The 70529-nt window shown below is 32.4% G+C and overlaps 2 protein-coding genes across 2 annotated transcripts; both read left to right on the top strand.

Annotated features, from left to right (window-relative positions):
- Positions 1 to 1572: 1572 nt before the first annotated feature.
- On the top strand, positions 1573 to 20011 carry LOC137921942 (forkhead box protein F1-like). The gene is made up of 2 exons (XM_068764747.1): positions 1573 to 2368; positions 19165 to 20011. The coding sequence occupies exons 1-2, from the start codon at positions 1645 to 1647 to the stop codon at positions 19419 to 19421; spliced, it is 981 nt and encodes a 326-aa protein (XP_068620848.1). The 5' UTR covers positions 1573 to 1644; the 3' UTR covers positions 19422 to 20011.
- A 4413-nt stretch (positions 20012 to 24424) lies between these two features.
- LOC137921917 (protein SERAC1) lies at positions 24425 to 26930 on the top strand. The gene has a single exon (XM_068764713.1). It carries the CDS (start codon positions 24444 to 24446, stop codon positions 26688 to 26690), a length of 2247 nt encoding a protein of 748 aa, XP_068620814.1. The 5' UTR covers positions 24425 to 24443; the 3' UTR covers positions 26691 to 26930.
- Positions 26931 to 70529: the final 43599 nt, after the last annotated feature.

Here is a 70529-nt window from a genome sequence, read left to right on the forward strand (position 1 = left end):
AGTCGGCTGAAGATTTAAGAGAACGCGCGAACAAGCCAGATTGTATGCAAACTTTCCCGCCGACTGTCTAAATTAATCGTTAGATAAGCGGAAAAAAAATCAACCGATTATTGTTAGTAGTGGGGTAACCAAAGTTGGTAGCAAGTGGCGTATCATATTTATATTTATGTGAGCCTTTGTTAGTAGCCCCCTAGTCTAAATGTCTATGTATGTATAATTTATTTATATGTGGTGGGTTGCATTATTTTATCTTAATTTACGGTAATGCAAGTGATTTTTGTTTAAATAAATATATCACAGTAAATCTGTTCCTAATTTTAATAATAAGTTAATGCTGCTTTTCTGTCGGATTAATATAAATTTCGTCATAATCTAACAGGCGATTGCCATGTCATTTCACAATTTAGATTTTCTGAAACAATTAGAAGTTATTTATAGAGATATAAGAACGCCTTTTTATTAGTCGAGATATGTTTATGCAAGCAGCAACTTGTTTATCTATATAAGTTGGAACACTTCGCAGATTTAAATAACAATAAAAAAATTACTGCTACGTTGCATTATCGGTATTTCAGTTATTAAATTTTAATAAATGTACAAATTTGTAAAATTATATTTTTGTATAATGACCGTCCCATTGAAGTTGTTCTAAACGTATGAATCACTAATCACTCCTTGAAGAAACAATGAAAATAGACTCTATGTGGGCGTGTTAAGGATAGTTTTTGTATTTCAACGAGAGCTTACGCGAGGTCGAGTAAATAAATCCGGCAAGTTTAATGCAAAACTTTTGGTTTACGCTTTATGGTAAATATTTGGTAAACGTCGTATAACTGTTTTATAGATCTAGTAAAATGTTTGCTTTAATTGTGCTAGGTCAAGAGCGGGCGTTCGACAGGCGTCCTTGCGACGGATAAATATTATTGTCTAAGCGGGTTTTCCGTTCTTTAGTGTTTGTACGGGAATGTGGATGATACGGGGCGCGGGCTGAGGTGCAATGACCGCAGATGTGATGCTGTTACATGTTATATGATAACCAATGTTCAATATCTCCCAACGCAAATCATTTATTTTGACACGTTGTTAATTAGCAATGATTCCCTCATTGAATCACGATGCATTGACTAGTAATTTACTAGGTAGACGTATACAATACATTCTATCAAATATGAGAAGATGATGACTGCAAGAGGACACGCAGATATCGTCTTCGTGCGTCTTTACTTACCATTAAAGCACTACATCAAATAAAAGATTTAAGGGAGTGCTAGAATTTTGATACTGTTATTAAATCAGTTGTCAAGAAAAACCTGTGGGCAGTTTGTTTTATTAATTGTAAACACGAATAATACACGCAATATATATTATATCACGCGAAAAAGATTTGCACTAATCATCGGTTTACCTAAAAGCGAGTACGTGTTAAAAATCATGGGTGCGCCAGGCGTGTGACTTGTAGGGCACACGCGGGTGGGGTGTGGAGAAGGGGAAGGAAGCTGCGAGGCGGCGCGGCTTGGGCGGCGGCGAAAAGCGCGCAGTGGGCGGCCGCAGGCGCACTGCTTCCCGAAACGCGCTTACACGCGCACGCGCACGCGCTCGCGAATACGAACGCGAACACGAACGCGAACGCCAACGACAACTCACATGAAGACCGAAGAACAAAGCACCGAGGAGGCGGCCCGCCGCGCTCCAGCCACGCGGCGACAGGAAAAACCACCCTTCTCCTATATCGCCCTCATCGTCATGGCCATTCGCCATTCCCCGAACAAACGGCTAACTCTCAGCGAAATATACGCCTTTCTCCAACAACAGTTCCCCTTCTTTCGCAGCTCCTATCAAGGTTGGAAAAATTCTGTTCGCCATAATCTTAGTTTAAACGAATGCTTCGTTAAAATTCCTAAAAGTATAGGAAGACCCGGAAAAGGGCATTACTGGACGATAGACCCGTCGACGGAATTCATGTTCGAGGAGGGCTCGTTCAGACGACGGCCACGTGGATTCCGCCGCAAGTGCCAGGCTTTGAAGCCCCAGTTTGGAAGCGGAAGCTATCTCTGCGGTGGCGGAGTGGCTGCTTTGCCGTCAACGCAGCCGGCGGGTTATGAATTAGCAAGTGGAAGCGGATCAAGCGCAGGGGGATCGGCTCCTATAGATTATGGCTCTTGTGCTTATTCTCACTCAAGTTCCAGCGGGCAACAGTTAGCTTATGGCGGAGAATATTGTTCGTATGCAGGAATGGGAGAACGTGAATGGCCACTCGCCTACAGTGCGGTGGAGCCGACTTATCGGCCTCCGCCTCCGTCACCGCCTTCGCGTCACGATCTATCAGATCTTATACCTAATTACCAGTACGCTGTCGCTAATGAACACGGTAAGTCATTAATAATAAGAGTCCGACGTCATTTTTTAACTGAATTTATTTCAAATAAAAAGATATGATTTGTTGCATTGTTTGACATTTTAAATCTTCTTACTTAAAATTATAACCGAATAAAGATAGTATTAAATATCAATAAACAATGTGTAATTATTGGTTAGTGTAGAAGTTTTCTCAGAATTCTAAGTAGATATTTAAGAGTTTCAAATGTTTCCCAAGTTACTAATATTATAAATTATAACATAATTATTATTTTATTTATTATTTTTAAACGGTATATTTTTTAAAGACTTTTTTTTACTCATCATTACCATTACATATCAATAGAATATAAAGTGTGGTATTAATACAAATTGTGAACCGAAATTATTGTTGAATTATATACTACAATTGTTAATGTTTACAAACTCTACAGGAGATTACATTAATATTAATTCTCTATCTATCCGCCTCGGGGCCTCGACAACCTCTATCCCTTACTTTCTAACATTATAATACTAAGAGAGTTAATGTTTAATTTTAAAAATAAAAAAAATCTAAAATATTTTCTAGAAGGGTTCATTTATTCAGTTCGAAGTATTAAATTTAATACTATTTTTTCTTGTTCACTTTAAAGCTTCCTCTGATTTTCATAACAGTGGTACAAAACTAGTGGTCTTTTGAAGAACCATAACAATATAACAACGAAAATATATATATATATATATATATATATATATATATATATATATATATATATATATATATATATATACACATATATATACATATATATATATATAATATTTTCGTTGTTTAAAATTTGGTATAAACGGCAAATAAAATTTTTTTTGTCAATTTTCAATCAGATGGAATTTACTATATTTGATTATGACATACGCACTCTCTGACTACTCTACTTTTTACTTTAATACACTTGTACTTCAGTAAAGAGTAGTTTCATTATAACGAAACACGTTTAGAAATCTTTATTATATAGAATTAGGTATTGTATGTTTTAGAAAAAGTTTGATTTTATGAAACAGACCTGTCATTCTCGTTCACACATATTATTTTATTCAAGAAAACGATTGACAATCGTTTTCTTGTTAGTAAAAATTCTTGAATATTTCAAAGTATGTTTTTATGTATTATCTCGAAAGGAGCGATGACAGCCCCCCGCCGTCAACACAACTATAGAATCTGTTTAACCTCACCAAAAAGTTTTCAAGTGCTTCCAGTAGCTCGAGAGTGTTAATTTATGCCTAAATTATCGATAAAGATAATAAATATTTAAAACCATCACTATATATAAATAAAGGTCTTGTCCCCGGGTTTCGAGCCGGGGAGCCAGCCCCTTGCCACTTTAACTTGTTTAGCCTATCTAGCCTATATAGCCTCTATAGCCTCTATGGATCGTTGATGGACTGCGATCTTGTCAATCAGTTTCGAAGGGAAAACCACGTTTAACTGCCGTTAGTCATCTTCGGGAGCACACATTGCTCGTAAGCCTCCGTCTTTAGGTACTTTGGACTATTGTACGAGAAGATGTATGCAATAGATTAATATAAAATAATCACACGGTATGCTATAACAAATTAACTTCAGCCGAAAGTAAACGATACGTAAATAGATTAAACGTGTTTTATGCTATATTCTACATATACGAATCTCATGGTATGGTTTAATATATGTTATTTTTATATGTATACAACATCATTTCTATTTTTGGTAAGAAAAATCACACACATAACATTTGATTTTGTATTTATTGATGAATTGTTACATTCCGTATATCGTTCAAATTCGGAGACATTAGGTTCTGTTGGCAAATACTGAATTTGTCGCATCTGGAATCCACAAGTTAAAATATGAAGTATTCTAATTTTGTTATCTAGCAATTGTTTGAGGTTAGATTATTTATTAGAAAATTAGTTTATTATCTCCCTAATTAATGATAAATATTAAAAATGATCGTATAATGATTTGCACCGAACATTTATGCTTGGAAATTCGAATTTTATACTTACGAGATACTGTATTTCTACTCTTTAGTATCTACCTAGGCCGCCCATAAGTTCTGTTACAAAGAAAATATCCGATGATTTTTTTAAAAAAAAATATTTTAAAGATTTATGTGTGATTATGTAGAGTGAAAAACCATATGTTAACGTACTAAACTAGTTATTCAAAGTGTCCACCCTGCTGCCTTCAAAGCTTTCTTAAACGACTCAATATTCGAGTGACGCTTAGAGCGTTTATAATCCAAGGGTTTAAATTTGGAATAACCGAGGGCCACCATCATCAACCTTTATGAATTCTGGAACATTTTGCTCAAGTCAATTTTGGGTAGTGCGCGTCTTACTACCCGTGGCTGAATCCTGTTGGAATGTCCAAACTTCGATTTTGAAAAAGGTGAGGTTGAGAGGTTTAACTACCGCTTCTAATACGATATCTTAACACACTTTGGCTAAAGTTTTTCCTCTTTTTTCGCAAAAATGGAGTTTTGTAACCCCTTGGTAGGTCATCCTACCATGAAGTATGTTGGATGATGGCCTTGCTGAACTTTGGCCTCTACCTCGGAAGCTTCTTTAGAACTGTATGCATACTCTCTATCATTTTGTTTTTTTTAGCGCTCCTCGATTGTAAATACTTTTTCATCGGTAAAGAGAATTTTTCTGTTTGTCGTTCGCGTATCTAAGTAACAGCTGTTTTGATCTTTCGACTCTCTTTTGTTTTAGTGCCCGATTTAAGGTATGTCCTGTGTATCTTCGGTAAACGCCTAAACTTAAATCTTGTATAATAATCCGAGAAAGTGTCTTTGGCGGGATTCTCATTTCTCTGGAAAGAATTTTCTGCTTCTTTTTGAGATTTCGACGAATTCTGGCCTTGACTGCAGTAACGGCCTTGTTTGTTCGAATAGACCGCGGCCGGCCGGATCTTTCACCAACATCATCAACAGACATGGTTTCAGTGTAGCTTTGGACGGTACGATACACAAACATTCAACTAGTCCCTAGCTTTTTCAATGTATCAAAAATGTTGGCTGGCTCTTTACCTACTTTGTACAGTGCAATTACTGCAATCCTATTCTCTTTAGTGCCCTACTCCATTTTCAAAACAAATAATTTTTAAAAAAACATACAATAATTGTGGGAAAGAAGTCTATTTTTTATCGTAGAAGCTAATGTTCGAAATAAAAATTAATGTTTTTTTTTATAATGTATGTAAACAGTCAGTAACAGAATTTATGGCTAGACTAAGTACTATAGAGTGAAAATACAATATCGTAAGCATACAGTTCACTAAAATTAAAAGTACACATATTTTTTATTATATTTTTTCAGGGTTGTTATAAAAATCTCTAAAATGGTTTTACGAAACTGATTTTTTTCCATTCCTGGTAAAGACTGCTATGCTATGCTGCTATGCTAGCGATATTTTTTAACAAAATATTTTAATAGATCAAAATATTATAAGATAACCTCAAAATTCAAACATGCACGGGATTTATTTAATTATTCATTTGTTTCAAACCGGTGAGCAAGTATGGCGTATTTATTTTTATGTAATATCATATAACGTTAAGCACCGTTACCTTTGTGTAAAGAAATTAACAATCATAACTATGTATGTCTATAAACGTCGATCAAATTGATTTTTAATTTGGTTTATTTTAATCTTTTTCCCGAAAAAGTTGGAATTAATAAATATAAATTATTTTGTTTTAGGTTAATTTATTGTTTATATCTTTGAATTAATAAATTATTAAGTATTTAAATTTAGCATAGTAAAATTTTTAGTTAATTATTTTTAAAAAAGGTTATAAGAAAGAGTGTATGGAGACAGTTGAAAAAGAAAAGAGCTTTTGATTTCAGTGTGCCAACTGAAAAAAAAGTCCTACTTTTATTTGTTTTATTTTGTTAGCATTCCGATTCAATTTCCGAGAGTAGATCGTAGCTCCGATTGTTGACGGGTAACGTAGTTTTCGAGATGTATGTAGGTAGGTTTATGTAATCTTAGTAATTTATTAAATTCGACATTCGCAAATTTGCCCCGTTTAGATTTTCCGTACTAGGAAATCATAAAGGACAAAGAAGCTGAATAAGTGTCCATAGTCTTCCGTTTTTCCTATTTTTCGTTTGAAAGAAACTTATTTACAAAAGTAAATAAAAAATGCATCTAAGTAAAAAATAATGCTTTCGATACTGATTTTAGAAAACATTTTTTCTCTCTTTTAAAGCTTAAAACACCTTTTCAGAAGATATTTTATGAATTTTTGTTTTTCTATGTTGATAGAAAGACATGTAGTTCACATATCAAAACACAATACTAATAGTATTGAAAGGATGAAATAATGTACACAAAGTGATTGATTTTATATGAAGTAAAATCGTGTCGTTTTAATACAATGGACATAAACATTACACACACATACAAGATTTGTGTGCGCCAATCACTAACCTCCCTTTCGCGTCGATCATCCCTCTCTTTCGCAAATGATACAATTATCTTTAACTATAGGTGGGGTATATTAAGTTAGGTAGAGCTGTGAAAGTCTCACAGCTTTATGCTATCTTAGTAGATAAGTTACTTTTGTCCGAAAATTTGCTTTGTCTGTACTAAAAGATAAAGTGGACAAACAGACACCTTCTTTCTGTCTAGTGTATTGCTAATTCAAAAATGTCTTCCGACATTTTTGAATTCGCAATACATTTTTGAATCATGGTCCTCAAAAAAGGCATTTGTTTTTAGTTACGACCTGTTCATTCGGTCCTAAATCTCTTGCTAAATTTGGAGAATAAGCCAGATAGGGTAGCAGTTCATTCTAGCCTCCTTGAGGTATTCTATGTGAATGACATCGCGTGCATCCCAAACAAGTGGCCATCATTTTTTATGGCCCGTTGTTAGGGCCTCTCATACTCACCCTATCACGAGGGACTATTTTCACAATTTTAATTATTCCACACCATGCTCTATTTGGCTGACCAACCTTAGCCTTCTTTGGTGAATATTTTTCAGAATACGTCCACTGTTTTGACTGTTATTTGAATTGTGAGGTATTTTGTCTACAGTCATAATACTGCATAAAAACTCTAGATTGCGGCTGAACATGGGTAAACACTGTCTGAAGTTGTCACACGGTTGCGTTTAAGGTCGAGTGTTAGAAATGGCATTACCCATATCGCGAATACCCATTTCATGTTCAAATAACCGAGTAAATTTTGATTTACTTAAAAGAAGACTAGACGCATCTCAACTGAACAGTTGAAATGCCTCTAGTCTCAGCCATTTGCAATATTTCATTATACAACTGTCCAAAATTCTTTATTAATAACTTCGTTAATTTTATTGATATTTTCGGGAATGCCAACCTCTTTTGAGAAACCTGAACATAAGATTTTACGTGTGCTGGTACAACCATAACGGAATACGGTAGACCAGACATCTAGACGCAGTGTCTCCACAATATTTATCAAGTCTTTCCTTCATTTAAGTATTCGTTTTTTTACGTAAAAAATAGTGCTTTATCAAGACACATTTCACACATTCAAAATTTGACTGTCAAACACAAACTAAATGGCTAAGCTTGCTAAAAATTTGACAGTAGCCTATCAATGGAAGGCAGTAGCTATTTCTTATTTGTACATAATACATTAGGTTAGGTTAGTTTTGGAACTTTAGTTTTTTATATTAACAATAGTTGCATTAGTGCATACCTACCATCAGTTTAAACTTAATAAAAGTATGTTTTTTAAAACATTCGTACTTCGAATTTCCGTATTACGTGTATTTTATTATTTACTGAATCGATCCGAAGGCTTTCATAGACGACATTTTTAAGTGTTGAGTAGAATTTTTAAATCTTACGAATAAATCATTCAGTCAACTGACATTCCATTTGGTATTAGTGTGTATTCGTTAGTAATTTAATATTTATAATTAATTAGTAGTTACGATTTTATTAACATTTTATCCTTAGCTTAAATTTAGTGTTTTCTATATTTTCATATCATTAGTTCAAAATAATAGTTGTTTGTTTGAAACCATTGTTCATTCAGACGAAATAAAATTTTTGTGTCTTAACATTCTAAATTTTTATTTTATTTATTCTTTCATGTTTGTAAAACTTATTTAAATACGTTATAGTACATGTGTCAAAAATACAACTTTCTCAAAAAAATCAGCTTTTGTTCTAATTTAAATAAAATTCTTACGGTTGTCTAGAAGAAATTACCTTGTGTGACAAGTGTGTGTAGCTTTTCTTGACCGTTGAATATATTTTCTTACGTGTACAGTAAAGAATAATAAATTATATTAAGTTTCGTTATTTGTTGATCTGTGAAAAGGAGACGGTCGTTATTTGCACTAGCGAGATAACTTAAGTACAGTAAAAAGTGGTAGGCCCAAATCATATTCTTGTTTCTGTTTGAAGTCGACGCAGTTATCCTAGCGACGGTGTTACAGCATCGACGACTCGCGGATCAGAGAATGCGTGTTAAGTGCCCAAATAAATAATAGGCCTTTCAGTTTTAAGAAGCGCATCAAATACATCATTCACTATTTCGCGCGGTTAGTTTACATTTTTACGTAGTATGGCTGTAGATATATAAAAACTAATGAAGTTACCTAGGTAAACACGAGTTTATTACGCGCCGGTTTGCAAATTTTTTGTTTCATATTTTACGAATACCTCTAAAGGAAGGAAGAAATAAGTTTAATCAGATCACTTATTTCAAATTTTTAAATTTCACTACTGACAAACAATAACTATTTTGAACTTTAGAAGAAATCTTTTTACAAATAACTCCTAATAGTAAAAAAATACAATGATAGTGTGTATGTAAATCTTATTTTAAAAGCCAGTATTATTATTTATTGGAAAGCGAATCGATGGGAGTAACCTCGATTCGCTTTCCAATATATCTAACGATATACGAATATATAACGATAGCTCTTATGAAACTTACCTGTGTGATAGATTTGTTAAAACCAAATCTTATGTTAGTTATAGCTACTACATTCATATTGTACATAAATGTTTCATGCAACACAAGGATATTGTGTTAAGAACTAAGACTAGTATTTTAATACCAGATAGTTTAACTATAAAGTAAATATGTAAAAAAGTAATATGTCTTTTGGAGCCAGGTCTGGACATGATAGCGGGTGCCTTATTATTTCCCAAATTTATTATTTTCCAAAGTATAGGTTTGTGTGTTGTTCACAATTTTTGTGGCCCGGCGGTCCCCCGGAATAAAACGTTAGTTAATGTTAGTCACTTCGGAGCGCTTACTCGTCGATCGCCTGTTTAATATAGTCTGCTGATACTGTTGAAATTTGTGTTCCGAAATATATAATTATTCAGATGATCGAAGTTTTTATTATCTTTCAATTCGTTTTCACATAAGTTTTCAGATTGGGCCACGATTTTTGCACCATTCATCATTCGTCTTTAAAATATGACTATAGGTTGCAATAAAAACCGGAATCAATTCTCCACAATTCGTTCTTTCGTGTTACTTCGACGCAAATGGTTTAACTTGTTTTTCTAGTTCCTTTGCTGTAGAATAAGTATTTCTATGGCGATCTCACTCGACAATTTACACTATCAACACTTTTGGCAAATCGCGCGCCAGAGCGAGCCTTATCTTTTTTTAATTACCTGTATGGAATCGGTGTGGCCACCATTCTAATGTTAATTCCGATACTGTGTTGTATCTAAAGCACTGTTTTATGGTCGCTTGCTTCTCTATTCTCTTTGGTCGCTGTAGTGGGGAATTTTCGAATTTTATGTTTTTTTTTTAATCTTTTATTTGATACACATATATGGCTTACTAAAACCATCTAAAGGAAAATGTTCAATACTTTTACTTTTTTTTTCCTTTCATATAATTAACTTGTAAAATACGACAAATAGATGAGTACTTTTTTTGTAAAAAAACATGTACGTTCGACAAATTTTCACAGTTTATTTACATTTAGTTAATGTTTATTAAGTTAGATATTGATCATTCTGTTTTATTACTTATTGCAATTATAAACCCAGGGACATTACCCAAGCAATCTTTATTAAGATAATACTTGTTAACTAAATGTTGCTACAGATAGTTTTACTTTAATTAACCCAATATTACCTTAATAATTTAGTAGCACAAAAATAGGTCGGTCCCATGTAAGGGTTATATGCTTTAAGATTTTCTAACGAGGCGCTCATAATACTTGATGTGTTTCTTTGGATAAATTGGTGGCAGTGGGTGGGGTACGTCGTCCGCGCAGACAACTGCCGTTGTGGCTGAAAGGTCTTCGAGTGGCCGAATAAATAAGAATAAATGACAAGAAAAAATTTTTTTGTGTGATAATCTAAATTATCATCGAAATCGATAAGTAATGTCATATTTTATCCCGGTGTAAGTAGTTGTTCTGTACATAACAATGTATGGTACTCGGTAGAAGGGTACGTAACGATTTTTATATATCTCATTTCATTCCTGTGCAGATGATACAGGAGGTGGGTGCAAAACACTGTGCACCATCCATTTACGTGCTCATCTATATCAGTGCAATGCGCGTTAAACTCCTAGCGTTTATGATTTCCTGTGAACGTTGCAACGAAACGTTGCAACTGAATGCCTTCTAATTAAGTCTTGTTAGTTAGTTAGTTTTGTATGTATTTATAAGTTTTTCACGCATGCGATCGATCGGTTAATATTTTAAATGTTTCTTGCTAAAAGTCAACGAATTAATACAAAATTGTTAAGTTTAATTTTCACATGACATAGAAATTATATATTCATCGAATTCCGGAAGCAGAAAATCTGCAAACACAAAAATTATAGAAATACGTCCAAGCGTTGTTGTATCACAAATAGTGTAATTAACATGACTTTATTTTATAAAAAGGTTAAGGTAAGGTTGGTTATTGTATATGTATATTGTATGTGTTTATATTGTAAGGTTGGTTATATGTGTAAAAGCTTTAAAGGTGCAGATATATAGCTCATACGTCAGCGAAAACCTTTGAAGCATCTATTTCCAAAAATCTTGTATATATTATCGCTTTAAAACTCTCTTCGAACGTGATATTCTAATAGTTGCTGGCAGTAGCAAGTCCACAGGGGCAGATAGTAAACAATAATTAATTGAAATGTGTATTATCTGAATTTTGAAAACGCACATCGTATTATATTATCATTAAGTTATTTTAAATAGGTTGTATCATACATTTTATCTACAAATGTGGTATACTTTCCCCTCTTAAAAGCTTTTACATCAATAACCAATCAACCTGTGTATATTGACAATTAGACTAGATAGACTAAACTTTTGACTGATGGTCTTTTAATACTTATTAGTTTAATTGATTAATGCCATATTATAATACTAATTATAATTTCCGTATTATTTATTAACCTGTTGAATTTGTCTTCATCCAGAAGAGGTTTTCACGAAGACAGGTACGAAAACATGAAAATCAGTCAAGCCGTCCTGCAATTATAAAAGGTGTAACTAACATGACTTTGATTTATATACATAAAATTGTTATATATATAGATACACTAACTTAAGATGTAAGCAATAACAAGTCATTAACAAGTGATTATTAGTGGAACTTAAAGTTTTATTCTTCGTCAAAATGTTAACCGATATTAACTAAATACAAGTTTATTTGTCAATATATTAATTAATTTATTTTATTACACAGATAGATTTATTGAAAGTGATCACTTGTGGATGTTATGAGGGGAATTCCAAAAGAGTCCGATTCAATTAAAACTAGAATCAAAGTGAAATACCATGCCTTAGCTTGTATACAAATTATAAGACTACGAAAATGGTTAGGTAACAGCAATTTAACATTTAAACGCACTTTGTAGCCAACTGTCATCATCTACTTTTAATTTTATTTAATTCTAAAAGTTTGTTAGATGGTTAATTGGATAAAATATGGGTAATTGGTAACAATAGTTATTTATGTGTTAAATAATAATTTCAGAATACCTAAAAATATCAGAACATTATTCAACGCATTTTAAAAAAAAACTTACATATGTATGTATAAGTAAATAGTCTTGGACGGGTTAATCGACAATTTATAGCTGTACAAGTGAGTTTTGGGTTGTTTCTTAGAAGCAGCAACACTCCCTTACGACGGTCGTAAAACCTGCGGTAACATGTGCGACGGTAGAGCTTGTAGTGCCTGATGCGTTTTCTTTGTCTATCTATATCTATCTACAGACAAAATTAAATACATGTTTTTATTTAAGTACATGTTTTTTTGTCATTAGTACAATATTTTATAACGCTTTGCAGTCATGGGATAAATAGACTTGGAACGCTTGGAAGCGACTTTCATCCAGGCATCTTCTGACGACTTTAACAAAGTTGTCTGTTTGCTTTTTGGGTGGACGACTTACGCTGCGCTTGCTAGGCATGTTATCCATTCCTGAAACTTGAGGCTCGACGACCATCTATTCTATGCGTCATCTGAAATGCCGACTGGCGCTTCCACTTCCACTCTTCTATCAACTGGGCTATGTCGGTTACTTTCATTCGCCTTCAGATATATTCATTCTTGTTTTGATCTATCTCGTAGAGAAATCCCAAGCTTGCCGACGAAACGAGAGATGTTTTTATGCAGGGGTCCGTTTTAATGTACCGATTTCTAATCAATACACAGTAAGACATTGCTACAGAATATTACCAAAATGAAGTTTAGTGGAAAACGCAAATAAAATAACAGTTGTTTTTATACAACAAATGATAATGAAGTGTAAATGTAAAAGTGTTTGAAGATAATTTTGTGTCTATGTAATAGGTTTCAAGCATATTAAAGTCGTTATAACTAAAGTTTATGTAAGTTGATTTATCCCGTCCGAAGTTCTTGTTTTCAAAGTGTACAGCAATTTTATTATATGTATAAATATAGCCGCCATTTTTAATATAAAACGTGTAGTAAATATTGATAATAATATATATGGCCGGTTCGTCATAATGTTGCTAAAACTATGTATGTTGTCGTACATCCAAGAGGTTAACTGTAATTTCACTCAGATTGAGTCAACACGGTCGCGCGAATTGAACTCAAAAAATTATACGATATATCTATTTAGGCACTACTATGAGTCGAAATTTATAATAATATCCAATTTTTGTACGAGATATTTAAGCCTTAACAGAGAAGAGAAATATTTTCCTTAGTTTTAACACAAAGGTTAGAGGAAATAATTTGGTAAAATTACATGTATCTATATAATCTTATTATTAAAATCCCATAGTGGTTTCGTAATAATAATAAATACCCATCGAGTTTTGAACAAACACACTGATTAACTGGGTAAATTACTACAAACAAAACAAAAGAAAGGACAAAGCCTTTTATGTACAATAGTATAAGCAAATAACTTGGAGAATTCACACAAAACTCACAGCTAAAAGAGTTATACATATTGATTAACATACTTTTCATGCAAATTGTTACCTATTTAATTTTTTATTACCTTTGTTTGCTTCCGCTATAGTAACGTCTGAAAAAGATATCTCCATGAATTGGTTATTAGTCTTTAACTCTTGAAATAACTGGATAACAATGTAAAACACGTCGTCAACTCAAAATATATTTGTGAAAAAGAATTTTATATAGGAATTATGATCAGTTTGATTCAATCAAGTCTTAACGCTCACAGATAACAGCGAACAGTCAAACAGCGGTCAGTTTCCACCTGTCCTATTTTAATAAACCTGTTTTATATATATAATAAATCTGTTTTCATACATGTAGAAGCAGATGTTATTTTTTATTTACTATTACTCGAGTAATAATGATACGACACAAGTTACAAAAAAAAATTGCACATTTGTCTAAAAAATATACAACAGACTATAAATGGTTATCGAAACGGAGACATCCGATCATATGACGCGCAAACTCATAAAAAGTACATACGAGTCGAATTGATAGCCTCCGCTTTTTTTGAAGTTGATTGAATATAAAACTAAGCCTAGACGATAGCGGGGTGATGTGTTTCGGTTTACGCAGAGATAATGGCGTGTTACTTTCCGTACGCGCCTCGATGACTGCGCCTGCGCCGCCTGTAGGCACGTATGATCTGTTTACACATACGCCCGTTTGTTCGAGCCGTTTGATCTTTATAAATGCAATAGGTATTTCAAGAATACCACGGAGGAACTCAGACGAGAGCTTGCTTTAATGAACAAAAATACGAGAATGATTTTTAAGAACGACAACCTTGGTACGCTGTTTATTCTCGGCTATAGGTGCTCCGTTTATGAGCATTTTTTTTTATTTAGCGTAACTGACGTTTGTTTGAAAGTTTTAATTCAGTCCTGAATGTTCAGTCCAATACTTTTAGCTTCACCGTTTTCAACCAGACTGGAGAAGACTGAAGTCTTCGTATAACCCACTCAATTATGTTCAGCATGTTTCATATTAAAATGAGGTGCGTATATTTAAAAAGTATTAGAGAAACAACTAACAAGATAACTTTTTAACAGTTCCGTAATTTTTTAACGAATCTTATTTTATTTGTAGAAGAAGAGACAAATTATTTTACAATTTTAAACAATTTTTTACTAGTTTACGCCAAAATAATCATCTTAAATCTTAAATTAAAACTACCTTACTTAATAATTTAAAACTAATAATTTACTACGAAAGTTAGGGGGCTTAAAATAAAATAGTTAATTTAGTTTCCTTTTAATAAAGTTTGGAATTCCTTCATCTTGATCATTGAGATTAGATTTTTTGTTTTTTATGCCTGTTACCTAAATACACTTTTTTTGTTATAAATTTAATTCGGTAACAATCCTAGTAAATTTAAAATAGTTTTGCTGCAATATCATCGTATCGGCATCTAAAGAGACGACACAATGTATGTACCGTCCGTTTATACCTTTGCACGTTTAAAAATCCCTGGCTTGATCAAAGGTTGCAAATTAAAGTGCTATTAATGCTATTGCCTCTTAGGTGAAACGAAGCATCGTTGCTCGTGCTACAGTGTCGCTCTGCGAGTTATAATAGTTTCAAATACAATTATCGATTGAACATTATTTTAAAATTATTATTGGTGAATTATTATATTTCAACCAACAAATGTGCTTACCAAATCTATTAGACGGTAGGCAATGACAAATTATATTCTACTCTAACACACAGCGCATTGTTTCTATAGAGCGAATGTTATGATGTTATTGTTTATTTACGATGTGCATATTGGTAATATGAAATAATTGTTATTTTCAATCGCTACGTTTACATGTAAGTTTCATAATTTGATAGCGATATGCTCCACAATTTTACCATAACAAATTTATTAATAATTTTTTGTATAGATTTATTTGATCGTTAAATCCAAAATTTAACATTTATTTTATTTTGTAAATCAATTATAAAAAATATTCAATTTCAGGCTATTGCACAATTATTGCATGTTATGCATGCGCTTGGTTAGTGCAGTTAGAGTAGTACACACTCGCCTAATTAAGTACGCTTCCGTAACAATTGATCAACAAGAGTTTCGCCGAACACGAAGACTAAACAATGTAAATGTATTTCTTGCGCCGCGGTATTGGCTCCGATTTAGAAACTGTTCTAAACAAGTTAAAAATAGTCAGTGTAATTGACACTGAGATCGATGCATTTCACAGTTTTAACGCGATGTGTGCGGTCCGATGTCTTGAGCGTAGTTATCTGTATAAGGTTTCTTGCACGACAACCCAAAAAGCCGCACTCGACTACTGTAAATATATAAAAAATTACTAATCATCTGTACCGCAGCAACATATGATCGCAGTTCACCCTTTTACCCGACATCCTCGGTTTCTATTTATCTTGCAGTTTTTATTGCCCTAATTTAAAATAATACGACCCTAATGCTACACAGAAAATACGTCTTCATCCTTGTTTTATGCGATTTTATGGTAACCAATGTAAAATGATTTACCCTTGTGTAGAAATTCCTGTACATGAAATTCAGTGTAGTAAAGAGGAACTTCTTCTTTGTTATAACATTAATTTTAAAATAATGAGAGATGCAATTGTTTTGCTTCATCTAGGGTGGATCGAAGGCGCAATACCACATTATGCACGAAATTTTACATCCTTCGTGACCTGAAAATATTTGTCTCATCAAGATCTTGTTACAACAGGTACCACTATTTATATATCTGATAAAGTCAAGGCGAATTGAAACTGAAATTATATGAGTAGTTAAATATTTCAGATTTCGTTTCAATATACAAAGGAAGTAATTTTGTCTATTGCAAAAATAGTGTTGGCAGCACTTTTACAACCTTTATATATTTCACACGAATATTAAAATTCTTTTTGTCATATTGCGTCCTCGTGAATCCTTAATGTCTAAGTAACCGAATAAACCTATCGCTTTCTTACATTACAGTGTTTAGAAAAATAATTTCTGAAATAAAAACTTTCATTCGTCCCGCCTTGAAATCGTAAAACAATTTATTAGGTGAACATAACATCAATATAAAATGAATAATTTACTTTTTATTGCTGCAGTGACATAAAATATTTTGGTTGCCACGTATACCGCAAATATCCGGCATTAAGGATTCATATAACTCGCTAGCGATAATTCTGCAGTGTAATGACATTTATATATTTGCTGCGCGATTTATGCGAATTCCTTACACATGTTTCTTTTTTACTGTATCTTGAAATGCTTTGTTGGTTTATTCTCAAGTATTCCACATTCCGCCTGAACGGTCCACTTAAAAAACTATAAATCTATAGTTAAACATTGAAAGTACGGCAGTCAGGTTTGGGCAACCCCGGCGCGTGTCACTCGCCGCCTACCAACTTGAGAGCAATTTATCCCATCGCCGAAGCCCTCGACTTGATACGATGTGAAAAGTGATGACATGTACCAGCGAGCCGGCGGACTCACTGAGTGCACACTTAAATTTTCGATCACCAAATTGTAAGTCATCTATCGATAAAAAGTTCACCTTCACCGCTTTTAAATCTTCTATAGAATCGATCAGTCACCTAATTTGTTACGTATCAAACACTACTTTTAAATATATCCAGGCGTCGACACTTCTGAAATTATTATTTTTCGATCGGAGTGTTCTATAATAACACATGTTAAGATTCCGAGAAGGAGAAGCGCCCAATAGGATTTTATTCCTAAAATCGTCCAATTGGGAGGTTTGTTTAAATTACGGCTATTAGGTATTAGGAGTGTTCCACGTGGCCGACAACGGATGAGCAACAGGCGAGCCGCAGTCGATGGGAACGCACAAGGCGTGCAATTATAGCTAGCAGCTACAGATTTAATGTGAAATATGCTGCTGTATAATTTTATGCGGGCGTTACATGAATCAACGCACGCTGTCAGTCAAGCGCCTTACACGAGCGACTTCATTTTAGCAAATCCTTCGATTTCGAGGAAAATCATTTAATCAAACATCGGTAAATAGAGCTAATTTTAATTTTATTTTGAAATAATTACTAATATTTCAAGTAAAGTCATAGTAGGAAGAAAATATTTCGTTTTATAAAATATTTTAGTAAAAATTGAATGTAAGCCTGAAAAGTAATCATTAGGAGATAATTTCTTTTCATAAATAGTATCTTCTATCTCTAGTGCAATGACAGTTAAAAGTACGGTGCCTTAACGACAATATTAATATGATTAATAGATATTCATATAAAATTTTAAAACATCCCGCCTACTTTAAGCTCCTAATAAATTAAATCCTAGGACATACAGGGTTGTAAAATTATTTCTGAACGTTGCGTTATGTAGTTTTCACTATCGGCCTTCAAAATTTACACATGAGCAACATTTTGTGTACTATTTTATAAGCGTAATATAACGTATATGAATAACACTATTTTAAATAAAAACAATGTAATATACACATTATATGGCATCGAATGTCAAACATATGTATGTATACTTCCTATAGTTATTCTATTTATAAATAGGCTATTGTTTTATTTAATAATAAACACAAAATAATATTTTGTATTTAAGTTAAAACATAACATAGAAATAATAAGTAATTGTATTATATAACTCATGTTCCTGTCAAACATTAGCACGAACTTTTAATAGATTTTTTACTAACGAATTATTATTTCAATTCTTCAATTCTATTGCATAATATTTTTGTGTAGGCATAATGTAAATTTTACCTTTTGAGGTTATATAAATAAAATAGATATAATTTACCACAATTTTTTTTATAAAATTTTACACATCATTTATACTACAAAACCTCAGAAAAAGGCAGGGTTTTGTCAATAATTATATCATCGGCTGTTATCGTACGAAAGGCATTAGACTACCAGATGAATTAGTTTTTTTTTTTTTTTTATAAAAGAAAACTAGTTATTTTCAACATTACATTTGGTACTGCAGGATGTATCGCTAAAAGAACAACGTAAACACTGTTTTAGTTAAAGAACTCTTAGGTAAAATAAATTTCTTATTAACAATAACTTACAAACTATATTTCGTATAAAATTATGTAAAGGTTAAAATATTTTTTATAATACCTTCTTTATATTCTTACCTAACAATTCAAGACTTCTTTTCGATTTTTTTTTCTGCATTTTGTTTATGAAACAATCTGGACATTTATTAATGACGGAAATGTGTAGTAATCGTTATAAAACAAAAATTTCTTTCAAACGATAAATTTAAAGTTAAAAAAAACATTAATTATTCAGCGAGTTTCCTATTCTCTTTCATACTAGCGGTGCGCAAATAAATTTTAATAAATGGTGTTGTTTTTGAAATTCATTTTTTTTTCTTTAGGTGCGGCGCCGATGTTTGCAGGAATGCGGGGTGTACATCAACAAATGCTATCTGGGGGATCGCTTGCAAGTTCTCCAATCGCAAGCCTGGGCGGCTTCGGGCACCATTTATCTTCATCGTTGCCAACTTTGCCACCGGACCGTAAATCCACGACTCCATTGTCGGGTCTGGGTCCACCACCATCGTTAACGCCAACGCCAGCGCCTCCTCCGACGACTGCAACTAATGTACACTCTTATTACGACCATATGATATGATTTAATGGTTTAAAATGGAATATATAAAACATATGTAATGATTTAGTTAAAATTGTTAAATGTACTGATGGGATAGTTCTTTTGCTAATTACGAAAAAAAGGATATATCCATATCGGCCGTTTCAAGAAGCGTTGTCACTTCTAGCATTACACGATGCGGATGACGGAGTCATGAAAAGTGGTAGTAACTTCATACTTCAGCTTAATTAAAATTTATTTTACAGTACACGATAAAAGTTTAAGTACTGATGCAAATTTATATGTATCAGCCTGAGATATTTTTAAAAAATCGCTTTAGATCAAAAAAGTGAGAATATATTACATATAATGAATATATAATATAGATATATTTAGGTCTCGCGGCCTAAATTGATAAAATGTTACATAACTAAAATATAATCATAGTTAAGAGTAATTCAATAGAATTCGCAGGCTACTAAGAAGCCGGGAATTTTACGACATTATTAAAATTTAATAAAGCAAAAGCAAGAAATCCCACTACGTGAGTTTTACTCGTATCGATAGGGGTATAACTTTCTGAATTGTTTAAAATATTCATAAAATATTACTTTAATATGTAATCTAAAGGACGTAGCATTTAGCATTATGCCTGTTGTATTTAAATAATTAGTGATTTGCTAGGTTATTTCCAATCTTATAATGTCAACAATAATGTTAAAATATTTATATTTTTGTTAATACATTATTTTCTTTGACTTAAGACCGTAAACATATCTATTATAAGAAATTATTACGTCATAGTTAGAGATAAAATATATTTGTAAGATTACTGTTTTTTTAATAAATTATCTTTATTTAACACCGTTTTTTTCTTGTAGCTGATGAAATATAATGGCATCTGTATATTATTGTAATCTTATTATCAGTTTTCTCTATTTTCCAGGACACTTAATTTGTCAGAGAATTTTTTACGGAAATTTTCAGCTCCTGCCCGACCAGTTTCGAAAAATATTTTACAATGAAATCTTATTATCCTTGTTAATATATTTTTAAAGTTACCTAATAGTATCTTAACACATTGATTCTCTCTGTCTATATAGAGAATGATAATCTTTGGTTTACATAGAGAAAACATATTTTCAAGGTTTACATACCGTCGAGTTTACACGTTATGGTAAAAATTATTAATTCTCTGCGTAAAAACATAAAAAAGAAATTTAAAGAACCAAAAAATTATGCTTGAAGGTGCTCTTTAAATAAGTACAAGCATTGTAATACACCGCTAATCATATACATTTAATGATTTTTGTTTGAGGACAATTTATTCTCTAGGGTATATTTTACAAAAATAGCAATATATATAAAACCAAATTAATGGAAACCTTGTTTGTCCAAAATCATAAGCTTTAGAAGATAATTTAGTGATTTAGTAAACCAAAAACGAATATGGTAAAGGAGAAAACGAAAATAAACAAGAATAGCACATATTTACATCTTAAAATTACAAATTAACAAATCCTGTGACTCTAAATTGGTATTAATTTAACGAGTGAAAACGAATCTGATACATTTATGAACGACAAGAAAATAATAATTAAACTCAAGAGCTAAATGTTAGTTAAAGGGTTAAATTATGTACAGAAACCGAAAATGCTGGTAAATCTGTTATTTAAAAAACTTTATTCGCTCTATAGATACGAAATCAGCCGTTTTCATCAAATTTTTAAAGAGAATTCTTCCCATACACAAAAATAAATAGGTTTTCTTGGCTTCGCACTAGTTTTATGCGTTAAAGTATACATTATCCGAGGGTCGAGGGTTAATTTGTCTTGCTTATGCAACATTTCATGTTTTGCTCAACAGACATATGACAGACATATATTTCACAACGTATGTGGAATATCTTCAAACAAATTGTGTTAAATGATGTGGTTTTAAATACTCACATATAGAACTGTCAACAATATTTAAGAAGCTTTATTGTTCGCCGTATTTGCTCAAAAAGGCATTAGAAAGTCGGGCTTAAACTAATGATATATTTATTGCTTGTAGAGTAAAAATGCACTTATTTATATAATATAAGTTTATTAGTACAATATGAGCTTTTTAACTTGTACAGTATCAGTAATGAAGTAATATTTATTCATATAAAAATATTCTTTACATAAAAATATTAGAGGCAGTATAAAATATAATATACATATTTGTGCAATTCGCCACACCATCTACATAATAAAACTCATATATTTTTTTTAAAATAAAGCTAATAGGAGTAAAAAAATTCCGTAATTTTTTTTACATATGAGCATTTTGACATTTACCCAATAATTGCGTTCCTAAGATTGTAAAATATCCATACGATCAAGCACAATAAAAAAAGTTTGTTTATAATAATTGTGAAAACTGTCGATAGATGTCGTTAATACATTTCATTAAGAAAAATTGATTTTCTATATTACTATTTAAAAAACAAATCAGATATGTTTTGGAAGAGGAAAGTATACATATTTTTAAATTGCTTTTGTACTATCGTATTAAATTATAAGCAAAGTATCATTAATATATGTATTTCTATGTGAAACGTTTAGTGTATAGTTGGCATGTAAACATGGCGGAAAGTGGTAATTTGAAATGTTGCTCGTTGTATAGTCGTGTCGATGTCAATATTTAACTTTGAAATATGTTGGAGATTATTATAATACGTACAATTAATAAAAAAGCCATCCATGTTTGAAAATTATATATATTTATAGGAATATATAAGATATATTTTTTCTACGAACTACCCAAAACCTACAGCACTACGTAGAACTTATTGAACTTAGAAAATATTTCATATATCATATAAATGTCAATTTAATTAATTAATAAAAGTTAAAGCCAAAATTAAGGGACGTAAAAGTGAGTATACAGCAATACTTTTTTCTAGTTTTTTACTATAACCAGCATAAACATGCGCAGACTTATCGCTTATACGGCCAATTAACATGGTTGTCCAAAGGCGCGTCAGACCCCGCCCTCTTTCGCGGGTGCATTCCAACCGAGGAGACCTATAGTCCCGGCACCCCCTTAGCCCATCGTAGCAAAGACCAGCCGCACCGGCAGCTGCGCCATCAACAGTCAAGCCTGTAGTATCCAATGTCACTCCAAAAGTCGCACCGCCCAGAGAACCCTCGGCTCTGGCCGCGACATACTACTATTTTAGGGAATTTGAAAAGATGAATTGGAAGGCCGCTGAGCTCTTAGGTCGCTTTGGTGAAGGCTTCATGGAGTGACTAAACTCAAGCAGACCTCGACCTAGGCTGACACTTGTCGATAATACTGTGTGTCTGTGAACGACGCGCGGATTAGCATGCGCAAAGCATGAGCTTGCTTATGTGAAGACGTGTCTGATTACAACGTTATGCACAATTTTCTCTCAATTACATTTTGCCTGCCATGTTTATTTTGATGATCTTCAAATTCTCAAGCACCACTGCATAAGATGGTGGAGGCTATAACTGGCATAAAATGTGATGTGGATAGCATTAGCGATTGGAGAAAGATCTATGGATTAACCGACAATCCATCTAAAACCCAGACCATTGTAATCGGCAGCAGTAGGAGCGGCTATAAAACAATTTGTTATTATAGTACAGTTAAACGTATTTGTTTTAATTCGAATTTCACCTGAAGCTCAATTCAAATTCATACAGCTTCGCCAGAATGACTCACATTCTTCATCTACTCTATAATGTTCTTTCAAATCAGCTCACTCTCTCTAATCTCAAATCAAAATCTTAATTTCTTCACGATAAATATAAGAAATCTTTGAGATCAGCAGAGGATCTGAAATTAAAATGCCGGCACAATTTTCTTCGTTTATGGCCCAATGTTTTACCACACAGTTCATTGGTGGAATTAGTTACTGCTGAGCATAAGACGTGCTAAATCACTGTCTATTTTTAAGAAAATGCTTAAGAAATATTTGCTAGACCAATAATTTGTGCTTTAATTCTAGTTTTTCTTTCTCTATTTATTCTTTCTGAGACAAGTGTGATCTAAGCCTGTTAGATGTTTTTATTTATTTTTATATTTTTAATTATGTATTATATCATATTTATTACAAGTATATAAGCTATATGTGTCTATATGAATGTATGATTCTTTGTTTATATGTATGTTTGATTTATATGTACGCGCTATTTATCCCTTTACTATTTTTATACTATGGTTTTCTGCCCATTGTACTTTTTTCTTTATTATAATAGTAAAGCACTTATATAGCTACGTGCGTGTATAGCATGTAGAATAAAGAATATTATCTAACGAACTCCTTACACTCGTCAAATAATGGCAACAGCGCCAATAAGCCACTTGTTATCACTGTACCTAATAAGACAACTTTATCATACAATAATTTCACCCCTACTTATGTTTTCGGCTGTAGTGATTGTGATGTATGAAATGTGAAAAGTCGAAAAATTCTTGCGCGCGGTGTTGCCAGAGTTATTGACGACGAACATAGTCAAATGCAATCTTGTACAAAGCAACTCTCTCCGACAGTATCCAGTTTTTACTCAAAAGCTGTGTATTAGGAGATCGCACGTTTTTGCTACTATAAAACAGGGATAATACTGTATTTAGAGCATCAGCTTTTTTATTCATGCTTCTGAAAGCAATGATGTGTATTTGACTTATTATCAATATTTTAATTCCTTTGAGTAAATAACTGGAATATTCTGAAGCATTAACAATTTCAATATTTTTTTTTGAAAATTTCTTGTTTCATATTTATATTTCTATATAATTAGTAAAAAAAATACGTAAAAAGGGTTTCTAATTCAATACAATCCAAAGTCATGTTTTAAAGATTAATGGAAATAGGCTGAGAACTTTCAAACAAAAAGTATAACGAATAATGGCGTATGTTCATAAGAGGATACATACTTCTGTTTCATTTAAATAAAGACATTAAGGCTGTATGATTATATCAGTGATGATTTCTATAGCTAAAAAAGGGACTGTCAACTGTCATTGCTTTTAATAATAAAATAATATGAACTCTTTGTTTGTAATAATATGAATGATAGAATTAAAGCTGTAATTAAGGTTTTAAAATTTACTTCATTTTGGGGAGGCGGTACTTTGCTTATAGCTTACCATATCAGACAGACATGTCGGCGTTTAGAAAAAATTATAGACCCCAGTGTACTTGACGCAGAAAAAAAATGTACACCGGAATATATTTACATTGATGATCCCCAATTTGCATTAAACATGGAACAGGCTAAAGAGACAGAACAGTCTGTAGGATTAGCGCGCATATGGAAAAGTTTAAGACACTCTTTAGCATGTAGACTTCTTTGGTTATGTCGTCATGGTAATCAAGAGCAACGAAATTTAGCACTGGACCATCTCGCTTCGTTCAAGAACAATAAAAAATGGGACTGTCTGAAGTTGGCCCAAGCTCTTGATATGAATACAGCAGTGTTACTTGCTCGAACTTATGGGTCTGATTTGCGATATTTTTTGCCACCACCAATCCATGTACGAAGAGCAGCCTTGACTTCAGAGCTTATGTCATTTAAATTTCGTGACATGATTTTTGCAGTTCAAAAAATCTGCCCTCATAGCTGTATTCAGTACTTTTTGTCCAAATATTTTGCTAATTTACAAGAACAGGCTATGGAATCTGACAATATACCTGCTAAGCCAGATAGTATTAGTGAAAGAGATTTGTGTATGATGTGTCTTGATGCATTATATCATCATGTAATTCTATTTCACTCTAATAACTATGATGAAGATAAATCATCTTCCACCCTAATCAACATGGGCCTTTTGCCACGCTTGGCTGAATTGTTATTAAGGTACAGAAATGATACAGATTTAGATCTATCCGTTTTAAAGATACTCACAGTGCTAAGCATACATACTTGTTTATTGAAAGATTTTTTCCAGAATGGTCTAATTGGAGAATTATGTAGATTAATAAAGTCTGAAGATGTTCGCTTAGCTAGTTCTGCTGCTGTGTGCCTTGCGAATCTTTCTGGAGAGAATTGTTTCAGGCCAGGTTTATATCTTCTTCATCCTTTGTACAGAACCAGAACAAAACTATCATGTGACACACTTTTAATACATGGATTAAGAGGTGGAGTCTTTGTTACTTGGAGACAAAGAGATCCTAAATTTGGTGAGCCCTTAGTGATTACAGATGTTGGAATATCAAATGTAAAAGGTCCCAATATTTGCATTGAAGACACTGTTGAAAATAATTACTTAGATATAGAACTGAAAGAAGTTTTGGAAGATTTGACTGAGTTAGATGAAGAATCTCTATTATCAAATGTTGAAGTTGTCTTACAAGACATACCAATTGATGCTAAGAGGGACCCTTCTGATGTAAATAAATTTATAGCAATGAGAAAAAGGACTGCTTTAATTGAGGAAAATGAAGACAATTGTACCTATACCCACTGCTGGCCAAAAGATTGGTTGCCAAAAGATTGTAATAATTTAAGAATACTGGGTGTTAATTACTGGAGTTCATTGTCTGAATGGTTAGAAGGATGTCCTTTACAGAGTGCAGATATTGCAACCAGAGCGACTGAATTAGCACCAGCTCTTATTGATGCTAAAGTAGGACAGAAAAACATTCCTATTATTTGGCTAGCTCATTCTATGGGGGGTCTCATAGTTAAACAACTTCTAATTGATGCTGCTGAAAGGCAAGATAATTTTAAAAACCTTTGTGAACAAACAAGAGCTGTTTTGTTTTACAGTACGCCACATCGGGGTAGTGCATTGGCTAACATGCCTCGGGCAGCTGCTGCCGTTCTGTGGCCATCCCATGATGTAAAACAACTTCAAGAAAACTCACCAATTCTATTGAAAATACAAAATGAATTTTTAAAAGTCGCAGATGTGTATGGATTTGAAACTATCAGCTTTGCTGAAACATTACCTACACTTGTGACCTCTTTTAAAGTACCTATGCACTTTGTTCAATCCCAGTCCGCTGACTTAGGAAGAGGTGTGTTTTATCAGCTGCCGCTGGATCATTTAACCATATGCAAGCCTGCAACTAGACAGTCCATTCTATACACGACAGTTCTTGATATAATTCAAAAAAACACAAATGCACAATGTGATCTAGCATATTCTAATGTGCTGGTGGACAAATTGCTTAATTTGTTTTGGTGGACTATGAGAAATAAAGCTAAGGAAGTTATTGATACTATAGATGAAAAACATAATAGCCACAACAAGTACAGATGGTTTGAGAAAATTTTGCTTGAAACTTTTATAGGCAGTTTTTCAGATTAATTCCAGGACAGGTAGTGACAATCAGTATTTATTTCTGAACTTGATGTGTTTGAAGTTGTTTGTAATATTTTTATTAGTTGGTGAATTTACAGAGAATTTTCATGTATTCCCATAATCAATCCTAGACAATAAATGATAAATGTATGTTAAATAACTTTCTGTTGGAAAAGTGTTGTGTGTGTATTCTTAATTCTTTAGAAAGTTATTTTTGTGTGACCTAGGACTTTGGAAGTAGTTTTTATGGATGTGATAAATTATTAACACCAAAAGACAAAGAGACCATTCTCACTTATTTAGATTTATTTATTTTTTGTGAATTTTCATTTAATGGTAAAGTTGTCTGAAACATGTATTATACATAACAAATCACTGTGTTGTTTGTGTTTTGCTGTTAATGTATTATTTTTATCTTACTCCAATTATATTTGAAGTAAATGCAGTTTTTTTTATTATTCCTGAAATAATTTTACGTGCAAAAGAATGTTGCAGGTACAAACTAATTCAGAAAATATTAAAAATTTTAATACTGGAAGATTAATAATAGCAAAGAGAAACTATATTAGCGTAATAGCTGTAATTGTTTCGAAAATACAATTCTCTAGTGTTGACATCTGTTATTTCCTTATATTAATTAAAATTTATCTTTCATCTTTAACATGTCTGTTTCCGCGAGATGGCGCTGTTGCAAATTATGGTAGCTAGTTAAATAAAAACTATCTAGATGGCTTATTCTGTTATTTTGTGTATTGAACATAGTAAATAATGTCGTTACTATAATATATTTTCAAAATTGACTATTAAAACATCTTTATAAAATAATCTGTTTTTATTCCTAAATGCAGAAAAAAAACTGTTTTAAGTATTTATTATATTGCTTTAAAAATTCATTTTTATTTTATTTAGCGCGCGCCTGCTCAACATAAAAGTCTAAAATAGTTTATGGTATGTTGTGCTTAAGTGCTTCAATATTGATCCAATAACTTTAATAATTCTGGGGACTATCAAAACCAGAAAGAAAATATCGAATAACAGGATAAATAAAATAAAAATCTGTGGCGAAGCGTCGTTTAAATTTTATTTAGTTTAATTTAGTTGTCATTTTAAACAATGCTAGCCACTATATTTGATGGGCTTCACGTTACATAGTATCAAAGAAATTAATAAACTGCGATGCACTTTAACAGAATAATTTACCTAAAATGATACGTGTTATTTCATATCTTTAAATCTATTATTGAAGCATTTATTAGGAAGATATTTCATATGGTCAATGAATTATTAAGATTGAGATAAAAAAAAAAAAAAAAAAAACGAGCTGACGATATTTACGTGATTTTAGATGTGCAAAGTACATTTACTTGCATGGATAACATGAGAAGAATTAACGTTTGCAAGTTTTTTTTTTTACAAAGTGGGAATAATAAAAATACCGTAGTCGTTTGCAATAATTTGATTTGCGCATGAAACGGTCGCTTGATGAACATTGAACGGAAAACTTTAAACCGCCTCCCACAAAGTGAATTATTTATTTAACATACTCCCAAGCTTACCTTTATTCAATTGAATCAATTAATAATTACTTGGAAACTTTGTAAAGCACTTGTTTGTCTAGTCATTCATACCACGATGTTTATCTCTACCATGTTCTCGCAACCATTATACAATTCTCCGGAATAGATATTTGTAATCAGATGAATGCTCAGCGTTTATTCCGTATCCGGTCTGTTTGTCATTTATGCAATAGACCGTTCGCGCAGCGATATCAACAAGAACTAAAAAAACCTGTCGGAATAAAATAAAAAGAAACTATTACTTGAGGTATTGTTTCCAATTATTACACTAGCATTCTACGATCGTCATAATAAAGAACATTATTACAGTTCTTTAAAAAGCGCAGACAAACGAAATTTTCCTAACGCGGGTAAATTAATTATATTAATGAATATTAAAAGAAATAGAAGTGAACTGAAAGCGTAATTCGAAATATGTATAATATCTACGTTGTGACCTTGGCTCATGAGTAGAGTTGGCTATTACAAGTTATTTAAACGCATCGTAGTTTGTAAAACCACTGTTTACTTTTTGTTAATATTTAATATTATTAAGCCTTTGTCCGCAACATTCTGGAAAAAATCATCATGTAGTTATGGACATGGTGTATATAACTTACCTTTGAGTACTGGGCCTTTTCTTGTATATAAAAATAAAAATACTTAACAGCATATCTAGAGCAATATACGAATATAAATCATTTACTAAACGACTCGCACGTATATTATGGCTTCTTATGTCTTGCGGCACTCATATTCCATAAAGAAATCACCTTCATATTACATGTGTCTTTACATTATGCACTGTGTAGGTATAAACGGATTAAGCAGTTTGCGAGGCGCGCCTTCCGGCGCCGTCCTTGGATTTAATAGTGTAGTAGTAATAAGATCAGAGATATCAATGTAATTTTTAATTTGATTTTTTTTTTACAAAAATCAACTCCTACATATACACATGCACATATTTTTGTGGTATGTACGTATAATTTAATATGAATAACGTATATTATAACTTTTAAGAAGATATATGCAAAGCTAATTTATCTTATGTTAAAGAAATAATAGAGGCTGAATGTTTGCAACAACAAAAAAAACAATCGTTCCAGTTCACCTCGATTCGGTTTTTTTTAGAATAACTTGCAGTAGCGGGAAAAAAATATCAATTATTTATCTAAATTCAGTTCTAATTAATCTTATTTTTCTGTGTTATTTTTAACGACTTGTCCAAAGCCGTTCTGTTGTGAATTTACTACAATTACCAGTCAATTTATGCTGAATGCATATTTTTGTAGAAAACAAAGGGCAATGGAGTTGGCTTTGCGTTGAAGACAGCTGGTAGATCAATACCGGGCTTTGCGGAATTGTTACCATGGTGATCACGTCTTTGTGGCCGTCTTTCAAGGAATTACTTAAGTTTAATCCAAATGAATCTTTAGCTTTTGATGTGTTATGATTTTTATTACAGATATTTGAATGTTTTTACCATTGTTTTGTTATATTAACTATTATTGTATTTTAATAATTCATAAAATTTTATTTCAAATTTGAGGTTATATGTAATTAATATAAATTGGTTATATTCTTTTCCTAATAACATATTTTAAATTACAGGTACTATAAATAGCTCAGTAGCCCAATTAATTAAACTTAAGATTATTTAACTTTATTTTCCCCTTGTCTTAAAGCATAGAGTCATATGTCATATATATATTGGCGTATTATTTCATTAAGTAATGAAGATAATATATAAATACTAGCTTAATATTGTAATGTTCGGAGGCTTACTTTTTTTTTATAGAAAACTTATCAGGTACATCATGAATTGTATGATTAAGTTTTTAACTCCTATCATGAATGTTTAATGGACACAACCAATTGTTCCAGTTGGGCTTACGTTTTCGTCTATTCCCTAGAGTTTAATCTTAATCTTTTCATCTATAGGGGTAGTCTTTTAAACATAAAACCTACTAATGTTATTTGGGCCCCGGTGTCAAGAAATAATTGATATTTATTTTCTATTACTTTCAGTGATTTTAATCCTATAAATAAAGATATTCGTGTATCAATTTATCTTAATTGGTCTGACGCTAACTTTAAATCCTCGGGTCGTTGGAGTTTTAAGAATTGTTATTCGTCGAATGTTCATTTTTATTGTTCCAATACATTGTATTATTTGTTCTAATAAATTGATTGCTTCGATTGGGTTTCGTATTTGTACTAGCAATTCGTTTGCTCTAGCAATCGCTAGCAAGTTATTACATGTTAGTACTTTTTGAATTTCTATGTACATGTTTAATTGTGGGTTAGTTTCTACACTGGAAAGCTAAATGACTAAATTTATTACAATTTAAGCATTTTTAATAGATGGGCTATAATTATGTTTCGAGTGCGATCTCAAGACGAGATTTAATTTCTTGTTCTTTAGAAATTGCGATTAAACTACGTCTTCGAATGTTGAAGGTTTTTGTGTATTTAATATTATATGTAATTGCGGCTGAAGACCACCTTTTAAAATATTTAAAGCTTGTTTTTCTTTAATAAATCCACATTTGCTTCAGAAGGTTCTTTAGTTAACTTTGGTTCTAATCATTTTATTAATTTTGACCGATGATCAAACTTTTGTCAGGAGACAAGAATTATAATATTTCAACAGCTCTTTGTCATCCTACTTCTGATACCAATTTACATAATTGATGTTCAGAGATCCGAAAGGGTTCTTGAAAATAATAACCGCACAGCGTCAATATTTATTACAAAGAAAGAACACTAAAGCGTAAAAGGTTAAACTACGACTAATTAGAGACTGGACTATTACTTATCTATAATGCTATCACGAACGGATTGCCTTTATTGAAGGATGCACAATTATTAATAGTTGCTTAAGTTAAACAACCCATTGGACTTTATTCTGGCAAACGATCATTTTTAACATGGATAACAGTGAGTACTTATGTCAATTCAACAGTATACAGACATAGTTTAGGTACAAAAATATTAGAAAATTACAATCTTATTAGACATATTAAAAAGCAAAGAGAAATAGGCAATTTCGTTGCCACGCGCCATCTAATAGATTATCAACGGCATATCCGCGCAAATACCCGCATGACCTTGAATCGAACACCGCCTTCAGTTGAGCACATAAATGCCCAGTAGCTCGCCTACGTTCATTGTACGAAACCAATAGTAATGAATATTAAATATTTCACTCTAATGCCATGCCATTAAGTCTCTATTTAACTAGCAAAAAAATTAATATGATATGATTAACAGATAAAACAGGAAGTTTAAATTCCTCCATACAAAGACCTCCGCTGAGCATGGTCGCCATAGTAAGTGCCCCATAACCCTGTGTTTAATTATGTGTTATAGAGGTGCATAAGCGCTTGGTACTTGAGCGGGTGACGTAATCTAATGATGTCAGAAGGCCGAGCCCGCTACTCCGCGCACTCTACCTACACCATATCGACCGCGTCGGTTAAAATTGTAAGCCTACACGGCTCTAACTTTAGGTCGGTGTGAATAACTTCCTTAACTTAATTACTTTCCATTCTAATGGCTGGTTCCTTAAGGTAATCTTTATGTAAAGGAGATTTCCACTAATGAACATCAACATTATATTTCTGGAACAATAAGACTTAAACACATAAAATTTGTAAGGGATATTCTTTTCGCCGAGTAAAATGTCAGCTAAGAACTGAGTTTATTTGCAAAAATGCTTATTTTCAAACTAAAACTCGTGTAGGTCTAAAACTTGACCAAAATGTGTTTTTGGGCATGCTAAAAATTATCAAGATTGTATTTTATGACAAAAACTTACAAAGGGCAGTGCGGGCCCCGCGAAGCGGGAAAGGGACGGCTAGTACTACATACAAGAGTCACAGTTCTGAAATGAACGTTATTTTTATTTTCTTTGTTGTTCACGCCAGGATATATTTAAATAATTTTATAAAATGAACAAGAAAGTATACTTAAAGAATTATTCTTAAACATAATATATGTTTAAGAATAATTCTTAAAAATACCGATACGGTTTAATGCGCTAGGATATGTTTTAAGTTATAAGATTACGAGAAGTTTAACAATATTATCCTGTAATAAAGTTGATTTATTAATTAAATTTGACATAAAAAATATATATTTGTTTTTATAACGTTCTGGGAATGACGTTCGATAGATTAAACGTATATTTGTAATTTTACATAATTAAATATAGTAGTAAAAATGATAATTTATATATTACATAGCCTATTTGTTTATTTATTACTGGTTATTATACAATTTTGACAAAGTATTAATTGATTTTGACATTGCACAATATACCTAGGTTTTTGCCATGTTTACAACGTTAAAATTTGAATGTCACTCAGAATTACCTCAAACAAACACCAATCGTTTTACCGTATTGAAGCTAATGAAATAAACTTCTTATTAGATTACAAAATTTAAGAATTGTGTGTGATTAAGCGATCTAGTAATAATTTTATATATCGATGGCTACCTAGGATAAGACCGCAAAAGCCATAGTGAACATTTTCCCCCCATATCTACGGACCCGAATAGTCGTAGTGCAATTCTTTCATAAATTTAACATGAAAACTCATCGCCATGAAATGTTAGTACTTGTAGAATTATCAAAACGTTTTATTACTAATGGTAATCATGATTTTGTTCCCCAATAAACAGTGTGGTACATGTATTTTAGCGCATTAACGAGTACATTTTTCAAGAAGATTTATTAATTCACGCAATATCAATTCAATGTTGTTACTATATTCACCGTACATCAATTAGTCCAAAGTGCGAGGGATTTCATACTCTTTATCTGAATAAAACATGAATGGACGGCGACAATATTCTCTATTTACCTTTTCAAAGTATTTCTTCTCTTTGGCCGTTTATATTCATTGCGGAAGGTTGCGCCTTTCCTGGAAAGCCTTGTTTGAGGATTCCACGTATTGCGTAGTATCTCTATGGGCTGCTTTTCGGAGTGCATTCGTTATCGTTACGCCCGTCACCATCCGTACCACCATCCATAGGGTTGATGATCACCCTCTTGGTGCGTTCCTTCTAAGGTATTTTATGAATATTAGAATGCTTGTCACCATTTAGGTCATTCCGGAAAAAAATACACATAGTTTGATATACTAGCATATTTTGTACTCTCTGTATTTTAGAAACTGATTCAAGGATTTCACTAAATCTGTTTTTGTTAAGTTGTATTTTCACTATTACGGTTTTGTTCCATTAACTCATTTAAATGGTTTAAATCGGGAAATAGATTAGACTTTTCGATCATAACGAGGTTAACAGCTGGACATAGACCTTCACATAGATTTAAGATAAGACCAATTGGAAGCGGCATGCATTCATTGTGTGTTGTTGTGGGATCTGCGGTCAATAGCTATTTTAGCGACCGAACGATGGTACGCGGGAGCAGTGTGTGCCAGAGAGACCACCAAGGGCTGTGTACAGGGTACCGTCGGCGGCCCAACGTTCTGGACCCTGCTTATCAACACCTTTCTTGGAGGAGGAGGTAAAGATCGGGACCCACTGCCAGGGGTTCGCAGATGACGTTGTATTGGTCTTCTCGGGGCAGAAGGCTAATAATAGGCCAAGTAAGGCCAACGAGGTTCGATAGAAACAAAAGTAAGGACTAAAACAAAGAGTCGGGTCAACTATATTTATTTAATAAATAAATAAAAAGTAAAATTGCAATTAAAATTTGTTAATTAAAAATTGTTTCATTGTCTTGCAAAATAAAAAAAGAATGTAGAAGAGGGAAATAAGGTGATTAGCGAAAGAAGATCAAAATGCGATGAATAAAAGAAATTGAGTTATAAAGAAAATGAAAAAGAAATTGTGAAGAATGAAGGGAGAAAGATAAAACAAAAATATAAATACTTAAAAATTATTTAGTCTCATGCCTCACACAAAGCAAGCGGAACGGGAGGCCCCCACAAACGGTGTCGTTAAAAAAACACCTTGCGGGAAATTAAGGTCGGGTAAAGAAATAGGCTAATATAACTTATATAGAAAGAAGACCTATTCAGATTTTAATAATTTCAATAAATTCTTTTAAAGAAAATTCTAATGAAAATTGTAAAAGAAAATGTAACCGAGGATATAAAATAAAATGTATAAAAAAAATAATGTTGTAATGATATGTATATAAAAGCAATAATGATATGAAAGAATATGTGAAGGAAGGAAGTAGATAGAATGCCAGACATAGTGACGATCGAAAGAAGAAAAATAAATCAGACTATATGTCTGGTACATAAGTCCAAAAAAATGACAGAGAACGAGAGGTCCCCAAAAACGAGTGCCATTAAAAAAAATGATAATTTGCGGGTCAATGCTTGCTGCTCCGTGGTCTCCACTCTAGAACCTTGAGGCTTCAATAAATATCTGTTAATCGATAAGAAATAATCATTTGGATTCACTTTTATAGCATTATCCCAAACGATAATTGGTCGCTTATAGGAAGTCAATCGCCTTTTATATTTGGATTTTAGAAAGCGTAACATTAGAATTAGGTTACCGCTGTTACAAACAGAATTAAGATTGACCAAAGTTTTAAAGTCGTCTACGCTGTCGCTTTATCGTTAATTAAAGAAATTGGAGACTTATCTACCAGTAACAAGGAAATCCCTCTTAACCTCTAACGGAGACACGAGTCTTTTATCGTATCAGGACACGACTGGTCTAAGTTTGCATGTAGTTGGCATCCAGGTAAACATTTCTTGCTTGTATATTATGTAATAATATCAGTATGCTAAATACCTTCTGTGTCTTCTTCTGTTTGTTAAAGTACAGAAGGCGCGCATAACCAAATGTAACAAGGAGGTGAAAGAAGATTTTTTTTTGTGTATCAACACATAATCGAATATATGTAAAGAAGGACGCTCTTTTACCTGTTATGTTATCCCGTTTTTGTTATTTCTTCTGTTAAGATATGTATTAGACAACTTTCTGTAAGAATTTTTTCTAGACAAATTTATTTGATACAGTTACATTTTCCTCGTCGCTTTGTTTTTTAGACATATATTCTGATATTTATGTCGTCTGAACTATTAAAATGTCTATATATAATTATATGACGGCGTAACAGCTTTGTAAAATCGCTCGTTTGTTTTAAAAATATTGTTGGAAATGCACATATCGGGTATATAATAAACGGCCAAAATGTTTGGACCTCTCAAGACATTGTTTTACTGAAAGCCAAATATAAATTTATTTATCGAAGCTGTGATACACAGGAAGCTTGCTGTAATTCCCAAAATGTTGTTACTATTGTTAGCGCAGAATAGGATGTCCAACCAACGTAAGAATCTGGATGTACGCCGCTTCAAACCTATCATTAGAAATCTGTGGGGGAGCTCTATGTCCACCCATGGATATACTACGGGTGAAATGACGACGATGATGTTTCCTGGGGAAAGGTTATATTTTCCACGTAATCAAATCTTTTATAACGTTTTCTGTGTCTCAAAAATAAGAAAAAAGAAATTGTTCGAAACGGGAAGCCGTTCTTGAGTTTCGCGCTTAGCAAAACATTTGCCGGTTCATTTTTATAGATATAGATAAAAACGTCACAACGACGAAAGGTTAATGACATCTAATAAAAGCAAGGTTTTCAAATGTTTACCGTTATCCTCATCATCTTTAAAACATGATAATATCGCAAACTGGTTACATAAAAGATTACGCAAATTATATAGATGCAAAAACATGGAATTACAATGAGGCAGGTTTGAAACCATGATAATTTTTATGTCACTGCTTAATAGCTGTTAGCTATTATATTCTGGACGTAGAGCGCTGCCAATTGGAAATCAGTGGAGTATATCATGTTTGTATGAATAAAATTTGGAGAGAGGATTCTTTTTATACAGATAATAAATACTGCTTCGGGCCTGTTATCGATTGTGCTCGCTCCGAGTATTGATTTTAAATTCTCCTGGCCTACTTTTTGCTTTGCAACTGGGTACGGCTTGTGATATCAATTACCACTCGTATATTGGGATTTCGTTTCACAGGTTTTATGACATTCATTTTTGTTGTGAATTTCATATATTTTATGTCTAGAACAAAACAAATTTAGTGGGATACATTATAGCTTATATTTATGTATGTGTTGTATTAATCTGAAAAAGAAATATGTTCAAAGAAACTAAAATTATTTCCAAAATTAATAATATCTGTTATTATATTGCTACATATATTGTTCACAAATTTGCTCTTACAAAAATATGAGCAATAAAGATGCATACAAATGCTTCAATTTATTAGTGTTTTGAACTCTAATTTCACTAATAATTTTTAACGTTTGTATATAATATTGCTAACCTATTATAAGAAAGCTTAAATAATAAATAAGTTTCAATAAATAACTCGTAAATAATAATTCTGAAAACTAAAGAGTCGTATTTTTGATAGTATTAAGTTAAAAAATTACATTTACAAAACTCTTATTAAATTTAATAGTCAATTTGCTCTGTATAAAATTCCTCATAGATTTCCGGGACGGGTCTGATGATGCCCTGGGTGCACACGAAATTGTCTCTTTTGTAATGCAAAGAAAGCGAATTATACAAAAATACTATGCGCTCCTTTATTAAGAGCAATAAAAGAATGTATACTATAATTATTAGTAAGCAACTGCTTCTTGGTTACGATTATGATAATGCTATCTTTTTAGGATTTCAGTTCAGCAAAATCTTCTATTATGTCGTCATAGTCAACTTTATCATTTTCTACGCACATATGAGATAAATTATTTAGAAATGATTTTCAAGTATGATTTTTTTTTTTTGGAAAAAAAAAGTGTAACGTACCCTATACAAAATTTTTTCGAATAAATGTGGGACAAATTGTCAGTCCTTCGAGGCTCTCTGAGAGTGGGGGTTCTGGGCTAAGGCCCCGTGTGCACTTATGGAAAAGACGGCACTGGTTGGAAGCAGCTTGCATCGAGCGTCTACCGACGACTTTGAAAAGGTCTTCTTTTAGTAATCTTAAAAATGTTTTTACTTAAAAACCTTGTAATTAATTTAAGTCTCTTTGTTATTTAATGCGCGCGTCGAAATATTAATTACAAATCTCATTAAGAACAAGGATATTACGTGTGAAGACGCAAAGCATCTGCGCAATAGGGATCATACATACCGTGAAATTGATAAACGTGGCTGATTGCCTAAGTGACTGGCAGACGTGCACTGATGTACACGATGAAATCTAGAGCATTTCAATCAGGCCCCATTTATTGTTCAACAGTCAACTCGATAGAGCAACACAAATTCTACGTTGAATCTTATTACACGGCAATAAAACACAAATTTGTTGGCTTATCATCTATGTCCTGAATAAAGTATGATCAGAAACGAAGTGGACGGTGGTATCTACTAACCCACTTGTCGGATATTGCAAAAGTTACTTACAGAGAAATACTGCAACGGAGAGTTGCGATGGAGAAATTTTAAATCAAAATACGATATTAGCATACATATTTTTCGATATAACCGAATTTAAATTCTCTAATTTAACTTTTCTAATTTATCAATATTTTAAGAAATAATTAAAAAAAACTCTATCATGTAATTAGAAAAGTAAAACCTTTTTTTTATTAATTGCGTAGTATAGGAAGTACTACTTGTCTTTCTGTGTTAATTTTTTACATCGTTTGAAAAAAATGTAATAAATATACAAAGTACATGATGCAAATATTTTTCCACTATTACAACTTTTTATAGAGCTTAAGCAACTTTAATCTGTGGTAAGCAAGTTTCAAATGATTTGGGCGTCCATTAATAATATATCATTCGCCACATTAGGATAAAAAGTTTCATATATATTATATATGTTTTACGAGAATGTACGGCATGTTACACGTTAACTAATGTTTGTTATTTGTAGAAAACAGTAGTTAATTTTTATATAAGGTTGTCTCGTAAGTTACTTCTCTTTTTTGATGCAAAATACACGATATTATTGGTTCAAGATAGATTTATTATGTTGTACACGAACCGTTCTGTTCTATGACCTTCCATCTCTCTCTAAGCCTCATTATGCCCTCTTTCCAAAACAGTTGAAGCTTAAATGTAAAATACAAGTCTATGTGCATTTTTATTTCGCTTATGAATTTGAAAGTTTTACCACGTAGCGACCACGATTTTTAAAAGAAAAGGAATAAGGAGTAATCGGATGAAGTAAGGTTTAGGGGTTATGGAGGATGAGGTAGTATGTCCCAATCAAACGGCAAACGCAACATGCGGTCTTGCGTTGTCGTGATGGAAAACGGCCGTTTTTCTGCTATGGAAGCTTTCAGATGATCCAGTTGATTGCATTATTTGTCAGGATTGAACGTGTTACCTTGAAGAAGGACCTCATAGTATGCTACACCTTTCCAGTCAGATGACTCGCTTCGGATGACGGATTAACGGCAGTTGAAAATTATTTTTACTATTTTTCTTGGACCAAGTGCGATTTCGATGCACATATGTTTATAAAATCCAAGTCTCGTCTTCAGTGACAAGCCTTTTTAAGATAGGATCTCGTCCATGTTGCTGGAAAAACAAATCGCACGTGCCGACGCAGTTCATAAGGCCGGTCTCCGTCAATGGGTGTCGAACCAAAACTTCATATCGATTCCCATATCCTATCTTGATTTAATGCTTATATACTGTTTTCTTGAGAATATTAGTTGAATCCACTTCTTCACGCACACTATATCGTGGATCTTCAGTGAGCATAGTCTTGATAACGTCCGTATCTGTCGTTGCTGGGCGGCCGCTTTGGTCTTCATCTTTCAACTCGAAATTGCCAGCTCTATAGATACAATAGCGGAAGATTGTGGTTGTACCATTCCCGTAAGCGGTGAAAATCACATTTACAGTATCCTTTGCACTACTGCCTTTTTAAAGCAATGAACCATAACATACTGAAAATGCATCTTTTAGTTCTCCATATTGAACGGTGCAGAACATATTTTAAAAGAGATTTGTTACCAACGAAACGTACTTCCGGAGAGCTCTAGAATGACTGAAAATAATGCCATGGAAGGCTAAGATAGAACCCTGGACGTTTATATAAACACAGCCTCACAGATAGTCACTCATAACGTGGCGCGGAAGAAACTCATGGGACAATCTATGTAGTTACAAAAACTCCGGTATTTAGTTTTTAATTGAAATTGTAATAATTAAGTACTTGTGTTAGTTCGTGAAAACGAATAAAATGAATACTGTTGCCACGGCTCTGAGTATATTTAATTTTATATTCCGCGCTATGTCTAAATGAACTTTTTTCATTACCGTCAAAAAGACAAGTTGCATTATTAAAAATAAAGTCACAAAATGAATTTATCAGATTGATGTAGAAGTAGATGTTTTTTTATTATTACAGTTATACTACTGAATATCCAAAACAAGCTTTCTACCATCTGCCTGCAACGAGTAATTTTTCGACTACAAATCCTCGAAAAAATTATGGTGGCTGAGAAACTTGATGGTACAAGTCAAACAGGTCATATACTCAATGGTAGGTCGGATCTAATCCGTTCTACTCATGACATCCATCTTCAAAGACCAAGTTTACTCAGTGTTCAGAGGAGCACGATCTTCAGCAAAGTTGACAGCGATGCGGAAAGGAGGATACCACTTTTCAAGTTGAAATTTTGAAAGCCAATTATTCTGAACATTATATCTCGAACTACTTTATAATATATTTTTAAATTTTAATTTAAAAAAAACTGCGGTATGACACAATCAGTGGAACTTTATTGTAATGTTAATATTAACCATATAAGTATTTGAAAGGAAATTTCAATATGGATTAGATCTTTCCTAGAATTAAATGGTCCTTAACGTTATGGACTGTATTCGGGTTGACTTCTTAATTGTCCGTCTGTGTCTGGCAAAAACATAACAATTTAAATTTTCTAAAACCTTACTTTTTTCTATGATAGATGATTTTAGTAAATTTTACTACCTACATTATTTAGCATCAGCACCAGTTTATACTGCACTTTACATAAATTTAAAGTGCAATCTTATAAAGCCTACCCTAAGATTGTAGCTGATTTAGTATTGCATAATTTAATATTTTTTTTTTAATAATGGGGAAACTCTATGAAGTTCATACACTGCAATTGAAATAAAGTTTACACAAAGAACTTGGCCAGTTTCTATATGGTACAGTGCCAAGTTTAACAAACCTCATGTATGACCTGAAACCTCATGATTTTTGTGTTCTACGAATTTAGTTTGCTCCAAGATTATTACAGAAAAATTGCAAACCTCAATCATTCAATGTAACCTAAAATATTTTTAGATCATATTGAAATCCTAGGTTTGATTAGACAATTGAAAATATTGGAATAAATCTCAAGTATATTGTAAACTATAATATTTTTATCTATGTACAGAATGCATCAAAGACCACCGATTTTTTTTCTAGGGTTGACGTGTTTTATTCAATGGAACGAATAAAATATCGTCCACACATTTGATACACCATCTAGTTTAGTTGTTACGAAGAAAACATTGAAAGATTAGTATGATATATTAAGTAAATATTAAAATTCTTTTAGTGTTGATGGTCAACATGACTAGAAGCATCATCACATCAAATATTTAAAAAGCATTGTACGGAAAGTACGTTTAATAAAGTTTAGTAAAATGCGTTTGGTCGAATATGTTATAGATATTAATAAAATAAAATAAAAATAAAATTAATAAAAAGACAGTGTTCTCCATTAAATAGTCGTATTTTTTTTATTCTCTAAATTATGTAGCCTATGTCATCATGTCATTTGACTACCGTTTGTTTTTTTAATGCTCTATAAGACATTCATTCGAAATTTAATTTATTAATGAATTGTAAAATATGTACAGAAATCATATCATACATTACGATTTACTATATAATCTTGGTGTTGAGTTTTTTTTTTAATTTTTATGTCATTGGTTTTATACAATAGATTTAAATAATGACTTACAAAAACGAACAAAAAAGATCTTTTATTTATTTTACGTATTACGCTGTAAAAAGTATATATTTTAAGTAATATTTTTAAACTTTTTCAATTTCGTTGTACTGTTTGTATCTGGCTGTTTCATGACATTAAAAAGGTTACATTAAAAAAAAAGTAAGTCGTAGTAAATTTAATAACGAACTAGTTTGCAATTGTTTTTCTGTATGTCGTAATTAGTGAATCATAAAAACAACTTCCAAAGATTTATTTTTAATATTTTCTAGTGATTAAAATTTTGTTGAATAAAATGCAACGCGCGCTGCGATTAAATTTTGTGATATTTGTGGACCCAGTGCAATGTCGTAGTAGTACAAAGTTGGTTAGCCAAAACTAATTGTCGTGGTTTATTTTTATAAAAAGTTCCAAAATAGTTACAGCAACGGCATCGGAGTCACTACTTGCTACAATACGTTTATAAGTCATCGAACGATATGGCACCTATAATTAAAGGTAGGTGAACATAAGGTAACTAAAATATGTTTCGAATAAACTTTTTCCCAACCAATGGCGTACAGCTCAACTAATATGGAAAATATCACAAAGAAATATTGCGCACTAACACCTAAGATATTTTCCTAGTTATTATTGTTAACAAGCATTGGCTATTTTGTTGAACAACTTTCCGCAAACCACCATATACACAACTTCCTCAAATATCGTATATTAATAAGACGTAATGTTTATTATACAATGTTTAAATTTAGAATTGACAATGATTGTTTTTACTTGATTCAATGGCAGCTTAATCTAATTACAATCATGCACTATAAACATAGGAATATAGAAGTTGTTCTTAAAACAGAATCATTATTTAACGGTTCGTATAATCTTGTACATAATTAATATACATGCAACGGAGAATAAAGTGGCACAAATGCGAATCGAGACTCGGGTCTTGACAGCATTTAACATGGCCGCCGCTGCGTATACAAGGCCAGTGCGTAGTAAGTACTGCACGGAGCGTCTGTTGTGAATTGCGACTTGTGAATTCAGAAGTATTAGAATGTAATGGTGGCCCTTCCTAAGAAGTGCTTAGTTACTTCCAGGTGCATAGGCACTCAAAATATGGTATATAAGTTGTATGTCCATAATCTTTTGTATTCTCTCTCGACCCCTTGTTGATTTTATTTTTAATTATTTTGAAATAATTTAAAAATATGATATCTTAGGAAGTAAAAAGTGAATTTCTATTTAGGTGAGTGGTATTATAAAAAAAGTAACATTTGTTGTCAATACACTAAGCGTTAGGAAGGTACGCAAGTTTTAAAGAGGTCAATAAATTTTATTCAAACATTCATCAGCAATCTTAAGGTTCGTGGCACAGTAATAATTTTTAATATACTTTATCTGTAAACGCAATTTTCCGATACTTTTGAAATTTCTTTCAAGCTACTTACGTGCCCACACAAAAAAGCGCAGCGCATTATGTATATCTAAATGTATGTGGCGGGTTGTGTGATAATTTTACCTTTGCTGTCTTTTTGTCTCCCTAGGGGGCATGTCAGAATAGAAAAAAGATGAAGACACATTTTGTCGGTAATAAAGTTTTTAAAATGTAATACACTAGTAATTAGTTGTCAATAGTATCAACCTCGCTTTTCCACAGATCTTATATTCAGTATTACTACATTATATTCCACATTATATTTTAAATTATATTCGCCGGACAAATTACATGACGCTAATGCATTTTCTTTTCAAAAATTGTGTATGAACCAATTTTAACACGTAGGAGCATAACACAAAACATAAAGGGGCTAATGTAGGATATTCAATAAAATCTTTTATGAATTTATAATTAAATTATCTTATAATAAAAATATAGAGCACATAAAATTATGCTACTACAAATACATCAGAAGTTCGCATTTTAGTGGCGACACTAGAAGTACGTAACCGTTCAACATACGTGCTCTAGTACGGCGTCGTTATTTAATGGCCGTGTTATCTATTTAAAGATTTAGCAAATACTGTATCACATACGGGAATCGTTTGGCATAGCCGCTTAATAATTTTGGTGGCAATTGAAAACCCTTATAGTGGATAAATTTACACGTCTAGTATAGTATAGCCCATTTACATTTATTGTACAGAATAATATTTTATATTCTCTATATATAGTCTCTCCGAAATGAAGTTTTAGTATTGCTTTAGTTTAAGTTTGTGCTTTACTTCTGAATAAAACAGAAAAAACTTAAGGGCCTACGATAGAGATAACGTGCATATGAATAGGCAAGTAAATGATAAAAATGCAGCTGATACGTGATGATCTAGGTATGGATGATTACTTACAGAGAAAAACATCTATTACGAATATATATTCCGTTCGAACGTAGCAGTACAGGAAGGTCAAATATGTACCTACGTAATGAAATGCGTGGCAAAAAGTGTTTAGGAAGGAAATTGAACCCTATTCCGCTGTAACAAAGGCAACAACTGCAACTTAAATAACTATTAGCTCAGATAAGCAGTTAGAATTTTCTCAAGGCTAGTTAACTTGTAGAGGAGTAAAAACATGTTTAGGATATTTGTGCACCGAAGTTGTTAAAAAGTACGATTCTTTTATATTTCTATTGGGATTTTTACGTATTAATTGTAATAAGAAAGTCATAAAAGTATAAAATCGCACAAAAATAGTTTTGTAAAATACAAAAATCCTTATAACGTACAACAAGCAAGTTAAAAAACAGTAGGGCATTAATTAAAAAAGGATTTGCTTCCAAAAAATATTGATTTGATTCTTGATAAATAATGGTATGTGTTAGGCTCATAACAGGGTGAGACTCTTTGTAAAATATCTTCAGAGCATCTTCACGTCTGCACCACATGGAACACTTAGGCGACTGATGTATACCGCGGCGATGCTTAGACGGCCATTAGCAACAAACATGTTCAAGTAAAAGTATTCTCCTCTATTGTTTAATTACTTAAACTTGGCTGATTACTCATACTTCTTTATACACTTTGTAAACATTGACACGGAGTGTTCTAGTAACATTTTCGCCTTTCAAGTTTCTGATATTTTAAAATTATAATAATGAATTAACACAAAAATGAAAATAATTTCCAATTAATATCTGTTAATTGGATTTTAATAAACCTTTTTATTATTTCGCTTGAAGTTTATTTGAAGCTTGCACCGCTTATTATATTTTCGATATCAATATGCACCTGAAATGTAGTTTAATAGCAACTTTATAATCACATTTTTATAGTGTGATACCAAAAGAATTTTTCTTCGATTTAATATTCATTTTTCATCGAGCAGTTTTTATTTTTCAATTTAATGTATTCAATGTCGTTTATAATTATAAGTTTCCCGCAGTGAAAAATCTAAATGTAGTATCTTTATTATAGGCTTCACTACAAAGAAACGTGGAAATCATACGAAAAAGTAAAACTCAATTATTTTTTTGATATTTACGTACAGAATTTTTCAACAAACACTGATTGAAACTTTTTGAAACCATTATGGTTTGAAGTTTTACAATGGTCTTGGTTTTTAATTCGATTCGTTTGCTTTCGTTCTTTTTGATGCCGCTGATTCTTTTAATTTTGGAAGAAATGTATATATTTCTATAACTTCATTCAAAATATGGTGAAGACAATTTTTGGTAATTACATAGTAGTTTTTGTGTAGACTTACTCGACGCTTCATGAGATATGGCACGGTCGGTTGGTCAAACGTGGCCCAGATGCGGGCGAGTTCAATAAGTATAATAATAATAATGGAATTTGCAAATTCTGCGGTTTCAAGGCGATAGGATGCAGAAAGTGCCTAGACTGAGACCTAAGGCAGCGAAACTAGAGGATTCCCTGAGGAGCAACCGCTAGCACCGCTACGTACCACTATGTTACCGGATTGCAAAGCCACCGAGCTCGTAGATTGCTTCGATTGACGCTCCTTGAAATGGCTCGGTTCTCAGGATTTCACGAGAGGCCTTGGCTAAGAGCTATTTACTTGTTAATAACACCCGCTAAGCATTCCGACACAAAGGCGCTCGAAAGGACTGAGCCTCGATTTAGTCGGTTGTATTACCTGGTTAATACCACTACCGCCACTTCGGGAAGCGCTAGCGAAGGGAGAAGAAGTAACGGAAGAAACTCCAGCAACGCTTTAATCTAGTATGTTCGGGGGTCGGCTTCCCCTGTAGAGAAACTAAAGAAACGCTTCAAACGCCATCCATTATGACCGGAGATTAACGTTCTTTGTGATATACGATACGGCTTCGTTTCCGACGATACTGGTTGTTTGTGACGGCGATGACGATGTGCAGTATACACTGCATGACATATTTTATTGTGGTCGTCTCTTCTGGAAACTCGAGTACGTGTCACGGTCTCAGGACGGTGCGCCGTTTGAATGTATCGGGTGTGGTTATATCGTAAGTGGTGGTTATATTCTGGCTGCCGCTCAGCACCTTACGTTCAACACAATTCACTGCTCGTGAATTGGTGTGTTGAGCGGCAGAGTAATGTATATTAACAGTTACATTGAATCATAAGGTTTTGTTAAGAAATCGAATGTTTTTTTTTTTTAATTACAATATCTCCAATATCTGCTGAACCATTGAAATTGTTGAACATATTGGTAGTGAAACGGATAGTTGTTGAGGTCCGCCAACCCGGGTGATCGCTTCGTATAATGTACCGTCGATCGTACACGCGTAGCAAATCATAACAAAGCCCTCTTTAATTAGCCATACAACTTTTCTAATTAGGTTATTCTTATAATATGGCTTTATGCTCAAAGTTAAATTTGTGACAATTAAATAAGATTTTTTATATTTATGTGAATTCATTATTAATTCGTGTGCATAATAAAATGTAATGCCCATTGGTCAGCTGTCTTTATGTAAATTGATAATACGTAGGAAGATTATCAAAGAAGAGAAAAAAAATCGTAAAAGTCTATACAGTATTAAAAAAAAACTTATAAGAACACTTTGGAAATTCAAAATAAACAATGTATTTGTTATATTCAACTAACGTTTTATTAATAATTTTATTATCTATACAGCTTACTTCTTATTAAAATATATAACTCATTGTGCGATCGGTTCTATAATTAAACATTCTTGTAATTCGCTGTAGCTTGGAATGTACAGTATAAGCCAGGGCAGTGTGTGTATTTTCGTTGAATTTAAACCCTTACCCATAAATAGTCTACATGAAAATTAACTTTACCAAGGTATAGCGAACTTTGGGTCAAAGTTACATTTGAAGCAAGCCGTAGACAAAATAGTGTAGTCTTTAAATACCATTTGACAAAAGCTTTGGGAACCGGGCAGTATCATAGTAAGAGTCGTCCCTTATCAGTATCTGGTATTATTTCAGGGGAAACTAACAAACGTCAAAGTTAAAAGATTGTTAATATGAGATCAATTTGTATTTTTCAAATAAAACATCTATTCGGAGGCTCCATGTTTTATGCTTGATTTAATATTTTAATGGTATAGTTAAATTTCAGTTTCATAATAATATACGCTGTGAGATCTGCGGCAAAGGGATAGAGGTTCACCTTAGAATTACAAATTAATTTAAAAATTAAAAATCGTCTTTTATTAAAAGTTTTCGGTCATTATCACGCTTAATTTATCTTATTAATATTCATTAAATTAAAAAAATCATTATCTTAAGCTTTTTTGTACAAAACATCAAATTGTATTATGTAGTAGCCGTACGACGTAACCCAATAAGAGTGTCTGAGAGGTCAATTTCAAATTTTAAGACTCTGTTGTCACAATGTTATTTAGCAGAGTTTCTTATGAAATTGCTTCAGCCTATATGCCACACAATTTGCTTTGTATGTTCATAATTACTTACCCAAAAAGCAAATAAATAAAAAAAAAATATTGGTTTAAATTAAATACATTGTAAATGAATCAATTAAAAAAATATTAATACGGGCAGATGTTTATCGTTTTAGTGTTACTTTAATATACTTTTCTTAGTCACAATTTTTGTGGCACACATTTCAAAGTGCATGACAATTGAGTATTATACTATTCTTCATAATAAATACTGAGGATGTAGTTTTTGGCTTAATTCTTAGTGTCATTATATGCTTCAGGTGTATTATATAAATGTTCGGTTATAAATATATATATATATATATATATATATATATATATTTATATATATATGTATATAAGTATTTCATATTAGTGCATAAATTGAGCCTAGAAATGATCAAAAGTTCGTACATAAAATGTCAGTTGGCGTCGGTATGTTTAAATATAAAATTGGAAAAAAGCCAACATGGCGGGCGCGACAAACGCGTCGTGCTGTGTGCGCAAAATAATAATTAGGCAATGTATATATAAAACTTACTAAACTGTTTTGTAACTAGTAAAAGCAATCTGGTGTGACATACAGGATTCAAAAGATGTTATTAAAAAGGAGACTCTTATACATCAGAAGTAAATGTAGTAGATCATTAAAATAAAATAAAACATGTGGCCAAAAGCAAGACTCTTTTCTTTTTTATATAAAATTCTTATTAAAATGTAGCACAAATAATGTTGCAATTACCTAATGCAAATAAATATCAGCTTTTACCAAACTCAGCTCAAAATCGAATAAATTAAATTCTAAAAGAACTCAGTGTACAATTATATGACATTAATACAATTTGATTTTTTTTCTATGTCTGGTTCTCTTATTTCAGTTAAAAAAGCACAAAATCGATCGTTACGATCTTGGTTTTGAATATCCAAAACAATGTTTAGTTGATAAATATTTTTAGTGACTATACATGGCCTCACATAGTTTGTATGTACTCATACAAAGGTACTTACAAATTATGTGGGACTATTATATATACTGTATAGAATACATAGCTTGCAAGTACTAATTTAAGCATGGCGGATTACAAAGGGTGACATGAGGAGGCCAAGCGGAACTATATCGTTGGCGTACTGTCCGTCAGAACAAATGTCATTCATGCTGTGTGGAGCACATTGAGCCGTCAGTCGGCGAATAAAAATATTAAAAGATTGTCAGTTGCAGCTTTATGCAATTATTGACTAAAAAAATAATATAAATTTTCTTTTACAATCGTCAAACAAAAAGTTATTGTTCAAAATTAAAATGTAATTTGAATTAAAATATATAAGGCGTGGTGAGAAATAAATTATTTCATAATCGGTTAAAAATCTATTAATAGTAGCTTATTTAATATTTTTTTCGCCACTTAGTGACGCCATCGTTTTTATAATTAAAATCATCGTCGACATTTTTCACACCAGTGTTAATAAATGAAATATTTCCAACAACGTAATTAAGTTCTTACTAGCACAGCACAGCGCTCTCGGGCGTCGAGCTCTGCGAAGAGGAGCTAATTAGTAAAGGCACATCTCTTCAGAACTTCAAAACTTGCAATTAAAGGCTTCCTAAATAAACCCGTTAAAAACTGGGTCACCACTACAACCTGATGTAGTTGCAAATTGGAATTCCACTGCGAGCATCAAAATGGATAATAATAAAAATATAAAAGATTCAATTACATACTCACGTTTGTTGAGTAACGAAAGCATTTGAATATGAGATAACTGCGTAGTTAGCGATATCATTTGTAGCAACAAGGGCGGCATTACTAACAATATCACTCTTTTTATTTTTATCGAATAGACATTATTGTAATATGTTTTTAATAATGTATATTCCACTGTTTGAATTTAGCCACTCAAACAAATCGTTACTCGTTATTGCTAATAAAAACATGAAAACGATTTTTGAGAGGTTTATATGACCAAAGGGTTTAAAGTTAATGATGGATTTTTATCTATTTGCTATTAGTTGTATTGTATTTAATTTTATTATAATATTTTAGTATTGAATTTTATAAGGTTTCATGTTAGATTGAATTAATTATCCATAAAAATGGATTGTCTCATTATGGATCAGTTTATTGTCTCCCGATATTATTTAACTTAACTATTGTAAATAATAATCGTCGAGTACCATCTATGTCATTGTATGCGATGTCTATTATCTAGTCTCCATCACGCTGCACAAAAGATAATTTACTCTTTATGGGATTTAAATTCTGTTATACGATGTTCCGTCTTTCTAAGTTATTCTATTCGATGTTTTTGCGATATCAGATTTATTTGGATGGAAAATAGAAATTCATGAAATAATCTTAATAATGTCTAGTTATCTTCACAAAGTGTTTATTTAAAATAACAAGTCTCTGGAGCCCCGCCATTAATGAGTATATTTAAAAAAATATAAAGGTTAACTGAGTATTAAAAAATGGATATCGTTAAGGTTAAGTCTGAAATTTCTTAAAGGTTGTAATTTTGTTATCTTGATACAATTCTTGCAGTTATGTAACAGAGTTTTTTGATTCTAAGTATTGCATCATATGACCATTCGATTAGAAAACTAGCCATAATAATCGAAGTTTCATATATTAGTTTGTCAGCAGTTTGGCGATGAAAGGTTTTCATGTCAGTATCAAATAAAAATGTTGTTGCTATTGTTACTATTCTGACTAATATGTATAGATGACGAAAAGATTAGGTGAAAAATTGTTAAGTCGGTGTCGCAGGAAATACTTCGCGACTACTATAGAAATATCGTCGGAACTAGGCTATTCAAGTGCGATGACACCGGCAAATTTCGGCGCGGGCGCCTCCCCTACTTCCCCGTGTAACGTTATAACCGATTCAAAATATAGAATTTAAATATATACATATTGCTTTTCGTATGTTTACGATTTTTATACTTTTTTTATTAGTTAATCTGTTTTAAAAACGCAAACACGGCGAATTTCGCTGTTTATTAATTTGATTCTTTTGAAACGCGATAAAACGTGTAGACAGCACTTTTACTCTAACCAAGACACAAAATAATTAACATCGGAACACAAAAAATAAATAAATCTTCATTTGTATGGAAAATTGACGTAGTCAACGTTGAATTTAGAAATTTTTGTTTTATATTAACTAAAAACCAACACATACGAGGGTGGTATAACATGACCATCACAATTGTTATTATAAACACGAGCACCTTATTCGTCTCGCTCGTATAGTATTTTTTAAAGTTAAGCATGACATAAAATTATGATTTTTATGATTGAATAAAACAACAGTTATTTAGCTAATATGTTAATTTAAACGAGATTTAAAGAATATTGTAAATTCGCAAACTAGCCATCTAAATATCTACTATATGTATATACACTGTAATATATCTATTATACGTGACTCATCAATGAAATATTATACTTTACTTTACCTAGTTATTTATTTAAATTCATTCACTTATAATCAAAAAGTTGCTTAGGCTGCTCACTAGTTTTTTGTAACGTATTACTTTATTTATGTTTTACGAAATGTATTACATTTACAATAAATACAACTGAATATCTGGGTTTAAGTAACTTTCACTGTGAATAAGTCAATTAGTGAAACTATATGGATATTTTAGTCCGTAATCATTTAAAAATCCGTAAATATAACAAAAAGAATATAAATATTGTAAAGTTATTTAGCAAAAAACCTCTAATTTTAAATAATACAAGTTGTTTTAAAATACACGTAAATAATTTAAGGTAATTATAATTTCAAATAGTACATGTCAAATAATGCGTTGTAATTTTCCTTGTCGGTTCCATTAAATAAGTAAAACATTCGTGTACTACAAACACAAACTCGTTGCCCCTTTCTGTGTCATGATATTAAAAAGTTGATAAATTGTGAATTAACAATCTTCTTTAAAAATATAATATTACTTTTATATAATGAAAGCGATAACTGAAATGAAACATTAAATTTAACATAACTAATAAATATTAAGCGAAATTAATAAAATTATCTTTCAATCCTAGATCCGTATGAAATCACTGACAGCGCACGTTTTGTGTATTCAAATGACAGTGTTCAAATCAACTGAGCAGAATCTTCTAAGCTTTTAAACCTACTTAGTGGATTGTATCAGCAGTAGAAAAAATATATTAAAAAAAATAAACGACGAAAAATATGCCGCTGTATACACCGTTTTGGACTACAAGAAGTCTTCATATAACGAACGTAACACGGTTAAGTTAATAATAGATAACAATTATTTAAAGTATTTAATAGTGTTGTTTAATAATTAAATAACTTAATCATGAAAGATTATTACTAATTTTATATGAATCAATGCATTTTTGGAAAAATATCTTTAACTAAGCTTCTCCGAAGTAATACCTCAAGAAGTAATATTAAACATTTATTCCACGAAAGGGAAAAAAATTCCAACTTTATATTGTAATGAAATTTGTTATGTGGAATGGCCGCACTCTAATGATAACAAATATTTTCTTCTTTTAAACCCGATACCTTACATGTGCAACAATCTGATGCGGGAGAGATTACGGAGTTACAATGAAAATCGTGCACGCAGAAAATAAACGGAAGAAACTGAATATTTTCTATAATACAATATTAAGTGAAAATGGCACACTGTACAGATAATTTGTTTTTTACATAGTCCATCATTATTTTTTACTTAAAATCAGCATAAAAACGTTTGATTAAATGTACAAAACATCAAAAATATATTGTCTTGATATCTTACATAAGAGGATAAATAAAAAGCGTATGTATTAGATGGGGAATTAAATTTTCATTGTTTTTCGTAAAATAACATTAACGGTATGTGTTAGATTTTGACATATCCAAACCGTCATACTTCAAGCTTAGACGTGTGGTAAATAATCAGCTCGAACAGGTTAATGATTTTATCGTGGCGTCATATACTTTTAGTTGTACGCTTCGCTTGCCGGTTTGTGGTTTCCGCTCCAGAACCTTAAAGCTCCAGCGGCCATCTGCTCTGCTTGTGTAGCCTGCCATCTGCCACTTCAACTTACCAACACCCTGGCTAATGTCGGTTATTTTCGTTTGCCTACGGATGCCGTCCGTTACCAACAAATTCTATTGGAATTCCTGGGGAAAGACAGTGCAATTGTCCAGCAGCGAACGTCTTATTGCTGAAATTATAATGATCACGTTGAAACTTTTAGTTGTACAAAAGTCACAATGAAAAATAATAAGAATGTAAAATATGTATTTATGAACGTTACGTAACCATTGCGCGTGTTTACTGTAAGTCGTACTTTATTAGAAATTGTCATTCGGCCGATGTACAATGTCTAGCGATTAATCTGGTGGAGAGGTGAGCACGTTTTTTCACAAGCTACTGTGCAGAGAAAGTCGGCTTTAGCCGGCGGTGAACGGCTATTTTTTGGCACTGCCAAATAACGTTGCTTGGAAACGCATGGCCTCGGCCTGTGTTCGCCTAGCAACCGTCGTCCGTTACTTTTTACGTCGTTTTTTACTTCAAGTTTGTTAGATCACGACTGACTAACAACTAACAAGGATTTTATACTGTTCTTTTTGGCACGTTCTTTTCGAAAGTAACGTTTCATTCATAAACATACATTCTTCTTTACATCATAATTATATTAGCAAGTAACTCTATACTGATGCCCTTTAGACTTTGATGGTCTTTACAAATATTATGGTTACTTTCCGGTGAAAAACGAAATGGGAAAAAAATGCCTCCAAGAACGCAACTAAACTTGATAAAAACACAATTTTGACGTTTTGTTTGTAATTACTGTTGGAAAAGTATTAAAATTGAAATTTATTTTTGATGCTTTTTATTTGGAAACTGAAAAAAAATAAAAATTTTAGAAACACTGAATCATCCATCTTCACTTTCAAATTGTCTTTAAAGGGTAAATTACAAAGCAAAATGTTCCATAGATATCAAAGCCGTACTAGCTTTAAATGTTATATTGTAAAAGAGAGTATGGCCTCAAAACATAAATATATTTTAAGGAAAACTGATTATTGCTGCACAATTGCAGCTTCCTGCAATTGCAGTTTTCCTTAGTCTCAGCTGACAATAAAGCGGTGAGTATGAAATTATTATTTTTTTCTCCAAATAATATCGATCCCTCCTGCTGTTTAAAATCATTACTACTTAGTATCAGGTAATTAATGATCCAGCAAAATTTAATGACTTCTTAAGCCTTGGGCACCATATTAAAGTCAGCAAAGCTTTATAGTTTATATCACGTCCTTTCAAATAATTGAAAAAAGTCCACTGCAATGCGAAGCCTCTTCCTAAGATCGCCTCAAGATGACATGTCCCGCACTGCCATAACTCAGCTACTTTCCGCGACTTTAACTGTGTCTTCGGATCCACCTATTGGGGGTCCACCCACGCCACGCCAACCGGCTCGTCGCCATTTAAAAACCTTTCGACCCTAACGGCCATTGGTTGCACGAGCGTTGCGCCTCGCTTCCACCTCAGATGTGCAATTCTTTGAGCTGCGTCGGTCATCTTGGTGCTTCTGCGGATCTCCTTATTTTTGATTCGTTCTGGCAGTGAAATTCCGATATCCCTCTTCATTGCTCTCTGGGTATGTTCAGTATCAATAAAATAGGCTTACTAAAATAAACATAATTTTTTTTATTACTTAGGGCATAAAATATTTTAACAAAACACCGTTAAGTTCTGGTAGGAAAAATGTATAACATTTTAAAGATACGACTAACTATTACTGAACAGTGGCACTCACATGAGGTTACTTAGTATGTCCTAGTCGACGACAGGTTGCTTATTGCGGCTAAAGAAGATTGATCGACACATTGTAATTGATAGCGCGCACATTGCATGTAATGTATGAGAACAATTGCAGCAATCTATGCGCCACTTTTCGATTAGTTGACGACTATAACAATGATTTATCGATATATTATAATTGAATAAAGATAAAATACGGAAATTTTAAAGATAACATTATAAAACAACTATTATTTTTAAAGCCTCATTGACTCCTATTAACAAAATTTCAAAATACACAAAAAAGAACATAACGTCATACGTGCTCTTTTATTAACAGATATGCAAGTATTATTTCTGTATTAAATTGTCGATTTAAATTAAACAGTTACACAATACAATCCTAATATAAATGTACGCTTTCGCGCTCAGAGCACATGTGTATACCGCGCTCGAGTAAGCAGTACATGACAACGTATTTATTCATATATTCAATGTAATCTTATCTGTTAGAATTTTAAGCTGGTAATTAATAATAGTAATCGAAAGATTACTCAAAGTGTTTTTGATTTCAACTATTATAGTTATTTTGTGTGAGGTAAATACTGACGCCGTGCTTACTATGTCTTTTATACTAGTTCGGCAGTGTAGCAAGGCTACACTGCCGAACTAGTATATACATGTATTTTAAAGTGACAATGATATACTTTGTTTCACCATCATCATTGATAGGTCTTCACAAAAGGTTCCAACTTCATCCGACGCCCACAACAAAGTTGTCTGTCCATTTTGTGGGTTGACGTCCTTCACCATTGTTGCCGGTCCTCGGTCTCTACTCCAGAACCCTAAGACTCCAGCGACGATCTGTACTTATCGCGCTGTGTGGCTTACTGACTACCATTTCAACTTTTAATCCGTTGGGATATGTCGGTTACTTCCATTCGTCTACGGACCTCCTGATTCGATTTCGTAGAGAAATCCCGAACATAGCCTTCTTTATGGCCTATTGAGTCATTGTGACCTTGCCAAAGAGACTCTTAGTGAGAAATTATGTTTCAGTGCCATAAGTCGTCTCTGGTAATATAATAAATAATATAATATAATATTCATTTTGATTGGGTTGTCAAAATTGTAATAAAAAAAATTGTATTTTTTATAATTGCATCTTTGTCATACTCGTAGTATCTAAGGTATCGAAAATGTAATAAGCAATTTACAATACTAGAATGTACAAATCGCTCGTAACCTGTACCAAAAAATCGTTAATTGTTGATAGAAACATACGTACTATATTGTCGAGTAATAATCCAACACTTACACTTACAACACTTACCATTTTTCGTATGCTATTTAAAATTATTTATGTTGTGCACTAGTAATTGTAAATTAGACAGAAGTACTTTCTCCATTACACTAGATGAGACACTTTATTTTCATTAAATAGAATACCGAATATGACTAGTACGCAAAGGACTGAAAGATAGGTTCACTATGCGATGCGTTTGTACAGAAATGTATCTACTAGTCATAGCTTAATTTTGTTAAATGGCAGAATATACTATAGATAGGGATACGAATGTGAAAATGGACCAACCTGGAAAGGTATTTTAAATGAAATCAGCCGTTCCGTTCCTTCAGCGTTCGACACTTCTAAAAGTTGAAATTGCGTGCAATAATTATATATACATATAATATATTTCGTAAAGGATATTTTGAAATAATGTCCTTTCGTAATAGAATAAAAATAATTCATTATTGATCTAATTTTAAATAAAAAAGCCGATTACATTTTCGAAATTACAATACATTACATAATATTTTTTATTTTGGTTTTTTAAACTGAACAAAGACATACTTATTATATGCTGAAAGCCTACCAATCGTGAAGAAACATTCAATAAACTTAAAACATTCAACATTTAGAAAGTGGAATTAATATATTAATACTAAAATCATAGTAAATACAAAAATAATTATTAAAAAAAAATAATGCAACTTTGAAAATAATAAAACGAAGAAAACGTAAGATCTAAAACTCGGAGTAATGAGTTATTTGTTGACAATGAATACATAAAATCAGATTGTGTTCAAGTTGCAACCATGTTTAATGCAGTTTCACTTGATATTCCAATTTTAACTACCAAACCTTCAAATTTTCCATCGGCCGCTTTCACATTATTATGACAAAATGTCTATGCATATTTTAACAATTCCAGTTATAACGTTTTTATTTATTTAATGCTGAAAACACCAACGATCTGTGGAGCATTCCTATTCACATTCTCGTGTCAATCTTTGAATAATGTCCTTGCCTGATTTATCTACGATATTTAATAGCTGTCTAAATATAAGAGCATTTCTTAATTTAATGAGATATCGATAAATAATTAGTTAAACAATTCCGATCCATCTAACTTTAGATTGATCTCTATACAAATTTTATTATATGTTATAACATACAATAACATTTAAAAAAAAAACTCATTTTAACACAATTGTACAAGCATTTTCATAAACTTTGAATATTACATGAAAGACATTTCGATTTGCATGGGGTCGCCCAACTACCGATCCTGGAGTTCAGTTGTTACTTAATATTTGTGAGGCCTAGAAGGAGTTACGTGATGCTCTTGGCGTCTTTGGTGATTTGTCCTAGGCATATCATTATTACTTCAAAAGTTATTGCTTTGGTTTAAATTCTAAGGCTAAATATGTCAAGTTCACTAATATTAATTATTTTGTGCAATAATAAAAAATAATAGACAATTAAATAAAAAGGGAATTAAAATAGTCGAAATATTTTTTCTCGGGTTGACCTTAGATGCAAAATGGCAACATATTAATATTTTTACAACAAGCTCTGTTTCGCAACACATATAATTGAAAAGGTCTTAATCTCTTATTATATATTGCACGAACTACCATAGTAGTTCGTGCAATATATAATAAGAGATTAAGAGACTCTCTCAGCGAAATCTTTAGCGATGAAAATATTATGATATGTAGTCGACATATATGAATATGGCAATTTGATCTGTGAGCATAACAAATTCAATTATTTGAAGAAAAATAGACATTTAGGCTCTAACACTATAAATAAAGTTGAGCTTGTTGTTGTATGTTTCCCTAGGTTTCATAAAACAAATAAATCTTTTGTGGATGTATGTATGTCCCATGTAATTTTCTCTAAATTCTCTCATAATAAATTTCAGAAGCTCATTAATTAAAATTTGTTAGAAAATTCTATTATAGTATGAAGAATATTCTATATTAATATTTTTAAGTGAATAAAAGGCTTGGGAATGCATTGCTCAACCACTGTATTAGGGTGAAAGTGCCTACAAAAGAAAAACCGTAAAGAAGGGAGCAACCTGATTCTAGTTTCTGTTAAATTGAGTTTTTCTGGCATTATTCTCATAACTTTTACACGTGGTTATTATAAATGATCCATGTGGATAATAATACGAGTGAAAGAATAATTTAACGTTGATCATTCACAATAAATTTACTCCTTTAATTCTTTATCTTGAATATTTTTTTCAAATAATTAAATTGGTAGCATTAACGAACTCACTCAAAACCTTTTTATCACCAATATTTATAGAGTGTAATCAAGAAATTCAAAACATCTGAAAATGTTCAAAATGCTATAATAACAACATAAGCGCAAATTTCGCGTGGTTCATGTTTTAAATATCATTATAACCGTTCACCATATTTTGGCACAGGGGCACGTTGCAAAGAGAGCACGATGAGTATTGACACGCAAGAATTCACCGTATCGGCCGTCCTATTTTTGCTTTATTAGATCGATAACTTTGTCTCGTTCCAGCACGTTTCACCTCCAAATGCTATTCGGCGAAGTCGGCTATTCCAGACAGGGCAGGACTTGTTAGACAGGTTTCTAAAAATAGCGGAAACAAGCGATTTTTTTGGGTATATCTTAGTTAAGGTCCAGGGGAACTAACTTATATAGTTTTGGTTCCATTCTTGAACTTCGTCGTCGAACTTCTTACCAATCGGCGTTAAAGGAAAAATTGCTAAGCTCGTTCTTGCAGAATGTGAAATAAGTTTATGCGAACTCTCGCGCGCTGACTATGTAAGAGAAAGTTGTTAGAATATAAAACTAAAAAGTAGCCAATCGAAAAAGTTTGAACGTAGCCATAGGCGATTTTATAGCAAGTGAACTGGGGAATTATGCGTGTAGTGGATAACGCATAAATCGAAATTTAAAGACCGGTCTCTCTTCGACTTACTAATAGGGTTAATTAGTGAGAAAACCGGATCGATGGCTCTTGTGCTTTCTCCGATTGGCCAAGAATTTTAATAAGCCCGAAACGACCCTTAAGTTCTAGATATCCAACTTAAAAGCCCAGTTTTTTTTTTTAAATTTAGAACGTGGTAATAAATTTTCATAATAAACACCAATTGAACCCGTAACTTAAATCTCTTCGTATCTCCCGAATAAATTTTAAAATCACTCGCTCAGTACTCTTGATCAGTTAATTGAGTAGTCAAGAGTTGGCTGCTGCCTAAACTTTATAGCAACTTATTTTTTGCAGCCAGCGAGAACAAATTGAGCGCCGTGGTGCGCAGGTTAAAGACCTTTACGCTTTAAAAGATGCCTTTACTTAAATAAAATAACCTAAATACGATTACGTTACGTAATTTTTAATTTGCTACTTTAAAACTAAGGTACGTTTACAGGCGTTATATTAAATATATAAATAAACGCTTTTTCATACTTTATAAATTATATTTTGTTAATACAAAGAAATAATTGAATTAGGTCTGAAAATGATGACAAATGACGCAGATGTGAGCGGCTGTCCGTTTAAGGGATAAAATTTGTTTCAAATCTCGCTACAACGAACCGAGTTCCTACCGACCAACCAACTAACCAACCCTTTGCACCTGTTTCGGAGCACTTTCCTTGTACCTATAGCTTCACCTGTAGTTGCTTGAAGAAAGAGCTAACGTTTTTATTTAACGCTTAATTTCTTTGTCTTTTTGAATTCTTTAAGTCGATTTACTATATATTATTAAGCACGCAATAGATGTCTTTTAGTTTCCAAATGCTTTATTTCTACTAATATTTAATTGACTTATATTTCAATGGGTATTTTATGTCCTTCTGGCAGGTACACCATTTCCAAGACCTTATCTAAGATTCTGTCCTTCAGAATACATGTTCTTTTTAACATCATTAACGTTAAGCATAAAATAATAAACTTCAAATCAGTCTGTTGGACCATACCATTAGTCCTATGTATATAAATACATAGGAATAATCGATAAAAATAGACTGATACTTTTTGAATTGATACTTCTTGTAAAGTAAATCTTTATAGCATGATGAATTTGAAATATAAATAAATGTTTCTCAAAAAACAAATTTAATTGACACCTTTTTTAATTGTCTCCTTGATACGGTTATTCATAAAACAATTAGATAGGAACCAGGCAATAACACATTCCAGCCTTAACAATGCAGAATTAAACAATTTTTTTAAATAATTTGAAATGTCATAGTAGCTCATACGAATCTGGAACACGTATTATAAGTTGTATCAGCACTAATATTTTCAGCTAACTCGGTCGGTCAATTAAGCAAGATCAATCTTTACGTTAAAAATATAATAATACCTTTGCATTGTGACCATAGACACAATCGGCGTAATAAATCTAATTTGTTTTTAAAAAGCGCTGAACATTGTACATCGTAGTAAAAATTTCAAATAGAGTGAAATCTTTACGCATTTTGATCCTGGTTCGAACAGCTAAAACAAAAAATTCTCATTCCGATGGAATATTTATTGATTAACGAAAACATTAATTTTATCGGTTTTCTCGTGATATCGTAAATGGGATGCTATTCGCAATTTCAACTGACGTTTGTAATTCAAATTAATATTATTCCAAAATTTACAATAGTTATTGAATGCATTTTACCGCCCAGTAAACACATTTGCGGTATTTAGCTATTGTTTAAATCCATTACATAATTAATATTAACAATCCAAGACTTAGTAAAAAATAGTTATAACAAGTTCAAATTAATCTGAAGTTTAAAGTTAAATAATTTATAGATAGATATTCTCATTAAAATATGTATGTGACATCTCTATATCACCTTGCTTTTTTATCCTTACATTTAACTAGATAATAAGCTAAGTATCTGATGGAAACGTTTTTGTAACCGTATATAAATGTACCTTAAACTTTTAAAGAAACTGTCATTTGTTTCTAGTAAAATCGGTAAATTATTTATTTCTAATTTATAGCTGCATGGAATTTTATGCAAAGTTAACGTTGTATCTTTACAAAGCTTTCAAGCGCTCGTACGGTAATTACCTCTTTTTACCGCTGATGGCAATATCATTCATTGAACAGCCAGCCATTGTTGAAATGAATATGCAGGTATTAATCTGTATTGTACTGACCGAATAAAATAGTTTTAACATAAATGAAATTATAATGCTTATCACTTGACATTATTATTCCATGTTCTAAACTAACTTTTGTCAATATGTGTTTAAAATAAGAAATGTGCGAGCTTCCTGTTCGAAAAGTTTCATACGTTACATTCTGTGCATTTTTATCTCAAAACTTGTTTCGGACAAATCGGCAAGACGATATATTAATGCAATGTCGTAACTATAGGAAAAAATTTTTTTGCAATATTTTGTAGCATTCATTTTTTTTAACTATTGTTTAATGTACACTTTCTATTTTGGCAGTTGTATTATTCAAACGTAATGAAATATGTTTCGTTAAGGCATACATACTGGTTGCTTATCATTAATCATTATTTATGTCGTAATTATTACGTTAAGCTTGGGCGAATAATCTAGAACAATTTGAACATAATTAGCATCGCGTTTGATTCGCATTGCATGAAAACTAATACATACATATTTTCAAAGGAATCGAAAAATATTGCTTACAACAATCAAGCAGCCGTTACAAAGGTACTTGGCTGATTTAAAAAAAAATGCGTCGGCACGTGCGAACAGCAATTCAATGCTGCATTCACGGCAATTAATCGCAGCGAAGCGAACAGATAAGCCGACATCGATAAACTCATAAATGGCGCAAACATCAGCTGTTTAAATCTGATTTTGTATATTTAATTATGAATATAAACGAAAATATGCTAAACAGACATTAAATTTTCGTAAAATGTTATTACCAGTTTTGACAATTGCCAAAGTTAAAAATTAATTAAAATTCGTGAAAAAAATTTTTGTTTGAAATTCACATACGAAATAGATACGGGGAAATATTAAAAATTAATGTATTATAATAAATGTATTCACAACTAACAGTTATTAGATGCAGGCCCCCTCTAACCGGTCCTATTGAAAATCTATGGCAGTAAACGTCCTGCAGCAGATACGATGGCAGTATTTATTTTTATTGTATTTACTTTTGATTTACATCCACGATAACAAAAGACAAGCTTAAATACTATGTTATATATAAACACTTCAGAAAAAACACAGCTGTAATGGTGATAAAGTATCTATTGTAAAATAATATTAATAATCCTCGGTTTACCAGTTTACCACCTATTGAATTATATTAAACGCGCTAAAGAAGTTACAGATAGTGAACCAAAAGAGCAAAACTGGTGAGTAGAGATGTATGTAACTATCTTTAAATGGTCCCCAAACGTTAAAACACATCTGAACAAGTGACAAAAAGTAATTATAAAATAACACTCTTTTACAATACTCTTTTTTTTCCTTCAACGTTTCATAGTTGGTACTTAAAATTTTACTTCAATGAACAATCATGTCACAGATCTTAATTAGAAAAACACAACATCAAGTTACTTCAAATTTTTGGCAAAAGCGTTATCGCAATTTGATATAACTTGATGTTTCTAATATACGACGCTGGGCATGTGAGCTTGCTATTGTAATTTTCCTACTATGTACAAAAGAAAAGCTTCGTTTAGTTGATAGAGATGTATAATAAGCAATTCTTGATCACATTTGAAAATGATACAGTGCCATACATTAGCTATTTTTCTGGGTTAACGGCCATGTAATAAAAAGTAAATTAATAGTTTAACCTTAATATCAAAGTTTTTCATGAAGTAAGTAGTTACACAAATAAAGGGCCAATTAACTATTTTTGGCAGCAAATCGAGTTGGAAATGATGAATCGAAAGACATAGACAGTTAATCCAAAATGAATTTACTACATATTCGAAATAAATATAAAAACGCAGAGTTGCACAAGATATACAAAACACATTATAAAACTAAAAGGCAATCGATAGAATTAAGCATAGGAAAATTTAATTTTCGCTTTTGGTGTTTTCCGGTACAAAATAAAAAAGGACCAAATGATGCTTACTGGTGTAAAACTAGGTATAATATATCGGAGCCATGTAAAAGGCGGTCTTGTTGCTTCTATGTTAGTTTCTATGTTCTAGACAAAAACTACGATATCATTAAAAGATGAACACTATCAATAGTTTTTAAAGCGTTAAGCTAAGCAAGCTTGTTGTTAAAGGACTAACAGGATTTTGAAAATTTGCAACAGTTTTGGAATAGATTGAATTATTTTAACCATTGGTTTATTTAACGTGTGATTAATGTTCTAAACAATTTTGTAATTTCAGATTTTCTTCGACACTGAAAAGTTTTCACGTTCGTAATATGAAAACTATGTTCAGGTTTTCTAAAAGCTATTCAATCGATATCTTTTCACCTTGTCTAAGGTTATCGCTACGTTTGCATATAGTAATAATACATGCGCCTTGCAGCTAGACAGGCTATTTATGATGGCAAGGTTTTTAATTATTCAAACCTTTTCTAATAACCTAAAGTTGTTTCAACGCTTCGAAAACTTCGCACTGGCAGTGAAAGTGACCCTTTGAAGTTATTACCAAGTTAAGCAAAAATCAGTCTTATCCCAATTTGGTTGCGATTTGCTATTTAAAAATAAAGGGATTTAATAATAATAAACCTTAGGTGGTATTTAAAGCCGCTTCCAACCAGTGTCTAGCAATGGAATTTTTACGGCCGAAGTAAGGAAGATGATTATTTGAAAATCCAAATATATACACGTACCCAATTGCAAAGTTTTCTGTGAATGGTGTGAATGGTTGCTAGTAATAGTGGTGGATATTACATTAACAGGTTACTTATAAATATCATTTGATCTAAAGCGTTCGATAAATCGTGTCGTAACATATTTTCTTTATAAGTTAGCAAATAAAATATTTTGTCCTACTGTAACTTTAATATGGATTATTCATGATAAATATCCTAAAGGAAATACTATTATTCTTGTTAACGGGAATCATATATAGCCATCACTTACATAATTGTCAACAAAAATATTTTCGTACGGTGCATTATTAATTATTTTTGTCACAATACATCTAATTACAATTAGTATCAATTAACTTTGTTTATTAATAATATGGATGTGGATGTGTGGAATAAGTGTGGATGAAAAGGCAGGTAGTAGCCAACACAGGAATATATTAATTAATAAAAATCAGTTAAAATAGATGTAGTGATTATTTGAGTGTACATGTACACGTGGTTTCGTCAAGCAAAGTGTTACTTTCTTTCAAAGTCAGGCTCTTACTGTATATATTTTTATTTATCTTTTATATAATGGCTGTTCTCGGTAACATCAAACCGAATCAAAATTAGGAGGATAACGGTGATTAATGTTGTAGTGGCAGTAATGTAGAGAACATCAAAATGGAAAGATTATTTTATTTTTTGAATGGCAATTATTTTAGAATTATATGACTTAGGTTTTTATATTATTTTAGATATTACGACTTGTACTTCGAAAATCGTCAGTCTTCTTTGAAACCTTTATTCTTAACCTCTAAAAAGTTTTACTATACTTTCTTATCATGGGTGGACATGGTCAATATTTACAATATCATTTTTTCACAATTTTTTTTTTTAACTTGCAACGTCATCTTTGATCCTTCTAAATGTCTTTCAGAGGAAAGAATGAAAGACATTTAGAAGGACCAAAGATGACGTTGTAATGTAAATTAAATAATTTACTTTACAGTATCGCTCAAGTCTTTTCATATTTTCTTTCTGCACATCGCCTCATTTCCTTCGTCTTCCTTCCAAGGTTCTACAATTTTAGCTTTTAAATATTTTTTTGGCAATTTATTTATTCCCAGCTGTACTCTCCCTGAATTTTAACCTATGCACGTACTCGGAGAATCCCCCGAACCGAGTCCAACTCAACTTATCGAAGCACGCAATAGACCGACACGACGTCTGAGAAAAATTTTTTCGTTATCGAAACCGTTGTGGCTTCCATATACCTCTTATACCTCTTATTCCATTCACCCAATGTATCCAGCTTAAGCTATCGCTTGACATATGAAGAAGGGCATTTTTCATATTCCGGTCTCTTTTTACTCTTTAGGCCGGCGTCCTTAGCCAACTAGTTCGCCATCTCGTTCCCCTCTGTTCCCGCGTTCGCCTTTACCCAATACTGCCTGACATTCTTCTTTTTTATTGCTTTTATAATATTTTCTTTCACTCTTAACGCCAAGAGATGGCCGGTGTCTGATCTTGCGACACTCTCGAGGGCGGACCGTGTGTCGCTGAGAATCGAGCATGATTGCGACACGTAATCCGTTTCTTCCGCTAATGCTAGCAGCTCTGCCTGTTATACAGCTTAGTAGCTACCCAACTTAAGCTTCCTACCGTACACCTGTGCGGCGTCCCGCACCACGCAGAACACCGCGCCCATCTTATTTTCCATGCGACTATCGTCTGTGCAAATTACCAGATTGGCAGCCGCAGTGGCAAGTCAAGTCGCCTCCTTATCTTACTTCAGGCAGAAGAACTCCATACGAAACTGATCAGACAGGTGTGAAATATTTAAGTAGCTGATCAGTAATACCAGGTCCCGGTCTCTTACCATCTGCTGAGAAAAGCTGCGATTTATTTACAATAAACGGGTTTCGGTTCCATGAGGCAGCCCGGCAAAGATAAGGGCCAAGTGCAGAAACGTGATCCTATGAGTGCCTACACAATGTTTTGGATGAAGCTCCGCTAGACCTATCTGCCTGCGTACCAGCAGCATATCCTAACTCCCGTGCGCGGACTCGTAGCATAAAATATCGTCTGCTTTAGCACCGACAGATACATCGTCCTGACTACCTCCGGGTTCAAACCCCTACATATCTTCGCAACCTAGCACAGCTGATAATAGAGGCCCCCAGCCTTCTTGCTTACATTCTTTATGTGGCTGTTGAACGTAAACCTATTGTTAACTGCCCATCACATACTACTGATATTTCAACAGCGTTGGGAGAACTTACCTGTAGAACATCACTCTAAACCCGCCAGGGCTAAAATATGGCGGTTGGAGCAGGCTGCGGCTATTAGCCGCCCTATCACTGCTTAGGAAGAAGGATGTAGAGATGCACCATCGCCTCCCTAATGGGAGACAAAGATTGTCGCCACATCTTTTTGACGTATTGCCTAATAATTATAAGAGTTAATAAGTAAAAATGCATCTTAGGTCGGGTAAGAATTACGACAGTATAACAAATTCTTAATTAGAAGTAATTAATTACAGAAATAACATAACAAAAGTGTTAGGGTCCTGAAATCAAACAAGATTGTTGAAAAAACTCAAGATGTGACAAAACTTGAATAAAATCAATAAATAAAAATCAAAATTAAACTACCAAAAGGGTGGGCAAAGGAAGTGAATGGAATGTAAATAAAAGGAAAGAGAATGAAAACAGAAGAGGAATAGAGATTGGGAAGAACGGAACAGGAGAGTAATAAGAAAACAATAGCTGAAAAATTTTAAATAAAAAAAGTCCTCCTGTCCTCGATATGATGGGTGTTACGAAGGGGGGGGAGGTACGAAAGGGGGGGTACGAGAAGCCCCGTAGGCCCCGAAAACGGGACAATAAAAAAACGTCTACATACATATGTATGTAAAACATTAATTCTTATTACCAAATATTTGATATATTTTTACTTTTAATACAACTCTTAATTTTCTTTGTTTTGAGAAAAATTTTGTTTTAAAAAAAGGATCTCACGATTTCACCGTTGTGATATAAATACGATGATTTTAGAGATGTATAGCAAAGTTTTGGTAACAGGCCACGAACCAATAGTCAATTAAATTTCTAACTAGCTTATCCAACGTTAACGAAGATTGAAACAATAATTGGACATGTAGCTGGTATTCAGTGCACAAGTTGAACCAAATATTTAGCCAATGGTCGGTCCTCAAAAGACAAACGAATATAGATATTAACTTTTGCTTTGTTCTGATAAAAATTCGTTCTCATTTCAAATATTTTTAATTACACAGCTACTATACCAGCTTTTGGCGACGACCTGTATACCTGAGTAAAAGATTAGGAACTGGGAAATATCGAATATAAAAATATGTCTTTGCTTTTTGCACTTTTATAAATATTTTCCAAATTGTGTCATGGTTACATTTTTATAAAAGATTCTTCGTATGTGAGGTCAATAAATAAACATAGAAAATTAGTAAAAATGACAATGCATTCAGCACCATTTACGAATATGAGTTATGTATGTAACTATAATTGAACTATTTAATTTTCATTACTTCCTACAGACCTTTCCTCCTATAATAAAGTAATAAAGGAATATATTTTCATTTTGTTTTAACAAAGGGCTATTAAATAGATAATCATTGACGGTACGTTATAATGTCGATAAAAATGTACATTTTACATAAAACTGTTAATTGCCAGATGCCAGCGTGCTTTTGTGGAATTAACGCACGTGTTGTTTTTTATTTTCGTGTGAACTAATTTATGGTTTACCTACTTATAATTAAATTATATTAGCATATGTAAAGATAAAAAATAAAGTATTGCAATCATCTATAATTTCATATTTATAAATACCTATTCTGAAATCAGAATATTTAAGTAGTGTATATGAAGCTTAACGTATAATAGTTTCAAGTCTGTCTAAAATATAAGAAGCGTGTACACAGTATATAACTGGACCCATTCCAATTTGGCAAAACATGTGTAGCTTCCTTCGACAGATAAATTACGCAATTCAGCTGTTCACCGCCATCTCTTTTAATTCTATGCCTATTTTATTATAATATCCGACCTTTTGAATGATATCAAAACAACATATATGTTCCGCGATTGTTAAGGTGTCCCGTCCAGTTGACTTTAATTAACTGAAAAAAATCGTTTACACGTAATGTTCGAATGGCCTGTATTATCTATTTCATAGCATATTAAAGTTTTCAAATAGAGAAAAATACTGAAAAAGACGGGAAGTGAAACATTATTTCTTACCGTGTTCTACAGTGTAAAATTTAAATAGAGCTTTCGTGATCTCTAGCAACTTTGTCATATCCGTTGTTGCGATTTTCCGACATGTAAAGCTTGCAATTCACTTTTTACTGTTTTAGTCAGAAATTCTCTATAAAAGATTAAACCGCAAGTAGATGTTTATAAATAAATTACTATACATTTAAACCGTACGTAGTTATCAATTTAGTAAATTTAATACTATACCTAGTTTAAAAATAACTTGCAACTTTTTTATCGCTTACTTTTCCGCGTTTGACCACCTACTTGCCTAATAGAAAGTGACGATGTGGTTAAAGATATAGCACGCAGACTCAGTAGGTACCAATTCACTCGGACACCGAAGACCTGGGTTATAATTCTCGGGATAAGGTAGCCAACAGATCGGTCCATACTCAGGCTGTGCTGATCAAAAACGTTGAATCGATACGCTTGGTATAGTACGCCTCCAAAGAAACTGCACAGTATATAGCAAGTAGTTGGACGGCTTTCTACTCGTTCTGTAGAGAAACGAGGATGGTGGGATAAGGTGTTGTAGTTCCGCGGACTCGCTACTTCGTATTCTTCGAACTTCGAACGTATTCACCAGCTAATTTATCCTTACACTCAAGGTAGTGTCCATAGTTGTGCGTCCGGGTAATACAAGTCTCGGAGCTCAAGTTGGTCTATTAAGGGCACAGGGACATTTCGGAAGAGTAGAGATAGTATAAACTGAGAATTTAAGGTTCTTGTGTCCCCCCCAGCGAGACACAGACTCAACAACATCATTCATCCATTGTACAATGTCTTCTCCCAATGCCTGTTTTTCCGTCTTAGGGCTAGGTAAATTTCCTATCCACGCTTGTGCTATCGTCTAAAAATCCAAAAACACCGGGCTTAAGTAGATTATTATTAAACAACAAAAATAGAGTTGCGGGTAGAGGTATCCCCGATGTACGCGAGCATTAAGAGCCAATCAATCAGGTGAGTGGCCATTATTGACCACTCGTATTAGTCTTTCCCCAAGAAATCAGCATTTCATGCACAAAATCAAGCAGGAAGTCCACAACAAGGAAGCTTGTTAATAAGGCTGTCGATTTAAGGCATGTCATTTCAAAACGCGTACGCTTTAATAAATAGATTTTCTAGGGGGATAAAAAATTACCTCGTCACATTGTTTTTGTACGTGATTTGTTTACCGAGTTCTATATTTTCAACATTTTAATTTTTTGGATATCAATTTATCTTTGAGTTTCAACGCCGTACGACAACGCCTTTGGTTTGGCATTTGTATGTGCGGTGAAACGGAGAGGAGTATCGGTCGCTTTGTCCCATCAATCCGCCGTCGACGCTCTCGGCGATCCTGATGCTTTTCTGTTCTAGACCATCTTACCGCACTTTTCTAGGGCACGGTACATCAGTTCTTGTAGTACTATAACCTTGAAGCCCTAGGTTAACAAGTTACAAACAAATTCAATCTGATTGGGCGTCGCTAAAGTCGCGAAGTAGCTAAGGCGGACGATTGATTAAGTGACTTTGTAGACGCTAGGGCCTCCTTCGGAAAAGTACGGGTTGTTCAGCTTGGGATGTCACACGAAACACGTTTAGCATTCCCATTCAAGGCTGCTCTTGAGGACACGGCTTAATTCGTTGTTATAACCTAATTTAAGTTAATGAAATATTAAAATACATCTTTTTTTAGATTCAAATAAAAAAAAATATTTTTATTTTTGAAGTGTGTTAGCTTCTGATTATATAAGGAAATATATGTTATAAATAACATAAAAACATCTGCACTTACATTTAATTTGTAAGGTAATTTTAATCCTACGATCTGCTGCCATACATGTGTTAGTTAGCGCATAAATACATATAAAAATAAGGAAAGAAACTTACATCGATTTACCTTTAGATCAAATTAATTACATGTACTCTCGATAAAATGTCAGCTGCGCTTTTTTTTATATACGTAAAACGTGACGTGGTTAAATAATACTGAATTCCCGACATAGCCCGAACATAAGGAGCTCTAGGCCCTGGTCACTCACACATGACACAACCGCTCTGTTGGCACAAGAATTCGCGGTTTCCCAATCCCGTAGGAAGTAAGGTTTGGTAACCCATGAGAGCCTACTACTATACCAGAGCTTTACAACGAACCTCTTTACCACGCGTTAGTAGAGCGCGGTACAACAGCGATGGTTGGTTATAAAGTAAATAGCTTTACGGTAAAGCATCAAAAACGCTCTGCATTTTAACAGACTAGCTCAATCTAGCTATGAATACTCGTAATTAAAAAAAACAAGGACTTGGGTTAATCAATCAACACTGAAGGATTTTTGAAACTTAAACTCTTCTTATAAGAAAAAAAAACTCTTGGATTTAACAATACAAGTGACAGGTTTTACAAAGATCCAACTTAATAACATAAAATGTAAGAAGGAGGATCGACCAGTTGCGGTAAATCCTTGTAACATCTTCGGTTAAAGTTTGGACTTCGTTCAAGTTGAAACGTGTAACTTTTTAAAATAACTTCTTCATATCGTCCCGCTTAATCGGCTTCTTCAAGTTCTATTTAGTTTTATCCTGATGATTTATATGTTGTTTTAATTGGATTGCAGTTTTGAAATACCCAACTAAACATTAAAATAATTATCATTTTCTTATTCGATACTGGCCATTTTTAACAACATGATAGAGATTAAAATTATTATACGAATTCTTTTTTGATTTGTTATAATAATTATAACCTTTTTTACTCACATATTTTTTAATTATATTTGTACTAAACTCTTGTGTATTTTCCTGCTTTTTTGAGATTTATTTGTTTTTCCATACGTTATTTTAAATATTTTAAATAATTATATGTAAATAAGCTATTACATAAATTTTATAAATAAAATTTATGTTATGAATAACATCTAAATAATGTTAATTTATTATTATTATTATTTGACATATTATCATTATTTAACTGTCTATACATCAACGTCTTGTTAAGTTGTATGCCTTAAACATGCTATTCGTACCTGTTCATAGTAGATGTAAAAAAGAAACTAAAATATCTTTTTTTACATGGACAACATGAGTAAATTTTGGATTTCTAATAAAGTCTATTTTTAATAAAGTCACCGCGTAAAAATAGCAATACTTCGCTTGAATGAATCTTAGACCTCATTCATTTTGGATTTTAGGCTGGACCTATTTGCTAATTTTATTTGTTCAATGAACTGGTTATAGAGTGCTTTAGTGCGATTAGATAACCTCAATTTAATTTTATTGTCTATAATATTGTTAAGAAGTTTGGATTGTGTTACGAAGTATAATAAATAATTCTGTATTACAAATTCTCGTCATTTCGTGGC

The sequence above is a fragment of the Battus philenor genome, unplaced genomic scaffold (assembly GCF_028537555.1).
Source record: "Battus philenor isolate CCGP_79_NKW_IND1 unplaced genomic scaffold, ilBatPhil1.0.hap1 SCAF_1, whole genome shotgun sequence".
Classification (NCBI taxonomy): domain Eukaryota; kingdom Metazoa; phylum Arthropoda; class Insecta; order Lepidoptera; family Papilionidae; genus Battus; species Battus philenor.

What these genes read in the sequence shown, in the direction of transcription:
- LOC137921942 (XM_068764747.1), top strand. Translation starts at nt 1,645, where the DNA reads ATGAAGACCGAAGAACAAAGCACCGAGGAGGCGGCCCGCCGCGCTCCA. An exon ending in CGCTGTCGCTAATGAACACG is followed by an intron (nt 2,369 to 19,164) that starts GTAAGTCATTAA and finishes TTTTTTCTTTAG; the next exon opens with GTGCGGCGCCGATGTTTGCA.
- LOC137921917 (XM_068764713.1), top strand. Translation starts at nt 24,444, where the DNA reads ATGAATGATAGAATTAAAGCTGTAATTAAGGTTTTAAAATTTACTTCA.